This window comes from Saccostrea cucullata, unplaced genomic scaffold (assembly GCF_032062105.1).
Source record: "Saccostrea cucullata isolate Sc308-1 unplaced genomic scaffold, CSIRO_AGI_Scuc_v1 ctg20, whole genome shotgun sequence".
Taxonomy (NCBI): domain Eukaryota; kingdom Metazoa; phylum Mollusca; class Bivalvia; order Ostreida; family Ostreidae; genus Saccostrea; species Saccostrea cuccullata.
The window spans coordinates 484,922-535,487 of record NW_026936980.1 but is presented as its reverse complement, the minus strand read 5'-3'; the positions used below and the strand labels follow the sequence as shown (position 1 = coordinate 535,487).

General features: G+C 34.4%; 1 protein-coding gene across 1 annotated transcript; it reads left to right on the top strand.

Moving 5' to 3' along the window:
• The first annotated feature begins 3,607 nt into the window (after positions 1 to 3,607).
• LOC134246985 (protogenin-like) lies at positions 3,608 to 45,846 on the top strand. Its single transcript, XM_062729336.1, has 21 exons — positions 3,608 to 3,947; positions 11,553 to 11,870; positions 18,196 to 18,349; positions 19,349 to 19,521; positions 22,166 to 22,294; positions 22,863 to 23,039; positions 24,788 to 24,939; positions 26,580 to 26,709; positions 27,183 to 27,323; positions 27,409 to 27,561; positions 27,969 to 28,160; positions 34,855 to 34,983; positions 37,771 to 37,959; positions 38,324 to 38,582; positions 38,687 to 38,814; positions 39,140 to 39,307; positions 40,577 to 40,741; positions 41,136 to 41,256; positions 41,575 to 41,704; positions 42,034 to 42,138; positions 42,545 to 45,846. The coding sequence occupies exons 1-21, from the start codon at positions 3,836 to 3,838 to the stop codon at positions 43,193 to 43,195; spliced, it is 3,876 nt and encodes a 1,291-aa protein (XP_062585320.1). The 5' UTR covers positions 3,608 to 3,835; the 3' UTR covers positions 43,196 to 45,846.
• Positions 45,847 to 50,566: the final 4,720 nt, after the last annotated feature.

Here is a 50,566-nt window from a genome sequence, read left to right as displayed (position 1 = left end):
CAGCTTATACAACTTCATAAAGTCGTTACAATTTGTTTACACCCGTTATTACATAGCTATAACACCCATAGTTGGCTGTTATACACAATATTTTACATCTACGCCTAAGCTCTTGTCACCAAGCTGTTGAGTACATACACTCATCCGCTAGCGCTGTAAATGTACACCCATACTCAAATGATGCACCCACACCCAACAGACAACACCCATACTCCGCTGTTACGTTTAACTCCAAATTCCAAGTGTTTTATTTTAATCGTCTGTTTGTCTCTAGAAGGCAATTCTTTTAAAAATTGTCAGTCTTTAGACCTACTTAACCAACTTTCTCCTTTTGTAATGAAGATTCTTGTTTGGATTACGTAAGCTGTGTTAATTCTTGACTTGTATAAACATTTTAAAAACATTATCTTCAATTACATCTACGATTTCGGTCATATATGCATACAGCATCCGAAGCTTGATTTGCCGTACAGCATCCAGAAACTTATGTTGGTCATTGTTGAATTCTAATGATATTTACGTGGGAATTTAAAGAAAGGGTAAAGATGGCGACCAGTGATCGATCGCAGAAAAACTACAACCCATAAAGAAATCTGTATACAGCATAAAACAATGACCCAAGACATTCCTGGGATCAGGTGGCCAGGAGGAGTGAGTTTCCCCTTTGGCCAGTCACGCCCGCCATAATCCCTTATAATAATAAGGTAGAGGTAAAAGTCTTTAGTCAAATTTAGTATAAAAAAACAAAGGCCTAACATTTGGTTAAAATACGACCCGATAATAGGTTACATTAGTATTTGATCTCCTTCATATATTCTAATCAATCACGTGTGACCAGAGGTCAGATGCAGCATTAAAACACAGAATAAATAGATATGCACAGAATTAACACCATACACCTGGTAAAACGTGTGTCATTTGAGTATCGCACATGATAATGAATGGGAAAGGATAAACCAAGTATAAAATGAAATACCATTGCTTATTACAGCTTTGTACTTTTGTTTGCCTCTTAGATAACAAGGAGCGCAGAAGATGCTCAAGTAATAATAAAAATAATACATTTTCACTATAGATTTAACAAATCCCTGCCTTAACACAAGAATTTCTTACCCTAGGGGCCAATAATTGCACAAGCTTGATAGAAGCCCACTCACTCGTCAAAACTATATGCATGCATCTCAACTGTGTGCTTGATTATTAAGAAGCAGAGAAAATTTGTTTTAAAAAAATAAATGTATTTCACGATATAATTGAGTTCCAACCTCGCACAAGAAGCCCTATACCCAGGGGTAAAAAAAATCACAATTTTAGGAAAATAACTCTTTCTCGTGTGTTTTTGTAAAATACTCAAGACAAAGAATGAGATTTTCAAAGAAGTTCTACATTTTACAATATATTTAAGTGGTCCAACCTGACGTGTTAACCTTGCCGGCTATAAAATTAATTTTTTTTGGAAGTGGCATCCTTGCTTATCATAACCATGCAATTGGTTTGCTTGCTAAATATCCAGGGGCAGAAAAAGATTTTAAGGAACTTACTGATGTTCAATATCGGATCTTTTGAGTCTATCCTGGCATCAGAACTCTGGACCCAAGTGCCATGAAGTTCAAAATTAAAAAAAAAGTCATTTTACTCATCATAACCTTACACATAATTCATCTGCTAAATAAACCTGAGATTTTTTCACGATAATTCACTGAGTCCTGTCTAAAATCAGAGAGCTTGACCCAGGGGCCATATGTATGAAATTCACATTACCACACATTTGTGTGCTTGATATCTAGGAGAAGAAAAAAAGAATTTCATATTACTAGTATAATATTTTCAATACACCCTCCCCCTTCCACATACACATCAGAATCCCTAACCTCGGGGCAACGAAATTCTCAGTTTGGAAGAGGAACCTTTGCTTATCATACATAGCCATGAGCCTAGTTTATCTGCGAATTATTCTGGGGAGAGAAAAAAAAAGATATTTTAAAGAAAATGTGTATTTTATCTGTATGATCTTAAGAGCCCTGTCCTAACTCAAGAACCCTAGGACCATGATTTTTAAAATTTAGCTTACTAGTATTACATGTACAATCATACCAGGAGTTTAGTGGCTATCTGATGTCCAAGACTTTTTACCTTGGCACTCATTTTGATGGGTGCAGTCTCTCCCCTTACAATTAGGTCCCAGGCCAGGGGTAAGGAATTACTATTTCATCTCATACCAGCTCATCCATACATTGCATCATGTTGGTTGAAATTGGTTCAGTGTTCAAAAGAAGAAGCAGAAAATTTTCAAACGTTTACGATCAACGCACAACGACGGACAAACACAGATAGCAATAGGTACCTTAAAATGGCTGGGATTACCTAAATATTATACAGAGGGCATACGTTAATATGATGCATGATACATAGATCTGACGACAGTGGCTAAGTACACAAAAGAACATGCAGTTTCAAAATTATATCTATGATTGTCATTATTTCGGTCTGGATGTTTGTCCATCGGAACAGCTACTTTTCCGGATATATTGCATACATGTATGACGAGTTTCTATCTGTCAAGCCTTTGTATTGATTCATTTTTCTCAGAAAAAAAAAATGTTTAAAATCGAAACTGTTGGAGGTGCCAGGTTTGGAAGATTTGACATTTTTTTTAAAATAATAGAGCGAAAGTAAGGACAGAGTCAGTAGATCAGAAAAATTAAAGGTAAATGGGGAGAGAATCCAGGTGATCAAAGTAATCCGTTTAGGATTTTATATGAAGTACGTTTTATTTTTAATATTGCAGCTTTGATGGAAAGTATTATAAGGAAGTCATCCAAGCAGCGTTGGTCAGTGTAGGACATAGCAACCCCCCCCCCGGTTCCGACGCCTATGTGATCTTCCATACTTCATTGTTTTCAAAACGTAAATTATAATCAGGCGCATGAAATCGGGGGAGAGGGGGTACTCCCAGCCTTTTTCTGAACGTAAATTTCTACTATTAATTCAGTATTTGAAAAAAATGTCTATTAAAAGGGTGAACATCCCAAATAAAATTTCGAGTTAAGGAAGTCCTTGGGATGGGGGGTTGGGGGTGTCAAAGATATTTCATTAAATCATATTATATAACTATGTTGTCAACATGACTTAGCGGCAATCCAATATAGTCGCCTCGCCCTTCGTACTCGATGAATACTAACTGGGTGGCCAAATCTTGTTGGAACGAAGGGGTTTACATTTTCAGAATCCAAACTTTTTTAAAGAGCTGTGATCATTTTGTTAGTCCATTCATTATCAAGCACACTGTTTGTGGTAATTCAGATCACCTTAATTATCTACCTTGGTCAGTACATGAACGTTATGGCAGTTACATGTATCGAACAAGAAACACACACGTGAGAAATAAAAACTGTAAAATTAACCCAAAAATTTCATATATGCAAACAAGAACCACATATTCTATAACTGGTCCAACTTAAGTTTATTTTTGTATCGACAGGGCAGAAACATGCAATAATTTCATCAGAAGAAATTAAAACTGCTACAAATAATACGAGAGAGGAGAGAGAGAGAGAGAGAGAGAGACCATGAAGTATTAGCATAATGCTGTTTATAGGAACAAAGAGAGCGATCGATGCGCAAAAACTGCAGACCGTGCAACAAGCCAGTCAAAAGGACATTCTGTTCACCGACACGTTAAAAGTCTTGAGCGCTCATCAACCGAGAATCAAGAAACATCTGTGTCGCCGTAACCTAGATCCCAAATGTCGGAGTCCACTTTAGAGAAACCTGTACCCCCACCCGGCGACTAGCGGCCCGCGCGAGGCTTCTGTCGTATTGTGCAGACGATCAAATGCAGGCCGCACATACAACCCGCATGTCTAACACTGTGAAATATTTAAACATGGATTCCCTTCTCCAGATGTGTGTGTGTATTCTGTTGTTTGGGACCTTTTCGTGTCGGGGTAAGTCCATGTCTATTGTGGGTCATAATCATGTTTATTTCGGAACAATATGGTTGATTTATCCACAGTCTTTATCGTCTCTTTTTTAACTATTTTGACCTCGTTGATAAAAATAAACTGCAGGCGAACATGGCGATGGCATAAAGAAAACGCAGCATTCTTGGTTCGGGGGCGCCCTTACGTGACCTATTTCTGCTGTAACCTGTCTCGCCGTCTGCTGACCCGATCGAAAGGTCACGCGCACTGACCATTGACGTAGGGCTAACTCTCTATACACGTATCTTATTTATGTTTTAATCTCAACATAATAATTGTGTATTTTTTATGTCAGATTTATTAGATTATTTTCTATAAATTATAAATATATTGAATTAATGTTTTGTACGATTTAGCGGGTTTTACCAATGACACGGGGACTTAACATTAGCGCAGTTTCGTACGTGTGTTTTACGTGTGTTTTTGGTTGTTATCTTTCTGACTGACAGTAAGGCAGCACTGTTTATAAATCACAGGTCGACTTGCATGTCGGGGGTTCACAGGGGGTTGTAAACTCGCAGCTAAAAAAGTTATCTACGGTAAACAACTGAAAATTTAACGTGACGGCGAAGTTCTAATTCTCTTGGTAACCCAGAAAACCCGCCAACAAGCACGCAGCTTTTCCTTGTTCCAGTTCTGTAGAAGTTTGACTTCGTTTTATCAAAAACTTTTTTTCCATCTTGTAAAGGTTTTTTCCCTGTTATTGTGTTATTGTGTTTATTAAAAAATATGTTTTTTTTTCAACCTTTTTGAAATACAAATTTCAAGTATTAGTAAATACTATTCCATTTTTATAAAGCTGAAAGTTATATATATTTTTTTTAATTTTAAAGTTTAGAATTGTAAAAGTGAATGAACACTTTTATCGTAGCAATTAATACAGAAACAATAGCATTTAATACAGAAACAATAGCAATTAATACAGAAACTTAAAGGAAATTATAAACAAAAAAATAGTGATACATGTTTGAGAGAGAGAGTGCATATAATCATACATGGATATTGCTTTTACATGTACATGTGTATCATGATAGTTTTGAAGTTAGATTGAACATAATCGGGTAAATGCATTTAAAACATGTACATGTAATGGCTTGTTACAAAGTTGGTTTAAATTTTCAAGTGAACATTGGTATTAAGGGGGGGGGGGTGTTGCTAATATTTTATTTTATAATATTTTATGACATGAATATTCAAAATTATGTCTTCAAAATTTTAAATAAAGCATTTTCCTATCAATCCACAATATCGTCTGCATCATCATGTCATCTGAAAATATTACATGTACTAAAATGTCAACAAATTTATTTCTTTCAAAATATCACAGTAAAGTCAATTTATTGTATGTGCTGTCCTATGAGAAACAAAGCATCATTTTATTATTTGAAATGTTTTGGAGGTCAAATACAAAGAAATGGGATGTGATTAGAAGTGTTTTTAAAATGTCCTCAGTTTTCTGACACCATTAATGTAGTTTGGGGGGTAGCAGTTTCTCATTTTCATGTTTTGCTGCAGCTCTTACAAGTGTATGGGAACAATAGTCATTTCAGAGTCCCAGGAATCAAGCTAAAATGAGCTGCATGATAAAGTGGGGCTGTTTAAACTAAAATATTTTATTTCAGCAATCAAGTACCTTACCTTTTGTCACTATTATTGGCTACCTCTATGAAAATCATCATCTTTAAAATATGTTTGATTGGTTCCAACCAACTGGCCAAACTAAAAACTCTTTTGAACCTCCAAGAAACGTTCATAATTTTTTTTATGTGTTCTGGAAAATATATTTTGAAAATTTAGCATTGATTGATGACAACATTTTGCAGAAAGAAATATCTCACATACCTTCACCAACCCAAATTTTTCATACTGTGCTGGGAGGGAGCAAACAAACATTTTATTTTTATTTTTTTAAAATTTTTTTTATAATCAATCATTGGGGCATATCCTTACTGTTTTATATTACACTTATATTATATACACATACCATTAGTCATTTTAATCACTGATAAAATTTCATGATTTCTGAAAAAAGTACCAATCGAGATGGTTTTGAATTTTTAAAACCTATAATGATAGCATTCACAATGTATTTAATTTTGAGGAAAAATTATGAACCCTCATGAACATTGTGAAATTAATTTGCCTACCTACAGTATATTGTATTTTATATGTGTATTGAATGGGGGACAGAGTAGAGAAGCAACCCCAGGCAGTGATTTACTAATAGTAGAATTATAAGAATACTAAATGATGTAGGCCTTTCAACTGCAGCTATAAGTGATTCAATGTAAAGAATAAACTCATTAAGCAAGTACGTTTTTAGCGTTTCCAATACCTACTGAACCACCTACCCTATATGTCATTCCTATAAATGATAACTCATTGCTTGACCCATATGGGTGTATTATGCAATAAAGAATAATTAACTATTGCATAAATCAGAACTAAATAGTTGGTCATTTTTTACACTTGAGTTACCTATCCTTAAAACACATTATCGTACAAATCAGTTGTTAATAATTATAATTTTTGATGATTTAATTAAAGGTATATATAGTTTATAATCTTTTTTTCAAGAATTTTATGTACCTATAAATCTATTCATTCTTTTTTTTATTTTTTTTACTAAATAAGCAACTTGAAAAATTAGTTGAAAGGCCTACATATTTTAAATGGTGTTGAACAAAACATGCAGGGAATGATAAATCTGTATAGAGTCTTGTTACGGATACTGGGCTTATAAAAAAAGTAATTATTAAAATTTCACCTGCCAACTGTGTGGGAATTATTATACTGTGCAGGAGACCCACTTGTTTCCCTGGGTGATGACAAATGATAATGACTGGGGTCTTTGTCATTTCTGCACCAGGGTGAATATTATTATCCTCTTTTTATACTTTGTTTTAAATGAAACAAACCTTATAGGCTAGCAACCCACTACAACAATCGTGGGATAGGCACATTTATCTGAAGCTATTTAAACAATTTTAATGTAAAATGTAAAAAAAAAAAAAATTGATATTAGATGCAGTACTAGTACGTATCAGTGTAATTTATGTTCTTACAACCTTGGTCCTTGTTTTAAAAAAAATGAGAAAAGTAAATTATTGATTGTTTACAGAGGAATTTAATGTTAAGGAAATAAGATTTCCTGTATGTTTTCAATTTTCCCTTAAGTGTAATGTTATTTAATTATATTAAATGCACAGAATTTAATGCGTTACTTGAAAATTCAGGGGCATGTGACTTCCTATATAATTGCCTTTTAAACTTGAACTAAAAATATTTTGATGTACTAATTGAAGTTTGTTGGTTTCATTTTCCTTTTTTACTCACCAGTTTTTCAATCATGGTGTACCATTAATGTATATTAAAATTTGAGATAAAGATAAATTAGTGGTGTAATTTAGAAATAAATAAATACATATGTAAACACGAATTAATATATATGGAAGGATTCCATGGAAAAATATTCATAATAGTTATCTGAATGAAACCTGTTGTAAAACATATTGTGTACATATTGTAAAGCAAGGAGCATACACTGTACTTGTCCATATTTTAAGCTAGGTTTGTATTTGTTATGAAATGAAAGTTCACTATTAAAACGCTCCAGATGAATTGCATATACTTGTATTACAGAATACGCAACAAATGTTTTTAAATGACTTTGTAAGAGTTTCCCCTTTATTTAAAAAAAAGAAAACTTGTAGATTAAGAAACAAATATATTCTGTAGATATATAATGATTAAGAAAACATTTCTAGTTCTAAAATCAATTTACTATATTACATACATCCCCTGTGTAAATCCTTTACCTATCACCAAGGAAAGGGCATATCACCAGGGAAAGGGCAAAGGATTGTCAACAGGCAAAGGGCATGTCAAAAAGGAAAGGGTATATTACATAGGAAAAAGGCAAAGGATTGTCAACAGGGATTGGGAAAAGGGCATATCAACAGGGAAAGGGTATATCACCAGGGAAAGGGAAAAGGGCATATCAACAGGGAAAGGACAAAGGACATATCACCAGGGAAAGGGCAAAAGGCATATCAACAAGGAAAGGCTTCAAATTTAGGGCTATGAAACAGTGAGCTGAGGGTTAACCAATGTCTAAGGTGGCATCCATGGGGTCTGTAATTTTATGGTCGTATTTTAAAAATATTTTCCTGTGTCTTTCACTTCTAATGCCAGGCACTTGGCAAAGAAACACTTTTTACAGTCTCTACTTTACCTTTGGTGTGGTCGTCTTTGGTTTGATGCAGTTCCAGGAATTAAGATCCAGTTTAAACCTCCCTGATCTGTCCTATCGGGGGCTGTTGTTGTGGTTATAGTCTTGAATGGAAGTTGCTTTTCAACGCTGAAAATTAACAGGAAAAGAAAATCAAATGTATAGGAGCTTCATACGCTCATCATTTGAAGGTCAGGACTCAGCTGGGGAAAAAAAAAAGATACTTGTACATTTTACTCTTTTATAGTGTAAATAATTTTTCTAAAAAAATTATTGATGAGCCAGCTTTTGCTGGATTTAGAACTTGAATGGTTATAACAAAGAGAGAGAAAAAAAACCTAGCCATGATTTTTCTTATTATACCCCACGCAACTAGTTGCGGGAGGTATAATGTTTTTGACCCGTCCGTCAGTCAGTCATATATATACGTCAGTCAGTCCTCTTTTTTGTCAGCGCAACTCCTCATAAACCGCTGCACAGAATTTCGTCAAACTTTGCAGGTATTTAGGACACAATGTGTAGATGTGCATATTACCAGGAAATTCCGATTCCATTATTTTTTCCGGGAATTTCCTCACTTTTTAACTTAGGCATTTGGCCATACCTTGAATATAGGGATGAACAGTTTGTCAGCGCAACTCCTCATAAACCGCTGCACAGAATTTCGTCAAACTTTGCAGGTATTTAGGACACAATGTGTAGATGTGCATATTACCAGGAAATTCCGATTCCATTATTTTTTCCGGGAATTTCCTCACTTTTTAACTTAGGCATTTGGCCATACCTTGAATATAGGGATGAACAGTTTGTCAGCGCAACTCCTCATAAACCGCTGCACAGAATTTCGTCAAACTTTGCAGGTATTTAGGACACAATGTGTAGATGTGCATATTACCAGGAAATTCCGATTCCATTATTTTTCCGGGAATTTTCGCACTTTTTAACTTAGGCATTTGGCCATACTTTGAATATAGAGGTGAACAGTTTGTCAGCGCAACTCCTCATAAACCGCTGCACAGAATTTTGTCAAACTTTGCAGATATTTAGGACACAATGTGTAGATGTGCATATTACCAGGAAATTCCGATTCCATCATTTTTTCCGGGAATTTTCGCACTTTTTAACTTAGGCATTTGGCCATACTTTGAATATAGAGGTGAACAGTTTGTCAGCGCAACTCCTCATAAACCAGTGCACAGAATTTCTTCAAACTTTGCAGATATTTAGGACACAATGTGTAGATGTGCATATTACCAGGAAATTCCGATTTTTATTTTTCCTCGGAATTTCCACACTTTCCAACTTAGACTTTTTGGCCATATTTTGAATATAGAAATGAACAGTTTGTCAGAACCACTCCTCTTAAACTGTTGTATATAGTTTCTTTTATCCCAAAGAGTTTTGCCTATTATTCAAGAAAATTTCTCCCTCCCCCCCCCCCAACCACTTCAAATTAATGTTTGGATTTGTATAATGCCAAGAAATTTTGATTCCATTGTTTATCTAGAAACTTCATTCCACATTTAAATGTCCTCATATGTAAGACATTTTAATGTGAAGATTTTTTTGCAATTATTGCCCTTTTTGATCTATACTATGTATTTAAAAAGCACTGTGCCTTTAATTATGTGTTTCACCGTCAAGTTTTGGGGGAGCGTGGGGTATGTGAGCTAGCTCACTTTTTCTTTCATTTTGGAACTGTGTCAAGGACTCGAAGAACATTGCAATGTGCATTTTATATATATACATTTTAATTCCATATTTTATTACAAGAAATGTGATTTAGAGGACAAATTAATGATTGAACTTGAACTTTAAGGCTCCTACTCCTTTAAGGAGTGGAACAAGGCTGAAAGCAGGTGCTTGTTCGACATACAGGAGGACGTTGCACCTTAATTGAAAATTTTTCTGGGAAGGTTTTGTAAATGAGATTTATTTCCACAAATCAAACCTTTTTAAGCTTTTGAAATTGGTTTGAGGGAAATTATATGCCTGTGGGAAGTAAACTGGAGTTATGACCACATACACATAAATAATGTCTTAAATGACCCATTATTATTAAAAAAAAAAACTTCAGAAATGCCACTTACATAAGATGTGACGTCAGAGTCTAGATGTTCCAAATGTCACTGGCAGTACAGATCGAGAAACAGATCTAAATTAAAAGTGAATGTATTACTTGTCTGTGCTCTCTCTAACAGTCGCACCATCAGCATATTATAATTCTTAACTTTCCTTAATAATCTGGATTTGTTTTTGTTTATTCAAAATAATGCTCTAATTATTAAATATATATAGGTCTTCATGAAATCAACAGCTGGGCACATTCATTATACTTTAATTGATTCATTACACTTGTGTCAGTACTGCACAGTATCTTGAGAAGTTGGTAAAAGCGAAATTGCAACTTAAAACAATGAACAGTGATGACTACTAAAGATTGCAGTGAGTCCTGCTGGAAAACATAATGAGCCATGATAATTTTTTGCAAATAAGTCCAGAAGGTTGATTCTAACTTAATATATTTGATTGACAACTAACAAAACATTTAAATGCCTCGGTAATTTGAATAATTGAGATATTTCTAATATCTGCATACTTGCATAGCTGCAAAATGAGCATGGGCATTTGGCTCATCTATCCCCCCAGATTCTTTTAGTTAGGATCGGGACCTGCATCTTTAAGCTTTTATTTTGATGGAAATACTGGAAAACTTCACTGGAATCATGTCCAAGCTGACATCAGTGGGGGTCTGAAACATTCATTTTGTAGCCTTGACCTATATATAGGAAAGAAGAAAAGAAAAAAAATATTAGACTTGTTTAATGTAACAGTAATGTTAGAAAAGTAAGATATTCTTTAAAAAGTTTTGTTTAAAATAGTACAGGACAGATGGGTGGCCATGTGAACTGGCTGACATTGACACTGACTTATTATTGCTAAGACATGAACCAGGAGAAGCACTTAAACTTTATTGCAGTCACTGGCAAAGATTCTGTCTTTTTCAAAATTTTATTTTTGGCTGGAAATAAATATGGTATTTTTCTCAAAGTTACAACATTGATTTTGACTTGCAGATGCAAGATATTTGAAACATCATGGGATTAACTTGGTATGACATTTTCTGCAGCTGCAATTTAAAAATGTCTGCTATTGACTTGTTCAGTTGGGCTGATTTCAGTATGAATATTCTAATTTGCAACAATATATGGCATTCTTGAGAAAGTTCTTGTTCCAGAAATTCAGCTTTCTGGAGGACAGTCTATGAAAATTATAAATAAATGGGTTTTTGTCATTACATTTTCCTTGAACCTGACAGCGTTTTTTCTCTCTTCCAGCCTCCAGTATACCAAGTTATGATGTGATAAGGAACACCCCTAAAGTAATCAAGGTCGTTCAGAATTCTCCCCTGTTACTGAATTGTACAGACTCCACAACATGGTGGACGGAATCCGGGGTCAGGTTCACATGGTTCAAGAACGGAGAGGTCGTGACCTCGGACAAGAGAGTCACGGTGAGCCAGAACGGATCTTTATACATCCCCAGTACGAAAAAGAAGAAAAGGCGGGGCTGGAACGATGAAGGACTGTACGAGTGTCACATGACCGTCTCCATGGGAACGGTGATTGGGAGGAGTGTCAAGATAAAGATAATACGTTAGTATTTATGTGTTTGTGTGTCTGCCTTTATGTCATAATGTGTGTATTGCAAACCAACAGGGCTGGCCAATTTCTATATCAAAATATGGATCATTTATTAAAGAAATAAGCAACAATGTTAAAAAGTTCTCTGGGAAATGAAGTTTTAGTTGGTCATGTGATCAATCCTGTGAAGCCCAAAGGGCTTCTCAGCAGATTTGATCACGTACCAACGAAAAGTTCATTTCCCAGTTAACTTTTTAACATTGTTGCTTAGTACTTCTATTTACATTTGAGACAAATAAATTTCGAGTAAAACTGCATTTATTTCATGAACTGGCCGCCGCATTGCTATGTTGTGACGTGCAATGACCTAGAAGTTGTTTGGTCTCGAAACGAAGTTCATCTCGCTCCAACATTTGAATGTTTACATTCATGTTTAGCAGTCCAGATCAGGAAATATCTGTATATAGTGAAAGAACAATGATCACTGCTGAGAATAATCTATTTCATTAGTTCTTAAAACATTTGAAGTCAAAAGCGGTGGTATCACCTGTTTTTATTTACATGACTCCAAACAAAGGAATTTCGTGTTAAAAAGGTAAGAGCGGTTTTAGGCTAATATTATTGTATTCAAAACCTTATTCATTGGTTGAAAAATATCCATATTGTTTATCATTTTATCTTTTTTATCATCATTAACTTAGAAATATTCCAAAACAAGTTGCACCATGACAGAAATATGTAGAAAAAATATCACCTCGCTCTGTGATTTGGTCGGGCTATGACCTCTGACCCCCAAATAAAATTCATACAGAATTGAACATATTTTCTTCTTCAGTAGGTTCAACTAAGAAATATATTTGCAAATGTAAATATTTAGAAATAGTATAGTAGTGATGGATAGATGCCCTTTTACTTATTAGCTTGAGCTTTTTGGTTAACCCTTTAGTTCGATCGCTTGGTAGGACACTCGCCTGATATGCCAGAGGTCCTGGGTTCAAATCAATTTGGAATCACATACATACTGCTTATATTGAAAATTTGGTTTAATTTTCTTAATCATTTCAAATGATGTACAGAATTGAAAATATGGCATATAAGTCTTTTCTCAGTTGTGACTGCATGCAACAAAATACCATATAATGGGTATTTTTTTTTACAGATACGACACTTTACAAAAAAATTCAAATTTAAAATTTCTTTACTAGATGTTAAAGTAGTATCGATAAAATGTAAATGTACAAACTAATTGGTAAGTTGGTCTGTCATCAAGCTAGTTTTTAGGCGACTTAAACCTTTAATTTTATAGTAAATAACTGTGTTATTAAAATAAATTGCTTACTGGGGGGTATGAATTAAATGTTATTTGAACACTAACTTAAAGGTAGTATGGAAACAGAGAACTTATTTTCTGATTCCACCTGACAATATTTGAAACTTTAAATAATTATTCGTTATATCAATCTTATATAATAAAAATACTTTAAATCTAGCAATGCTAGATACTAAATTTTTAATATCATGGTATTTAGTTAAAGAATTTTTGCTTTTTAATACAGCAGAAATTAAAAATGCAGAAGTTAACTTACTATACCATTAAGGGATCAAATTGCAAAAATTTCCATCTATAGAAAACACTGATTATCCAGTATTAATTAATAAATCAAATGAAACCATTCTGTCATGTGACATATCAGGCAGCACGATTTGGATCATATTGATTGCCCCCCCCCCTCCCTAAATAAAACAACAAAAGATTTACAAAGATGTTTTTTTATTGTTTAATGTCCCTCTCAAGAATTTTTTTACTCGTGGAGATGCCACCACTTGTCGGTGGAGAGCTACAAATTTTGTCCTATAATCGGCACATAAGGCCATTGAACAGGGAGGGATCTTTTTCATGCTAGCATCTACAGCGACACGGGACCTTTGTTTATTCAGTCTCATCCAAAGGACCAGTCTCCACGTCCCACAGTGGATTTCAACCCAGTACATAAGGATCAGATCCTTACTCTACAACTGTAGAAAAGACGCTCTAACCACTGCGCCATGAGGACAACATTTACAAAGATGAATTGCAATTTTATTTAGTACTTTCATAAAGTAAAGCTTATAAATTTTTGCAACAGCTTGTCTGAATGAAAGTAAATAGTTTTATCTTGTTGGGTCTCAATCCAAATTCAGCTTTCATCTCCAACTTCATGTAGATATTGTGTTTGAACAAGTGAAATTGACAGGCATTGATTTGTGATTTATGATCATGTGTACCTGCTCATGCCTTTTAAGAGATGATTATAAATTATTTTTATAAATAAATCTTTATAAATTCTCAGGTGCCTTACAGAAAAGAGAAAGATTTGTTGTATACACCTGAGTCTAATTTTAGACCCATGCTTACGTCAGCTGCACTTTTCATATCCCTGAGTATACATATTAATCAAAGCAAATCTTCAATCAAGGGCAAAAAAAGTGTAAATTCTTGATATTTGTAACTATATTTGCAGCGTTGACCATTTTATTTCTGAATCATTATTTTGAAATAAGAAGCAAAGTAAAATTAAGGCAAAAAGAAATGGCTGCAATGCAACACTCGGAGAATCAGAAATAAAATACAGGTTTTATCAGTTATTCCACTCCTGTTATTAAGTTGTCATTGAGATAATGTAAATAGAATTCATAATATCTACTTAGCTACAGAGACTCAATTAATGCTTTCAAACATTTATTTCTTTTTATAGGCTTTAATTGCCATGTTTCCATAAAATAATACCTCTGAAAGAAAAAAACCCAAATGCTAACTGACCCAGATTGAAGAAAAGAAATTTAACTGGCATTAAATTATAAATCTGATCAAAATATAAAGTAAGAGTTATATTTCTGACCCATACCCCTACAGTGGGTCATCAATGCTTTACAAAGAAATTCAGGATCAGAAATAAAAAAAAAAATTCTCAAATTTTGTTTTCATACTATTTGTTAGATCATTGTTGTTTTGTTTTGAACATATTTTATTGACATGTAAAAGGGATTGGACACAAGTTCCAAAAACTTAGATAGCCTTCTCCCATCATTGTTTTCATACAAGTTTGGACTTTATCTACTTGATCAGTAGGGCTCACAGTGTGTATGAGTGTTTTAAAGGGGATGCTCACTCCTCCAGGGCACCTGATCCCACCTCTGGTGTTAACAGGAGTCTGTGTTTTTGCTTGTATAAGACTTGTTTTGTTTACAGATTTATGTGAATTATCACTGTTCATTATTTGAACCTTTTATATAATCATTGAAAACAAATATATTCCGTTTTTGATTGGAAAAAAAAAATCAGGCAGCTATATGGAAGTACACAAATTATGAATTTTGACAAAGAAGTTTTTGGGAATAAATGAGTTTCCACTGTATTTCAAATCAGTTTTATTGCTGAACAGATTGATGAATCATGCATGGGGGAAAAGCAGATATTACGTTTGTCTATTATTATGTATTAAAGGTACCATCACACATTTATACAGTGAAGCTGCATTGTATAGTGGGATGATAAATTCAGCTTGTTAGAGTAATAAACCTTGGTAAAAAATAGTACAAAAGATAATAAAAGTTTAATATATACTTTTAAGAGTGCTGATGCCAGAAATATAACAGAAATTGTAGCCTAGCAAAGTACGTGGCCTGTCATTTCTAATCTTCCAGCAACAAAATGAATTAAATGAGAATAGTTTAATTTTGATAGTGACTCAGAGATTTTTTTTTTATGAATAGAATATGTACTATCAGTCAGTCATCATTGCCCTACAATACATTACATGATACATTCACAATACAACAATGGAAGTATCTTATATATATAAATATATATTGCATTTGGGGAATTAAAGAGTTATTCCCCTTGATTCAGAGCTTTGCAAAATACATGTATAACTCATGTTTAACTATATACATGTATATGTTAACATATTATAATGAAGCAAAATTATTTTTAAATTTCATATTAATTTTACAATTTTTGAAATGAAATTAGTAAGCAATAGATTGAAGGGAAGAATGCATAAATTATTTGTACCTATTTGTTAATTACAAAGAGTTGCATGTATTCCTTCCTTAGGTGCAAGACACAGTCTTCATAAATAAATAACTGTTGATTTTGCAATATTAATTTCATCTCTCATTTCAAAAATCATTCATTCAGATTATGAATTCCAGAAGTTCGGTTTATTGAATACAAAACAAAACAATTGAATATTAAATTGATTAAGTATTAAAAGAAAAGAAAGCTATAATACTTACATTTCTTGGAAACTGTGAGTCAAATTTCTCTGTTATATTATAACATGGTTATGCATTCTACAAACAGTCCAGCTGAAAGTGTCTTAATTTGTCTCAGGTCAGGAGATCAATGGAACAAAAGTCAGATGAATTCTACTCAGGTACCCAGGTATTACAGGTGTACAAGTAGGAACAGGGGTGGATCCAATGTTTTATTTGATTGTTTTATTTCAGTCAGTTTAGAGATCTAATTTTAATTTTATAAATTTCATAATATTGATTTACATATCAAATGGCAATAAACTATCACTATTACAGGACTTGAATAGATTGGGGCAATTTTTTTTTAGGAATGGAATCTATAATTATTATAATTGTAGACATTTTTTAGTAGCTCACTTGAGCCAAAGGCTAAAATGAGCTTTTTTGATCAAAATTTGTCTGTTGTCTGTTGTCATTGTTGTCATGGTCTTTATCATTGTAAACTTTACACATTTTCATCTTCTCCAGAACTAATGGGCCAATTTTAACCAAACTTCAGGGGACTACAAATCCCATTTCTGGGGGCTTGTGAATTTTAGGGGTGGGCAAGTGAAATTTTATCATTCACTTGCCTGTGGGCACGTGAATTATCAAAAATAAAATCAATATTTAAAGCTGGACATAGGGGCCTGCATGATCTACTCAGTATTTGTCTTCCTCTTTTTTTAAATGTTTATAAAAACAGTATGACTTTATGGTAAGGCAAGTAAAAATTCAAGTATGAAAAGTAAATTTTGACCATGTTAACTTGCCCTTGGACAAGTACATGCTTTTAAAATCTATTTTTTAGCCCTTGGCACAGAGTATTTTCAGGTAAAGGGGATTCAAGTTTGTTTAAATGAAGGGCCACACCTTCTTCCAAGAGGAGATAATTACAAATTGGTGAAAAATTAATGGCATCTTTTAAAAATCTCCTCAAGAACCACTGGACCAGGAAAGAAGAAACTTATGGGGAAATTGAATGGATTATTAGCTGATTTTTGTGCAGATTTTTTTATGCCCCCCTTCGAAGAAGGGAGGGCATATTGCTTTGCTGCTGTCTGTCGGTCCGTTGGACTGTCAGTCCATTTAGTTTCCGTTCATTTTCTTCACAACCGTTGCACATACTGAAATGAAATTTATTATACAGGTTTATCAGGTGAATATCTAGGTCAAGACATGTTTTGGGTACGATCGCACCATTTTTGACAGAGTTGTGCCCCTTGGACTTAGAAAAATTCCACTTATGTGCAGTTTCTGTTCATTTTCTTTGCAGAGGTTGCACATATTGAAATAAAATTTAGTTTACAGGTATATCAGATAAATATCTAGGTCAAGTTCTGTTTTGGATACGATCGCACCATTTCTGTTAGAGTTATGCCCCTTCAACTTAGAAAAATTCCAATTACCATATTTGCATTTTCCATTCATTTTCTTTGCAGAGGTTGCACATATTGAAATGGAATTTAATATGCATATTTTTCAGCTAAATATCTAGGTCAAGTTCTGTTTTGGGAACTCTATTCAGCTCTATTTGATAGAGTTATGCCTCTTGGACTTAGAAAAATTCCACTTACTGTAGACGTACTTTTTTCCACGGGGTCATAATTCCGCGGAATCTCAATTCTGTTTAATCCGCGGGAAGAAAATTAAGCTGATTTCTTAGATTGTCACTATATGCCATACATTTACATTAAGTATGCTTGGACGAATTTCCGCGGAAAATTTGTAACCACGTATATAGCCTAAATTAATACCACGCGGGAAAAAGTACTTCTACAGTATTTGCAGTTTCCGTTCATTTTCTTTGCAGAGGTTGCACATATTGAGATGAAATTTAGTATACAGATATTTCAGCTGAATATCTAGGTCAAGTTCTGTTTTGGGTGGAATCGCACCATTTTAGACAGTCTCAGTAATGCCCTTTTGGACTTCTAAAAAATCCTGTTTGGAGGGAGGGGGGCATAAACATTTTACAAACATCTCTTGTTTAAGACAAACTTATTTGGGCATATTTTCATTTTGAAGAGCTAAAATTAATTTCATTGTTTGTTGATAGGAATATCAAAGGCATTTATCAAAGTTCCCAAGAGTCAGGTGGTGGATCCGGGAGGGGTGGCCAGATTTGAGTGTCGGCTTAAAGCCAAACTGCCCACCCAGGTCAGAAAGTACATCTGGAATAAGAACAGGAAACAAATTACCTCCAATGACAGGTATGAAATAATACACATTAATTATACTTATATAATTGGATGTGCTCAGCATTTTAATTTTTGGAATTATTCTTGATTATTATATTTGATTATTCTCTTTTGGAATACTGTAGACGTACTTTTTTCCAAGGGGTCATAATTCCACGGAATCTCAATTTCTGTTTCATCCGCATGTAGAAAATTACACAGATTACCTTAGGCTCTCACTATATGCCTTACATTTATATGAAGAATGCTTGAACAAATTTCCACGCGAAATTTGTGACCACGTACATAGCGTAAATTAATACCACTACTTCTATAATAATTATATAATTAAACAAAAAAGCCTGGACACCACTATATATAAATTCCATGAGAAAAGAAATTTTACATTCCAAAGTTGGTGAATTTAATTCTTTGTGTATATGGATTGATTGATTGATTGTTTACTGTTTAACGTCCCTCTTGAGAATTTTTCACTCATATGGAGATGCCACCATTTGCCGGTGGAGAGCTGCAAATTTTGTCATATACTTGGCACTCAGGGCCACTGAGCAGGGAGGGATCTTTTTTGTGCCAGCACCTACTGCGACACGGGACCTCTGTTTATACGGTCTCATCCGAAGGACCGGTCTCCACATCCAACAGTGGGATTTGAACCCGCGACGTAAAGTTCAGTCCTTACTTCATGACTCTAGAGCAGACACTCTAACCACTGTGCCATGCTGGTGACTTGTGTATATGGATCTGAAGTAAATTACAGAGAAAGCTCTTTTTCTGCAGGGACTCTTATAATAAGCTTGGAAAAATTCAAACTTTCAACTGGACCAATTGAATTTCTTTTCACATATTGCTTTGTCGGTCAAATCTTGGAGAGATTTGAATGTTTACCTTTTTTGTGTGAATTTAATTAATATATTGTATAACTTGTAACTGGATCGGATTTGACAATAATGTAATTGCCTTAGCATTGTTCTGTAAAAGTAATCAAAGTCTGTACTAAAATATTTATTATAGGTACACAGAGCTACCTACAGGAGTCTTACAGATATACGACGTACAGACCTCGGATCAGGGGTCCTATTCCTGCTCAGTGTTAATTACACTGGGGGAAAAAGATCTACACCTGGCAGTGTTCAAACATAGCAGAGAGGCAACACTCACAGTACTCAATGAAACATCACTGGAAGGTAACGTATATAAAAAAAACTCAATAACAACAAAAGTTAAACAGCCCCTTGTGTCACATTATTCTAATATGCCTTTGGTGACTTTGTATTGGAATGGTGCTGTTTGAGAAATGGTACATAGTAAACTCAAAACAACAAATTTTATTAAATTAGATAACTCCTCATCCACATATTAGGATTGTCTCTCATAAAGTTCTAAGTTTCACTTGGCACTAGCACTTAACAATCTTTCAGGATTGCCTCTCCTGACCTGTTTCTCCCTCTAAACTTCCTTCCCTCTAAGTATTGATTGTCTCCCCTCACAAGTTTTTAGCTCACCTGAGCCGAAGGCTCAAGTGAGCTTTTCTGATCACATTTTGTCCGTCGTTCGTCTGTCTGTCCGTCTGTAAACTTTTCACATTTTCAACTTCTTCTCAAGAACCACTGGGCAAATTTTGACCAAACTTGGTACCAAGCATCCTTGGGTAAGGGGAAATTTAAATTGTTAAAATAAAGGGCCAAGTCCCCTCACAAAGGGAGATAATCAAGAAAAGACAAAAATAGGGTGGGGTCATTAAAAAACCTTCTTCTCAAGAACCACTGGGCCAGAAAAGGGCGGGGCCACAATGGGGAATCAAAGTTTTACATAGAAATATATAGGAAAAATCTTTGAAAATCTTCTTTTTAAGAACTACTAGGCCAGTAAAGTTGAAACTTGTGTGCAAGCTTTTTGGGGTAGTGTAGATTCTTAATTGTTCAAATCATGAACCCGGGGGGTAGGGTGGGGCCACAATAGGGAATCAAAGTTTTACATAGAAATATATAGGAAAAATCTTTGAAAATCTTCTTCTCAAGAACCACTGTGCCAGAAAAGCTGAAACTTATGTGGAAGCATCCTGGGGTAGTGTAGATTCTAAATTATTCAAATCATGACCCCCCGAGGTTGGCGGGGCCACAATAGGGAATTAAAGTTTTACATAGAAATATATAGGAAAAATCTTTGAAAATCTTCTTCTCAAGAACTACTGGGTAAGAAAAGCTGAAACTAATGTGGAAGCATTCTGGGGTAGTGTAGATTCTTAATTGTTCAAGTCATGACCCCTGGGGGTTTGGCGGGGCCACAACGGGAATCAAAGTTTTGCATAGAAATGTATAGGAAAAATCTTTGAAAATCTTCTGATGAAGAACCACTGGACCAGAAAAGCTGAAACTTATGTGGAAGCATCCTGGGGTAGTGTAGATTTCAAATTGTCCAAATTATGATCAGTGGGGTAGGATGAGGTCACAAAATGTATTACAAGGGGGAAATCTGGTAAAGAACAGCATTGTCAAAGCTTCTCAGGTGAGCGATGTGGTCCATGAACCTCTTGTTTAAAGTGACAGAATTTCCTCCCCCTCATCGCCCATTCCTCTTAGTTTCTAAATTGCCTCCCCTAATCAGTTTCTCCTTCTAAATGTAGGGATTGCCTCCCCTAACCAGTTTCTCTTTTAAGGGTCAGGATTGCCTCCCCTAACCAGTTTCTCTTCTAAGGGTCGGGATTGCCTCCCCTAACCAGTTTCTCTTCTAAGGGTCGGGATTGCCTCCCCTAACCAGTTTCTTTCCTCTTATTATCAGGATTTTTTCCCCTCAACAGCCCCTTCTACTTAACATAGCAATTGTGTTTTGTAACTGACAAAATCTAGAGATTGATTGCCACTGTGATATTTACGTGCTCTTTGATTGGTCAGTAGCCAGCAGCTGGATGTTGAGTCCATTATTGATAATGTTTAATAATTATATGCCTACTGTACATAATGCTCAACACATCAAAGAGCTGGTGACATGTTGTCGATACAAAGCATTTAGAATCAACAAAATGGAGAGCTCCCAGATATTATTAAGCAAATATTACAGGGCATTTAATTCATATTCCCTTGCATATTCAAAGTATTCTCACAAAGCAATTATTGGCAAAAAATCATTTAGAATGCATTTCTAAATTAATAATTGATCAAGCCAACATTTGCTAATTTGATTGTTTCTGTGAATTTTATTGGTAGAGACATGATAGAGGTCAAATTTCTTTTTTCTGAGATTACTTGATTTAAAATCAAAGATCAAATTTACAAACATTTTACAAACATCTCTTTTAAACTGTGGGTGAATCAGTGAGAAAGCTAATGAAATGGTTGACACTTGTATCTTAAGGTGTCAGATAAATGATATTCCAAAAACTTAATCTCCTCATCAACTTGCTAGATCAATACTTAATACTTGGTGTTTTTCAAAAGGCTTGATTTTAGTGTATGATTTACTCAGAGAGCTTAAAAACCTGTAAAACAGATTATTTAAAACATATTTATTGAACAATTACATGTAATTAAGCATCACATGGAAATCTAAATAAACCAAACTATTTCAGAGTCTGTAAAATTAAGTAATTTTTTACTTTCTATGGTTCAAAAAGACCCTTCTAGTAATTTATGTCTGATGGGTTTTACAATTTGAAATGAGTCATTTTAAAATAAGTATGTCTTCTTATTTTTTGTCTTTGATTTCACCTATGGTAGACAACATTATTCCTTGAATTTCTATTGAACATTATATACATTCTACATAGCTTTGAACATTCTATAAACCCCAAGATCATTATAATCTTGAATTTTTTCTAATTTTTTTTTTCAGCAAAAAAATCTAAAGCCCCAAAGATAGTGAATATTAGTGCCAAAGTCAATTCTACAGTGGGGAGCTCAGTCATATTGGAGTGTCAGGCGGACGGACATCCTACACCCACCATATCATGGCAGAAAGTCAGTGAGTATCCAACTTTAAACTTAAGGTGGCTTATGACAATCCTACACCTACCATATCATGGCAGAAAGTCAGTGAGTATCCAACTTAAAACTTAAGGTGGTTTGTAACAATCCCAAACCTATCATATCTTGGCAGAAAGTCAGTGAGTAAAGAGCTTTAAACTTGAAGTGGCTTGTAACAATCTCAAACCTACCATATCTAGGCAGAAAGTCAGTGAGTATTAACCTTAAAACTCATGGGTGTTTGTTAAGCAATCCTACATCTACCATGTTATGGCACGAAGTGAGTATCCAACTTAAAACTTAAGGTGGTTTGTAACAATTCTACACCTACTATATCATGGCAGAATATCATGTAAGACTGTCGGTGAGTATCTACCTTTAATCTTAAGGTGATTTGCAACAGGAAGATAAACTCTTCTAGGAATTTATGCATTAACCATTGTAAATGATATTAAAAAAATTAATACAGTTTAGTCTTCCAAAATTTAGCAAAAAGTAGAAAAAAAAGTTAGTTGATGGTCACAAATCGAAATATGTTGCTAATGAATTAATTTTTAACATTTTAGACATAGATGACCAGACAAAAGAGGAACCAGTTGAGGATGGACTCAGAGTGAGGCGAGTAGGGGTGGGAAACCTTAAGTTTACAACAGTTGTAGAGACAGACGGTGGATTATACAGATGTGTGGCATCAGCTCCCGGATTCAACAACAGCACAGCTCTAGTCAAACTCAATGTCAATTGTAAGTAGAATATGTAACAAAATGTGTTTACTTTAGAGTATGAATTTAATAGCAGTTGTAATTGTTGGTCCTGGGGTATATGCCTCTGAAACCTGTCATAATAACTAATCAATTTACATTAAAGATGTGTGCAATATGCTGCAAAAATAATTCTTTATAAAACTAATAGCAGTATATACATACAGTTCAAGACCATGGCAATTACATGGTACATTCAAATTAAACCATCCAATCACCAGAGAGACGGTCACCAATATGTGTCAGTTTGTGGGATGAGATTATATAATACTAGCTGGGAAGGGGGCCAGTTAAGTGGAGCCGAAGTGTCAGGTTCTTTTTTCTTATTACTTTATAGTCTCTGATGAAAATTAAGTCACCAACTTCTTTTTTTTTATGTAATATCTGAAGTGTTATAATGTTATATAATCTGAGTTACATAATAAAAGACCAAGATTTATCCTTTGGGGACACATGTCTTCTAGAAATCTTTCAAACAAAATGGATATCCAAGACCAGCATGCATTGAAACAGTGTGGGAGTGCCTCACAGTGTTGAAGTGAATTCAGTGTTACTATATTAAAACTATTAGATATTATGACAGAGAGGTCTTGGTTAGGATCAGTGATATTACGTCTAGATTTGGTGGAGGAGGACAGCTTATAGTCATGAAGTCTGATGTAAACCTGACTTTCATTTTAACATTGTGGTTCTGGTCACTCAGCGACCATTTTGGTTTCGTTATTTGACACATTTACATGGAATTTTTATTGTAAACATTTAGATTTCTGAGCCAGAGGGTTTATATAATTTTCATTTTCTACTAGATTGCAAATGTTTTAAAGATCTATCCTAAGTATGATCTTCAATTTTTTTTTACTAAATTTCTATACATGGGTTGATAAAACTTTGTGCATATAAACAATTATAATCGATTCACAGAACATTATGATTAAAATGAATGCCATTGGATAATGTTTTTGATTGCTGGTATAAAGATTTGTATTTTCAACTGAAAGTCTTTAACAGGTCCAGTCCAAAGACTATTTCTACCTACGTAGCTATTAATAGCTACCTAGGTATTTAAAGCTACCCAAAGTAGCTATTTTTACCTTCTTTCTGCTTTACTTGCATTTTGTGGCCAAATGTAGGAACAGCGCAACATGGTGAGCACAAAATTTCTTGATACAGTCACACTGATGATGGATATGACAAAAATTTGGCAAAAAATGATTACTTCTTATATTATCAATTTTGCATAGAAACTAATGTTACAGTAAAATTGCCGATTCAGGAAGTAATCATTTTTTGGCCAAAATTTTGTCGTATTCATCATTAGTGTGACTGTGTATCAAAGGATATGGTGTTTACCGTGTTGCGCCGTTTGGTCTTTGGGCCACAAAATGCAGAAATTATAAAAAGTAGGTAAAAATAGCTACTTTGGGTAGCTTTAAATACCTAGGTAGCTACTAATAGCTACGTAGGTAGAAAAAGTCTTTGGACTGGACCTGTTTAAAACACTATACAGTAAAACTCGTTTATAACAAAGTCACATGGACCAGTAAAATTACTTCGCGATATCCGTAATTCATAATATTCGTAAAAGGAATTGCTTTGATTTATATAGCTGGGAATCTAAAATAACTTCGCTATATCTGTGATCAATTCGCTATATCTGTGTTCGTAATAAACGAGTTTTGCTGTACTGGTAACAGCTGTCTCTTCATTCTTCCTTCATTGTAATCCTGTAGATCCCCCGACCCTGGTGAAGACCCCCAGCAGTGGGGACTTTCATGTGGTCAACAGAATCAGGTTATACTGTAGTGCCCAAGGCACACCCACCCCCTCCCTCACCTGGTACCACAATGGACAGAAACTACAGGAGGACGCGGGGCACATTGTGGTGAGGTTCTTCTGTTGAACATCTTTCCAAGTATATATTTCATTAAATAAGATCAAAAGACAAAAAAAACCAATAGCTTTATATGTACTGTATACAGATTTATTTTCACCCCGTGTTATTAAAATAGGCCCTTTCACACTTCCAAGCAATTTTGCACCATTTTAAATTCAGGTCACCGTTCTTTTTAGATTTTATACAGTGATATTTGAATTCACCCCGTTTTAATTCGCCCTCAAGGGATTAAGGTGAAAGGGGCGAAAATAAAATGGGGGCAAAAGAACAAGGTTCACTTTTGCTTTATTTGGCCCTGTGAATTTCTGAAAAAACTGAAACTGCATAGTTTTAATTAACAGTGCATTGAATAATCACTTAGATCTTTGGTGACTGTGTATCTATAAAAAATGATGTTATTTTCTGTCTAGTCAATGCATTATAATGTAACAAAATGCATCAGTTTCCTTATATTCTGAAAAAGTCTACAAAATGGCCAATTTTTAAAGGTATTTTTTGATATTTAATATAGAGCGCAACCTCTGATCTAAAATGTGCAACTACTAAATGATAGAACTCTGTCTGGGATTAAAAGGCATGTTTTATTTTTTAGATCAGAGAGTGTGCTGATACTATTTTTCTTCACTGAAAGTACTCAATTATACCTGTTTACCTTAAAATTCAAGAACATTGCAATTTCATAAAGCCTTTTAGGAGAAAATTTTTAATAGGAAATGAAACCACTAAGTCTCTATTTAAGGAATAACTGTGTTATTTGTCTATTTCATGATGTAATCAATCGATTGGCTTGCGTAATAATTTGCATAAATGCCGAAGGCGTTTATGCATATAATTATCACATCATCTTCATGAAATCGAAAAATAAGACAGCTAGTTATTCCTCATATACCTGTTTACCTTAAAATTCAAGAATATTGCAATTTCATAAAGCCTTTGAGGAGAAAATTTTTAATAGGAAATGAAAGCACTAAGTCTCTATTTAAGGAATAACTGTCTTATTTGTCTATTTCATGATGTAATCAATCAATTGGCTTGCATGATAATGTGCATAAATCCCAAAGGCGTTTATGCATATATAATTATCACATCATCTTCATGAAATCGAAAAATAAGACAGCTAGTTATTCCTCATATTTACATGCTCTTGATTCCGCCAATCCACATGCTACAAGCCCTGCTTCTGTCTAGCTATTTGTCCGGCCCTGCACATGATTTTTTTTTAACCGCGCCTATTGATGAACCAGTACATTCATGTAGAAATAAAGTACATTAACTATTTGTAATTTTATCTCAGACAAAGACATTGGAAATGTAAATATTTTATTTCAGTGCGTCAAATGGATAATTAATCAAATGTTAATCAATCAATTGGTATATCTAAAGGGCCATTTTATGCATAAAGTGAACTGAGCTCTTTTCCCTGTATACAGTATTTTCTTATAATTATTGATTTATTATACAGCTAATAAATAATGTATGATAAAAAAAAAAACCCACTAAAAGTCTAAGAGATTTAAGCATTCAGTATCATGGTGTTTTTTTAGATGCTTAGTTTAGATTATGTATATAAGTAAATTTTTAAAATACTAGAGGTTGCTGCTAATTGTTGTAATACAATATGTTGACAGTTTCAGGACAGCAATAGTCAGCTGGTGATAATAGAGAGTCGGGTGTCGGATTCCGGATTTTATCAGTGTATTGCTGAAAATCCCTACGGATCTGAAACAGCCACAGCCAGGATCCAGGTCACACTTGGTGGTAAGTTCTCATTGAATCATTGTTTAGAGGTCAAATTCCAGCTGTAATGTCTGATATATTAAACAAATAGTAAGTCCCATTCTCAGACATTTACTAAATGTTCTATAAAATAAGCATGATACAATTAATACATGAATGGATTTCTATGCATGATTTCAAATAATCAAGTAGATAACTGAAATAAAAAAGAAAACAAGAACCCATTCATCTACTTTATTTTATTTTACAAGTACAGCCTGATAGTTTGAATATTTTAGAAATATTTTGCATACATTCATTCCACATATTTTCTTTCATTTGAAATATAAATACTATCAATTTTTACTTCAGATCAAGAACTCAGGATGGGTTAGAAATTTTTCCCTATATTTTGAATTGATTTTAGTTCCTGTAAATCTATGTCACAGAGAATGCCCCTATATTGCGTATAATTTGTAGTTCCTTTGTTAATCACTGTTGATGATTTGTTCCAGAGAACGCTCCCTCTCCTCCGAGGCTGGTAGAGGCGAGGCCAGTGTCTGAGTCCCAAATCCTCGTGACCTGGGAGCCCCCGGTCTGCTGTGATGTGTTTGTGTACACAGTTCACTATAATTGGATCGTCCCTGACACAAATGGTCAGTACCATTTTATAAGAATAAGAAGAGAATGTAATATTTTCATGACATAAATTACAAAATCCTGTAACCTTACTATCCACAGAGGAGAGATCGGAGCAGATGGTAGACCAGAGTAACCAGTACCTGGTCCAGCAGCTGTTACCATACACCACTTACCACTTCTTCATCCGCGCCTACAATGGCGGCTTCTCCAGCAAGAACTCCGACGTGGTGTCCGCCACCACCTTACAGTCAGGTCAGGTCCCTAGCAGTTTTACATCCCCTCCACCCTCTCTAATGATGACCTTGATATTCCAAACATGTTGCATATCAACTAATTTTGTGTTAGATGCTTTATGCATTTTTATAGTACACAAGTAGAACACATGATATTAGATTGCCTGGAAGTAATGCAACAGCACACTTGTAACTAGCAACGAACTTTGGAAGATTCTTGAAAGTTAAATGATTCAACTAAGAAATGTGTAACAAATATCAAAGTGCTAAAATTTGATTGAACAAATCAGTTGGATAGGTATAATTATGTAGAAAAAAATGTGCTGCATTTTGAGTGCACTGGTTTATGTACTCTATTTAGTATTTACAGTAATTTTGATGCATATGAATAAACTCAATATTCTTTATTCTTTGTTTAATTAACAGTTCCTAGTGCTGCCCCCAGAATTCAGACCTCAAGTCTAAAAGTGGGAACCATCACGATAGAATGGTCCCCATTATTAAAGTCAGAACGGAGAGGGGTGATCTCAAGATACAAAATCTACAGTCAGTTACATGGAGAAAACTCACAGAAGGTGGAGGAGATTAACAACAACACACACACTTATACCATTAAAGGTATGACAACACACACATACCATTCATATTGAAACAACAAACTCACACCATAAAAATAGAGACAACACACACACCATTAGAACTGAGACAGCACACTCACATCATTAAAATTGGGACAACACACACTATTAAAATTGGGACAACACACTCACACCATTAAAATTTAGAAATCACACGCACTCACACCATTAAGATTGAGACAACACTTTCACACCATTAAAATTGAGACAACACATGCACTCACACCATTAAAATTGAGACAACACATGTACTCACACCATTAAGATTGAGACAACACATGCACTCACACCATTTATGACCATTAAAATTGAGACAACACATCACACCATTTAAATTGAGACAACACTTGCACTCACAACATTAAAATTGAGATAACATACACTATTAAAAATGAGACAACACATGCACTCACAACATTGAAATTGAGGCAACACACTCACACCATTAAAATTGAGACAACACACTCCCTCCATTAAAATTGAGACAACACACTCGCTCCATTAAAATTGAGACAACACACTCGCTCCATTAAAATTGAGGCAACACACAACATTAAAATTGAGACAACACACTCACAACATTAAAATTGAGACAACACACTCACAACATTAAAATTGAGACAACACACTCACACCATTAAAATTGAGACATCACACTGGCTCCATTAAAATAGAGACAACATACTCACTCCATTAAAATTGAGACAACACACTCACAACATTAAAATTGAGACAACACACTCACAAATATTAAAATTGAGACAACACACTCCCTCCATTAAAATTGAGACAACACACCCACTCCATTAAAATTGAGACAACACACTCACTTGATTAAAATTGAGACAACACACTCGCTCGATTAAAATTGAGACAACACACCCACAACATTGAAATTGAGACAACACCCTCACACCATTAAAGGTAAAAAAAAAAAACCCAGCTGATATCAGGTACAGAAAACAGCAAACATACTATTGTTATGTTTATGATGACAACAAAACAATTATTAAAAGTTTAAAGAATGCTTGTCTCATAAGAGAAAAAAGATTTTTGGATGGCACCTTGTAAATTGCATTTCCTTGGGTATCAGTAATTTATTATGATTAGTGTCGTAATTATACCCCCCGCAAACGAAGTTTGGGGGGGGGGTATTATAGGAATCACCTTGTCCGTCTGTCTGTCCGTCCGTCCGTCTAGCTGTCCGTCTGTCTGTGCAATCGTGTCCGGTCCATATCTTTCTTACAGAGGGACATTAGAATCTACTACTCCACACAAAGATTGCCCATGACCTAAGGGTGTGTCATGACCTTGACCCAAGGTCATTTGGGGAACTTCAAGGTCACTGGAAGAAAAATGTCATAATTCGTGTCCGGTCCATATCTTTTTTATGGATAAACTTGACAGGTTCTCATTTCACACAAAGATTGCTAATGGCCCAAGGGTGTGTCATGACCTTGACCCAAGGTCATTTGGGGAAGTTCAAGGTCACTGGAAGAAAAATTTCATAATTCGTGTCCGGTCCATATCTTTTTTATGGATAAACTTGACAGGTTCTCATTTCACACAAAGATTGCTAATGGCCCAAGGGTGTGTCATGACCTTGACCCAAGGTCATTTGGGGAAGTTCAAGGTCACTGGAAAAAAAAATTTCATAATTCGTGTCCGGTCCATATCTTTCTTATGGATAAACTTGGTAGGTTCTCCTTTCACACAAAGATTGCCCATGACCCAAGGGTGTGTCATGACCTTGACCCAAGGTCATTTGGGGAAGTTCAAGGTCACTGGAAGAAAAATTTCATAATTCGTGTCCGGTCCATATCTTTTTTATGGATAAACTTGACAGGTTCTCATTTCACACAAAGATTGCAAATGGCCCAAGGGTGTGTCATGACCTTGACCCAAGGTCATTTGGGGAAGTTCAAGGTCACTGGAAGAAAAATTTCATAATTCGTGTCCGGTCCATATCTTTTTTATGGATAAACTTGACAGGTTCTCATTTCACACAAAGATTGCTAATGGCCCAAGGGTGTGTCATGACCTTGACCCAAGGTCATTTGGGGAAGTTCAAGGTCACTGGAAAAAAAAATTTCATAATTCGTGTCCGGTCCATATCTTTCTTATGGATAAACTTGGTAGGTTCTCCTTTCACACAAAGATTGCCCATGACCCAAGGGTGTGTCATGACCTTGACCCAAGGTCATTTGGGGAAGTTCAAGGTCACTGGAAGAAAAATTTCATAATTCATGTTTGATACATATCTTTATTAAGGAAAAACTTACTTCTGAAAAACCCAGTGGGGGGTATTTTGTCCCGTTTGGACAGTTCTAGTTGTGATTTAAATTTTGGGATTCATGTGTTTTTCTGTAATTCAAATATTCTCCTCAGAAATAAGATAATTGGTATGTTAATATACAGTGTACATGTTGCAAAATAAATTCACAGGCCCTAAGGTTTTTGAGTTGTTATTATGTATTGAGGTATTATAATGTATTGAGTATTTATGTATTAACCTAGTGCAAGTTTTCAAGCATATTTACCTCTGAGCTAATCCCTCCTTAGTTTATTTATAAATTTTCAAAGCATTAATTTTTCAACAAGCCTATATGGGTTAATCTTACAAAAAATCACATAAGTGTTGTAAAAATAGTAACTTAAGATGATAAATAAAGAAGATTATGTCATAGTTGTAAAAATGTGTTACGCTGAAGATTTTTTTGGAAGGTTCTATTCTAAAAGAGCATCTACACAGCAGTAAGACTACACTTGAGATTATATCCTATCCAGGCTCTTGAATGAAAGTAAACACATAGTACTAGAAGAGTAATGCAGATTTTATCATGTATAGCTACTCACACCAAGGAGGAACTTTATATAATTATAATTAGGGCCCCGCAAGGATTTGCAGGTGCCCTATAGTAATCACTCTGTCTGTCCGTCCGTCTGTCTGTCTGTCTGTCCATCTGTCACTCTTCCGTCCACAAATTTTCTGTTTTTTTCTAATAACTTTTTTTATGGTTGCCCAATCAAGTTCAAATTTGGTATGGTAGTTCAGTAGGCAGAAATACATATTTTGATGCTAAGTTTGGTTCTCTATGTCTTCTGGTTTGGAGCTGGGGTGGTGGGGTAGATTCCTTAACTATGCATAAGAATGAATAGGCAACTTTTTTATGTTCCCATTGTAAACTGAATGCTGCTAGCTGCAGTGGTGGGGTAGATTCCTTAACTTTATATAAGAATGCATTGGCAAAGAGAGATAACTGCTGAAGATGTTCCCATTGTAAACTGAATGCTGCTATGAGTCCCTTGGGATTAATTAGCTTTCCTCCTGAAGAAAATCCAGAGCATTATCTTTATCTGTCACATTGAGATGAATTACCGCAAATAAAGTTGGTTTTGAAGTTAAGTCAATTTGGAATGCTTTGGAATGAACACTCTGAAATGTGGATTTAAAATAAAATGTAAATTTTTATAATTTATTTTCGTTAAATAGTTATGATTTCATTGAATTCTAAAAACAAGAAATAGATTAAAGAAGATTTTTTGATTTACTTTTTTTTTTACTTTATGTTAATTCAAGAATATTATTAATTTTTAAGGTAGTTGTATAAAAACCCCACTCTATCATTAATACTGAAAAAGTTCTTATTGTAACTTTAGAAAATGAGTAGAGAGGTCCAATTAATCCCTTGGGATTAATTATCTAGCCTGCTGCAGAAAATTTAGTAGGCTTTTCTTTATCTGTCACTTTAAGATTAATGAAAATATTTGTCTGCAACTGCTGTTTGTTTGAAGTTATATTTGCATTCATTGAAATGCTGGCATTTTATATAAGATAAGCTTCATAATTGTTTAAATATACATTCAATGTTAAGTTTTTCTTAACTGCCTAATGTAAATACAAGGATATTATTTTTCAGGTTTTTGAATATTCAGGAATTATTTTAAAATTTTAAGAATACAGTTGCTGTTGCTTATTCTTCGTACATTTTTTAATCATTCTGTAAGCTGCACCCTTTTAATTCTACCCCATGGCGGGGCCCTTGCTGACTGGTCAGTTTTCTAGTTCATGGAGTTTTCAAAACAATTAAAATATTAATTTGAATTGATCATTAATTAATCAGTCTATGTTAAATATTTTTTTTAATATCTATAAACCTAAAATTGCACACCATTTTTCGTGATTCAGGTCAACATCTGTTAAAGAGAATGTTGTTAAGAATTTCCTAGCTGGTATTAAAGATCTTTAAAACCTCAGATGTTTAAAGAATAAGAGCCTCAGTGTATAAAGCTAAGAAAAACAAACAGAAGTCAGTGATAATGTTGAGCTACTGGCTCTAGTCAGATGTTAAGATGACTTGCGTTTGACATAGGAGTCAGCAGTTTAATGCCTGACTTAATCCTTCTGTGTGCTCTGAGCTCTTAAGGTCGAACAACCTTGAACAAGACTCTTAAGGTAGTATAACCCTGACAAAACTTTTAAGGCTACAACCCTGACAAGACTTTTAAGGTCATGCAACCTTGACAATTAAGAACTGATTGCCTCCTGTTGACTTAAACACTGCCGGTTGAGGTCAAACAGCTAGATTTCTCTGGTTTAACATTAAGAGACCTGATATCCCCTTTTAAACTTAATGACAAGTTCTGGTGTGTATTTGAGGGCTGCTGACAAACAAGGTCTAATATACCCAGCACAATTAAGACTCACTTTTTACTTAATTATAGTGATTGTATTATGTCATAGCTCTTTTTCTCCTCTTTCACTGGCACACCCAGAAGTATAAATCTTGTCATGACCCACGGAGGCCTTGCTGAGTATAAGTTTTGATGGGTAGCTGACTAGAATGAAATATTTTGGTTTTCAAAATTTAAGTTTCATATTTGCTTAATTACAGATGCAGCATGATAAATGGAAATTTAAATGGCTCTAATATAGCCAGGTTTCTGTAATACTTGTAGCTTACAATAGTTACTTACAATGGGTGTTTGTTAGATGGGTCAAAGGTCGTGTCTGGGGTACCCTTTAATTGTTGTTCCCCTGCGTGTTTGATTTCACTATTCTTTGTAAGGTGTATATTGATGCCTCCCTACTGATGTTCAATACAAAAGCTGCCACACTAGTAGATGAAAGATGCCAAATAGAAATCTTTAAATGGCCCATACAGGGGAGTGTACAAATCTGTCACTCAGTTTTGGAAGACCTATATATATATATATAAATAGGTCAATTAACCTGTAAAAAATTTACACAAGGGAAGTCTGGTGATTTAAATGGAGATAACCTAATTTAAAAAAAAAATATGTCTAAGTTTCCTGTCCTGGTAGAAGGCAGTAGATGGTATACGATAAACAAAATTAATACATTTGTTCAAGTCCTAGCTAGCTATATTAGGATAAGAAATTTTATTTGAAAGAAACAAAAGCCTATTAATAATTAAGTTTTCTGTTTTGTCTTCAAGCAATGCATTGGAGATCTGAGTAAAGAAATTAAAACAATTCATGAAAAATTGAAAGAAGTAGAAAGACCTTTTCTCATTTCAAGTGATTTTTTTGTTCAAATTAGCTAATACTTCAGAAAAACCAATTTAAGTCTAAACCTCATATCAATTTATCTTAAAAGATCGATGTCAATTCTGCATAATCAGGGGATCAGGACAAAACTTGTGATTTATATATGACTGTGCACAGTACTTATTAAAGAATGCATTAGACTTGTAAGGTTATTGATGAAATTTCTTTTTGATCCAAATGGTTGATTTTACCTTTGACAAATGTTATCTGGAATTTATTAAACCCAATTTCATCAAATATGCAAGTCACAGGGAATTTAGAGCAAGTAGGTTAAAAGTAAATTGATAAAGCATCTAGGTTATAAAAGCTTTTAAAAATTTCACTGAATCTTGATATTTGTACCCAAAGTTACAAGTGCCTAACCTAGGGAATACTGGAGTCAAAGGCAGTCATTTTGAAGTTAAAAATATATAGCTTTACAAAAAGATGTACATTATATGTTTAAAACTTCCATATTGCATGGAATAAATTGCAGTGCTAATTAAAGGCTAGCTCTCTTCTCCTTTAAACTGTATTTTTTCAAACAAAAATCTTTTTTTTTCTATTTTCAATTTATTTTGCATAAAAAACAAACATGTTTCTCATTAACAGACCTGTTTACTCTCACGATTTCGCCGTATTTTGTACGGATTTTTTGTCCAAAATACGTCTCACGTTTTGCTATTATGAAAATACGGAAATAAAAGATACACTTGTTCAGAATTGAGAAGTTAGTTTTCCTTATGATCTGTCTCAGTTTCATGCTTTTTTATTTGCTAAAAAAATTCAAATTCAATTATGTCGGTTTCCCAAAACGCCGTGGTATAAAATGATCAAGATCATGTTATTTATTTAACCATGTTTTAGTAATCAGAAAAGCATTTGTTCTCCATTTATTATATATGTAAAATTGATGGAAAGTGAAATCTTACTGGCAAATGCCAAATCTCACGGACAAATCTAATCAAAAATACTGAGAGACAAGGATATGGGTAAACAGGTCTGCATTAATAACAAACTGCAAGTTATATAAAATAAAACACTAGCTTTGTTGTTGATGTACTTGTAACATGTTCTGTTTTGTTGAATTGGACAGTAACCTTTATTTGTTGTTTGACCTTCAGGTCTCCTCCCAGACCGAGTATACAGTGTGAGGGTGCTGGCGGGGACAGAGGTGGGGTACCCCGTACTGAAGGACGACAGGTGGCCCTGGGTGTCACAGAGGACTCTCTCCAAGGACAGCACCTACCCTGGTAAGGAGGGCACCACTTCAGCTACAGTGACACATTTGTCAGATTAGTTGTGGCACTATATTATAGTAACTCTAAAATCACTTTTTTTAGGGGAGTGGGGCAAATTTTCGTGGTTTGAGGGAAAAAATATTAATTTAAATGTAGGGATTGTGCCAAGCCAGTAAGGAGGACACCACCTCAGCAACAATGACATAAGATGTGGCACTACACTACTATATAGTCACTTATTTTAGTGGGGGTAAATTTTCATGGTTTGGGGGATCTAATTTCAAGGTTTAAAAAGTAGAATTTTTCTACATTTATAATTTTGCATTTCCTGGAAAATAGAAATCTGTCTCTTCATACCCATGAAAACTATGAAAATTTTCAGCCCAACAAAAATGGGGGACTTCACACTTTATGGGTCATATGAGCAGTATATGCATTGAAATGTTTTTTCTGTGATGGTGTACAGTTAAGTGCAAGTATTGCATTAATAGTTTGCAGGCTTGTAAATAAAAATGGATGGGGCAAACAGGATGTTCCTAATTTAAGTTACTGTGCCCACTTTGGTTTCCCTGTAGTTGTTTGAAAAATCAATTGTGTTGGGATGATCATGTTTGCACAATGCTATTGCCTTACAAATATTTCAGCTCTCCTGGAGTCAAGGATCAAGTCAATTAAACTCTGTTGATAACATTTGAGATGGGAATAGGGTAATACAGCATCTTTGCACCATGTCACTGTGTGGGATAGAATTACTTTTTGGTAATTGTCAAAGGTCATTGACTTGGTTTCTGTGCTATACATGTATAATACTTGATATCACAATTACTTAACTTAGCTGAACTCTTTCTTTCGCGATGGAGGTAGAAAACGTCTGTTGGCTGGGGGCAAATGTGATATTGAATACAATGCTAGGTTGATCATTGTAGAATTTATAAGGATCAACAGATAAGTAAAAAATCATCGTAGAATACAGGTACTAAACAATAACTGAACCACCCTACAATCAATTTTTGAGAGGAGCCAATCCTAAAATGTTACAATTTTTACGATATTTTTAACTAAGTGGATTCTTCTCATTAAATTTTCATTGAAAATCGTCATATTTTAAAGCTGATAAAATGTTCTAAACTTTTCTTATTTGACAATCTTCAAACAATGACATGTGCCCCAGAGATTTTAGAGCTTTCTTAGGGTCAACATTTTCTGCTGCAAATAAAATTTTCATAGAATATTATAAGGGTTTGAGTAGGGGTATTTATTTTGCACCATTGTTTGTGTTACAGGAAAAGGAATGTTTCATTTTCAAAGCTATATAATTCTCTTATTTATATTTTTGGCTACAATTGTTAGTCAACAGGTCAGGTCCTGCTTTCTGAAAGCTATAAAGGCCCAGTAAAAATTTTGAAGACAACACCTATTAAAGTCCGGAGCAAAAATAAATAAGTGATGTCCAATTATTTTCTTTAGACATTCTAAAATTATACTTATGAGTAAAAAAAAAAAATAAACAAATATGATAATGTGTAAAAATTCTTGAAACAAAAACCAAAAAAGTGTAATGAATCTTGTGTCTATGAACAATTCATAAGCTTTTTAAAAAAATATGTCGTAATTAAGGTGCATAAAATTGTCACTAGTGTCATATTTACAAAACTTTAAGTATTGAGAGATATTACTGTCATTACATTATAGAGCAATTATCGCTGATGATCAGAATATCCTATTCCTGGTATAGCTGTTTAGTTCTACACCTTATATGGCGATTTAAACTTCAAATTTTAGTCTTAAAGATGATACTGATTTTCTGTGACCCTGGCAGTTCTAGGCCAGTATGCTAATTTTCCCATCAATTTCTTCATCAAGTTCATTAAAATTCCCACTGATGTGTAACACAGTGGCCCATTGAGATAATGAAAGGTTAAGAACAATTTCCTCTCTAATTGCAGGCCAACTCTTTAAGATGCTAGATAATGATAACAGTGACATTTTTTGAAGAACTAAAATTTTGATGGCATTTTTATAACCCTTCATCAAGGAAAAAGACAGTCGTTTATAGTAGACAGTATCATATCACACCTCTCCGCTGGAGTTTCATGTAATTGACATTTTGAGTTAAGGTTGATACAGAGGACACTCCCGGAAATAGTTTTACGATCGCGAGGAATTATCGTCCAGTAAAATTGTGTTGTTATTATCGCAGGATGTGAATGAAAAGGGACTTTTATGTGACATTTTAACCACAGAGAATCAATCACTTGCATCACTAGGCTTAAAAAGCAAAAAAAATTGGAGGATCTTTTTTTAGAGTGAAAGTGTAATGACAATAATTATTAAACTAATACATTACTGCATGAAATAAACATTTGTCAATGCTTTGTCAATAAAAACCATAGCAGTAAAGACTTTATTGAATTCATAACTGAATGGTATGAATAAGTTATTAAATCATCCATTGCTCCATGTCCATTTGTCTGTCTGTCTAGCTGTTTGTCAATATGTCGATCTGTAATCATTTTACCTTTTCACAATTTCAATTGTTTTCTTGACCACTCAGACAAATATCATCAAAGTTGGCACAAAGCATATTTAGATGATGAGCCCAATTCAAATTCTTTAAATGAAGGTACATGCTAAGTAATTCCAAGGGAAGATAAGCAGGAAAGGTTAAAATAGATGCTTCTCAGGAACCAGTGGGTCAGAAACAATCAAATAGCTAGAACCTGACCCAGAAGCTCAATTAATGTACTGAAATATTGTCCCTATCAAGTTTACTAGCAGACATGATATACTTTATTTCAGTAATACCAGCTCCTGATTTAGAGGTGGTGCCCCTCAACAACTCGGCAGTGTGGATCTCCTGGGAGGTCAGTAACTCCTCTATGGAGGTCCTGGGTTACCAGCTCTACATCAAGAGAAAGATAGGACCCCCACTGACCAGAAGTTTACAGCTCCCCAGGGAAACCAACTTCACTGTCGTTAACCATCTCGGTATGTTTTTCTAAAGCAAGTCTATATGAATGAAAGATTATGCATTATATTTCTGCAGATGACATTTTTGGAAGTGAAAATAATTTAAGTTTTGTAAACATTTTGCATAAACTTTTCAGCTCACTTCTTTAACTCGTATGATTTTCCAGAAGAAATAGGCTCTTTTAAGTAAAATACAAATTGAAATTAAGCTTCCAGCGCAAAAATTGACAAAGAAAAACTTCAACTTGACAAATTTACTAAAGAATGATATACTTTTATGTCATTAAGAGCTATCTATCTCATCAGAGTATTGATCAACCTTTATAAAACAGGATTAGGAATCTTAAAATAATATTTTTTATTTTTTTGGTCTACTATACAGAGAATCGTATTTACTATGAGGCGGTGCTGGAGGTACAAGGAGAGAATGAGACTCTGGGTAAGGCCAGTCGACTATTCCAGGTCCTCAGTCCCCTGCGGTCCCCAGAACCTCCCCCGCCAATGGATGTCAGGGTGTTCGCCAAGTCGCCTCAATCAGTGTCCCTTAACTGGACCCGCCCTCACTGGGAGGCGGGGATCAGCTACTACACGGTCCGCTACCACATCAGTAACGACGACCGCAAAATCATGTACGAGAGGAGGTGGGTGTTACTGAGTAAATATAATATCTAATCCAGTTATCACAATATAATGTCTGCAAAATCATACTTATACTGGTTTATAATATGATGTTTATGTTTGACAGTGATTCCCAGAACTATACACTACAGGACCTGACCCCCTACACCACATACACTGTCTCTGTGAGGTCCCACTCTCCACAGACCACCGGGCCATTCAGTACCCCCCAGGACATCACCACTCTAGAAGATGGTAAGTCTACCCCTCTCAAGTTACTGTAGTCTCTCCCATTTAGGGTGTACTACCCTGTCTTTCACAGTGTCAAAACAGTTGTCACTACCTTTTTGATTGTAGTTCCCAGCCCCCCAGAAGACGTGACCCTGTACCCCCTTTGGACATATAGTTTATATTACCTGTTTTGATTGTAGTCCCCAGCCCCCCAGAAGATGTGACTGTGTACCCCTTCAGTGACAAATAAGTTGACGTTACCTGTTGATTGTACTCCCCAGCCCCCAGAAGATGTGACTGTGTACCCCTTCAGTGACAAATAAGTTGACGTTACCTATTTTGATTGTAGTTCCCAGCCCCCCAGAGGACGTGACTCTGTACCCCCTGAGTAAGGACGAGGTCCAGCTGATGTGGAATCCCCCCATTAAGAAGAATGGGGTCATTGTGTTCTACATCATACAGTATCACCAACGCCAGACTGACCCAGACTTCCTGTGGAGCTCCATACACAGTAACGGTCAGTAGCTCAAAGGCTCAAGTGAGCTTTTCTGATCAAAAATTTGTCCATTGTCTGTTGTCGTTGTTGTGGTTGTCGTCGTCCTTGTCGTCGTTGTTATAAACTTTTCACATTTTCATTTTCTTCTCAAGAACCACTGGGCCAATTTCAACCAAACTTGCTACAAAGTATCCTTGGGTAAAGGGGATTCAAATTTGTTCAAATGAAGGGCCACGCCCTTTTCCAAGGGGAGATAATTATGAATAAGAGAAAAATTAATGGCATTTTAAAAAAATCTTCTTCTCAAGAACCACTGGGCCAGGAAAGATGAAACTCATGTGGAATCATCCTCAGGTAGTGTAGATTCAAGTTTGTTCAAATCATGACCCCCTGGGGTAGGGCGGGGCCAAAATGGCCGATCAAAGTTTTAACATAAGAATATATAGGAAAAATCTTTAAAAAATCTTCTTCTCAAGAACCACTGGGCCAGGAAAGATGAAACTCATGTGGAATCATCCTCAGGTAGTGTAGATTCGATTTTGTTCAAAAGATGACCCCCGGGGGTAGGGTGAGGCCAAAATGGCCGATCAAAGTTTTACAAAGGAATATATAGGAAAAATCTTTAAAAATCTTCTTCTCAAGAACAACTGGGCCAGGAAAGATGAAACTCATGTGGAATCATCCTCGGGTAGTGTAGATTCAAGTTTGTTCAAATGATGACCCCCGGGGCTAGGATGGGGCCAAAATGGCCGACCAAAGTTTTACATAGGAATATATAGGGAAACCTTTTAAAATCTTCTTTTCAAGTACTTCAAAGCCATGATTAGTAATATATGTAAAGAATCATCCTCAGGTAGTGTAGATTCTAGTTCGTTCAAATCATGATCCCCTGGGGGGTTAAAATTCCAAGCCCCCCCCCACCCACCCAACCTCAGTAAACTTTCAGTTCTGATCTGATATATGCTTTTTCCTAGCCGATGTGCTCAGGTGAGCGCTGTGGCCCCTGGGCCTCTTGTTTAAGACTGATTTCAAATTTTCTTCGAGATTGAAGATAAATTTTTCTCCCATAAATTTTGACTAATAAAGTTAATACGATGACAAATTTTGTAGCAATTAAATTTTTAAAGTACTGTTTTAAGAAATGGAGGAAAAGATTTCATAGTAAGTCAGTTTTTGGCTCCTCATTTCAACAATATTAACCTCATAAGGGGGAAATGAATTGTATCCTAATGGAATAATAATATTAGACAGTGTCGTGTAATATGTATACATTTAACTTTTGTTATACAGGTACAATGACCCAGGCGGTAGTGAAAGACCTGACCAGCACTGTTTACTTCTTCAAGTTGAGGGCGTGCACCACCGCGGGTCAGGGGCCACCCTCCAATGTGGTGAAGGTGGTGCTCAGTCCGTGTAGTGTACCATGTGACGGACATAACTCCTCCCCTCCTGTCTGTAAGATGTCAAGGATTTATGGATCATTCTAAAAATTTGATAAAACAGTTCCATGTTAAATTGCATTTTTGCTAAAACATTTTAGATTGGTTGCAAATTCATTATAAATCTGTCACTTACTTAAGATCCAAATGAGAAAAGTATATATCTTTTATCAATAAGAATTAACACAAAAATAAAGTTATTAAAAATGTTTTAAAGAAAAAGGTCTCAATATAATTAATTGGCAGAATTATGTTGGTATAAAGTTATAAAAAAATGTTTTAAGAAAAAGGTCTCAATATTATTTAGTGGCAGAATTATGTTGGAAATGATTTATTAAATGTACAAAGAGAGATAACTCCTGTCAATATTAGATTAAATATCACTGATTTAATTTAATATGTTGTTGCAGCCCCCAAATCTAAGCCCTCAGACAGTTTTCTGAGGGACCAGAGGTTGGGGATCGTGGTGGGGTGTGCCATCGGACTGACCAGCATCATTGTGTGTATCCTGGTCATTGTTCTCAGACAAAGGTCGGTCGCATTGAGATATTTTTCTTAATGTTTTAATATAAATAATTGTGAACAAACAATTTATGTTATATATTGCAATAGGTAATCTGTCTAATTAATATGTTTACAGTAGAATACATTTCAGTATTTTTTCTGCACATGCATCAATTGTTCCATTTGTATAAACTTTGGTAATACAACTACAATAATGGATTTTGGATTTAAATGTCAATAAATATTATGACGGGTTATTTTGTCAAATGTACTAGGAATACTAGACTTAATTGTAAACTCAAATTAGCCAACAATGATCATTATAATGCTGACCGTCCATTGCAGACATTACGCTAACCTGTACCGCCACTCCACCCAGACCCTCACCGTACCTGACATCAGGTCACGGTACCAGCAGCAGAGTTACCAGATCCACGAGGCCCACAGACTGATAATGATAGAGGCACAAAATAAAGTAATGATAAATTTCTCTCTTCTTATGAAAACCCAAACATATGTTGTCTTTTTGATGCTAACAAACCTTGTGTTTCAACACAATATAATTTCATTGATGCTTATAATGATATTCTTAAGGACACTCTTTCCTACAGTGAACAAAAGGTCAAAGTTTTTTATCATTTGGGTGTCTGAGAATGCGGTTTCAAGTTCATTTACATATTGTTTTGAAAATCAAAGACATCATGTTTCTGTTTCATCCACATAAGGAAAAAATGTGTCTCAGGCAAGCCTTGAGGCCTTCAGGCCTATTTAGCTCAAGTTTAATGAATTATGCTTGTTTTACAGGATGGTGGTAGAGGTGGGGCTGTTTTGACCAGTACTGGGAAACTCCTAGCTTTGACTTCCACAGCCAGACAAACAGACAAAGTCAACTCAGACACAGAACAGGAGGTACTGTACTGGAAATTTTGCTAATAAAATTTTCATATTGTGTACGAATTCTGCTACCTTTAACTAGCTGGGCCTTCAGACTGGTCTTCCAATGACTATTTGTTATTTATATATATATATACCAAAAAAAAAAAATTAATTGGCACTGCTTAATCGAAAATGGCTGATATGACTACTTTGTTCGCCTAAGTTAAAGGTTTAAGTGAGCTTTTCTGATCAAATGGCCTGTCTTTCAGTCTATAAAATTTTCTTCTTTAAGGTAAAATCTTTTCTTTAAAAATTTAAATCAATTTAATATATTAATATATCTCCTCCCTCCCTAAAATAAAATTACACACCTGAAAGCTAATTAATGAAGAAAATCACAGCATTTAGTTAATATACTACATGATTGTTTGATTTGTAGCCTGGGGAGCAAGCCTGTCTTCTTTGGAACCAACAGGGACTACATCATGCCCACAGTGATGGAAACCAGTCTCTGTCCAATGACAGTGGAGCTAGCCTGTCATGTGACATAAGGGGTGTGTCTCCAGAATCCTCCAGTGAAAGACATGCTGACAGCACCTGGGGCTCATCACGGGGTAACCATTATTTGGGGGAGGCCTCAGGAGGGGCATCTAAGAGGTCAGTGGGTCGTGACATCAGTCCTGATACAGACGTGGGAGATAAACTCTACAGTGACACCATGATGAGTCAGAGTGATGAACTGCTGAAGAAGATGATGCAGGCTACGTCAGCAGACCCTCTATCACTGAACACAGACAGACTGAGACAGGATTCATCAGTGGAACCACTAACACAGAACACAGACAGACTGAGACAGGATTCATCAGTGGAACCGCTTACACAGAACACAGACACATCCTGCACAGCTTCTACTTCAAATCTGAACACCTCACCAACAGAAGCTGAATCAACAGAGGATTACTCAGACTCTATAAACCAAGGAACTCTTGAAGAGGACAACGTAACACAGTCCTTCAAATGTGGGTCAAAGTCTGCTGACCATAGGTCACAGTCCACTGAACATGTGTCACACTCTGATGAACATGTGTAACAGTGGACTGTGCCTGGAACAACTGCTGGTAGATTTAGATATGTTGTCACCAAAATGTTGGTTGCTGGTAATGGTTGAAATAATTGAATGATTCTTTTTATCCAATCAAAACAGGCTGTACTAAGCCTTTCTACCTCCACAAAATACAAGCAGGATTTTTTAAAATTTGATATATACAACTATTTCAGTAGCTTCACATTTTGCTCTTTTTCTCTTAAATAGAAGCATTAGGTTGAACATGTTGAACAACCTTCAACTCGAGATTATTTAGCAAGTTTGTTTTTTATTTAATATGTAAATGATTTTTTATCAATTCAAGTAATAAAAGGCTTAAAATTGATTAAGAATTTTTAAAATATCTTTTAAAAAAAAACACTTCACAATGACCTTGAAATTTTACTTCATTGGAACTTGAATTGTTAATCTTCTGTTCAACTTTTGTAAATTTTTTAATAATTAATAATACGTTTTAGAAAGTGGTGACTTTTGATTTAGGTAAAAATCCATGGTTAGAAAAAAAAATTGTGTATCATTAGTAAGGGAAAAAGAAACACATGTTCAAATATTTAAAGAATAAATACAACAAGTCTACCTAAGTAAAGTTAATATACCTCAAATTGTCAGGTACGTTTTACCTCAATATATTGTTATCATTAAGGCCTTACGTCAGAGCCACAGATTTCAGTCTTGTCAGCTGAAGCAGCACCTGTCATTAGCTTTATCTTTTGTGTATTAGTACACGCCAAGACTTGTGGTTCTTCTTGACCAACCGCTCGCATCATTGCTGTGTATTTGTATATACCTCATGTTAAAGACTTCTACCCCAGCATGTAGTTCTATTCAGGGCCGTATTTATTTATTTTCATTTCCTTTTTGAAAAATACCTCTTGAATCAGTTTTGGAGAGAGAAAAATGAGAATAAAAAATAAGCAGCCAAAATTTTGTGAAGATAATTGCTCCACATTTTATGGTTTATACCTCTCTTGTCTAGTGTAAAACATATCAGGGAACTAGATCTTGTTGAAGCAACAGACTTTGATCTTGGTGTACATTTTTACTTTGTGTTGACTTTGCACGGACACTGCAACTTTACTGTACACTGATACATAGAGAAGTGTACACACACTCTTGTACAGCCATATATAGTAATGTACAGTGTAACCTTGTTGTGTAGTGATCTGGCTCAATGTTCTGCCTGCCTAACCCAGCTTCTTAGTGTATTACTGAATAGTTCTGAACTTAGAAGCAATTCTTCTGAATTTTATTAGGGCACTTAAATAACTCATGTAACCTACTGCAATGTGTTTTTTCTGTTGTTGTTAAATAGCGCGCTTGAGCTAAAGCTTTTCTGATCACCTGTTGTCTGGAGGGGCTAGCTATATCTCAGTAAATTTTTCACATTTTTGACTTTAAACAAATGGGTAAGGAGGATTCCTTATTTTTCAGAAGTAGGCCCAAATCCATTATAAGGTGAGACCATCAAGAAAAGCAATAAATAGGATTGGGCCATTAAACATTTATGGAAGTTTCATTGGACTGTGTAGATTCTAAATTGTTCAATTCATGCCCCTTGGGGCAGTATTGGACCACAATACTGAATAGGGAAGTTTTTGATGAAATGCATAGGAAAACTCTTTATACACTATAATGATACCACAAAAAAATGAGATGGGAAAGCCTCCAGACTTAAAGTAGATTTTGAATCAGTCAAATTTTGCTCTCCAAAAGTTGGGTTTGTGGTCTTATTAAGGGATCAAAAATTATATTGAAACAATCTTTGAATAACCTCTGAAGGATCACTGGTCTAGAAAAGATAAGACTTCAGTGGAAGCTTCCTGAAGTAGTGTAAATTCAGCTAGAATGAAACAATCTTTTAAAAATGTGAAGAGGAACATTAGGCTGAGGTAACTCAGGTGAGCATTGTAGCCAAGGACCCTAAGATGCTTGTAAATACTGGAACATTTTTCTGTTTCTTAGACAAAGGAATGTGCAGACCAAGATTGACAAATATTACATCTAGAGATGTAACTGTATAAATAGGTACACCCTCTTTGTTTATCTGTCTTTCTGTAATTCCTTGCTGTATCTGTAATCATGTTATTTTTCTATGTGTAGTTTGTGAAGACATTGTGTTCATAATCATACTGGATAAATTCTCTAATCTGTTAAATTTTTTTTAAAGAAGCTAATTTTCATTCATTTATATTTACTATCCTAATTATGTGAGCTATGAGATAATGTTATTATTGTGTAGATCTGTCACAGTAGATATTAAGCCCACTGCCTTTGTTTTCTTCAGTATGCTTAATGTAATGTGTTGTCATGTTTGTTTTATTCATAATATGCCCACATTGAAATGTAATAATAAACATGTATGTATTAAAAGCTAGCTACATGTATATATACATATAAAATGTTGTTTAAGGTGCTAATACTGGCATTGTAACACATAGTTATTACACTAGACCATGTAGTTATAGTTCTATCAGATTAAGGTTGATGGCCTTTTAGTAAGAGAGATAACTCTCTCTTGAATTAATCACTTTTAAATTCCTGTATAAAATTATCAAGTTTCAAGGCAATTTCTGTGAAATTTTTGCACTACAAAATATGCAGAAATCTTTTCCAGTTTAATAACAAGTTAGATTACTTTTGAGGTCAATATCTAGTGTGCCTAAAGAAATATCAAATTTAAGAAATAAATTCCTTTAATGATAACAATTAACTTTTAGCAGAGTAAACAAGGAGACAATAAGCCTTAACTGTGATTTCTATATAATTTAATTTTAGTTGTAACATGTCATTTGATTGTGTAAAAGATTTTATCCATTTTGTATAACATAACTTGCCTATGTCACAATGAGTTACGTCAAAAACATATTACTCCACTTGACGTTACTTTTAAAATATGCGATATTTGAAGCTTTTTCCCGTTCGAAAAATTGTCTCATTGTCTACACTGAAATTAAATTATAAGGAATGAAGCTTATTTCAACTTATGTTCTATGATATAACATAACTTGGGGCAGTTTACGCTTTTTTATAAACCGCTTCGCGATTTATAAAGCGTAAACTCCCCCAAGTTATGTTATTTCGTTTAACAGAAGTTGAAATAAGCTTCATTCCTTAAGGGACTCCGACCCTCAGCCAGGAAGGACAACTCTTTAATTTATAATGTAATTCAAAAAGTCTTTAAAAGAAGCTTGAAAATTAAATATTTTTATGCAACAATTTTTATTATATGCCTCTTAATGTGCTTAAAGGTTCTCTGCAAAGCTGCATAAATCACTTCTAATTTCTTATCATGTTAATAAACATTGGTATCGAAAAATGCTTTTTCGGGATAAAAATTTCTACTTTTAATTAGACCTTTCTGAGAAGTTCAAAAAACCTTGAAGCACATTGAGAGGATCACTAAATTTTTGCGACACCTTATTTTCGTGAGATAGTCATTGACTCATGATTAGCGAGACAAAAATTTCACGAATTATAGTTATTGCTCTTTATAATCTTAAGGAATAATATTATATGCAAGAATTGAATTTTCGCGTGCATATTGTCTCGTGTAATTACGCGAAAATAAAGTTCTCGCAAATAAAAAGTGATTTACAGTAATGAAAATTGTTGCATGAAAAGATTTAATTTTCAAGCTTCATTTAAAGACTTTTTTAATTAAATTATAAATTAAAGAGTTGTCCTTCCTGGCTGAGGGTCGGAGTCCCTTAAATAAAGCTATATACAGTAGATAAAGACTAATGGTGGTGTTCCAGTGTCCTATAATGCTCACCTAACATTTAATCTAAACAATCTCTGCCTATTCTTAAGGCACTAGGAGTTTAGTGTAGTTTCATTGACCTCCTTGTGTATGAAAAAAAGGTATAGACATTGGTGATGAGTTTATTATCAGTTTATTATTATATTTTATAATTTAAAAGTCATGACATGTTTAAGGTAATTTTTGTAACATTATAATTGATTTTGGAGGCTAAACTAAAGATAAAGCATTACATTTGTATTAAATACTGTAATGCTTCTAATTACATTTTTTTGTAATATTGTAATGCTCTTAATTACATTTGTATTCAATACTGTAATGCCCCTCCAACTACTGGTTTGTTTGTTTTACGGAAATAATATGCATATGAAATATGTCATAGCTTCAATAAATGTGTGTTAAACTTGCACAATAAAATTTATAATGATGTATGTAATACATTTAGTCATAGATAATAAGTAATTATATGTATAATGAATATAAATAATAAAATATAATACTGCATCCTGATCCTATGCATGTTTATTGTGTACATAAGTGAGTTTAAGCTAAGCTCTTACATAATGAGCTTTTTGAAACTCTTACGGTGGATGTTATGTTACTTTCTAGCACCAATGAAGAGTTAAAACAAACACCCAAACTTGATGACATTGTTGAACATAAGTGATTTTAAGCCTTTGTAAAATAAGCATCCCTCTTATTTGTTCCAATTAGTTCACCTATACCTAGCTTGAACTCACTTGTATTATATGGTTCATGTAAACTCTACTGTAAATGTTTCACACTGTAAACTTACATTGGTTAAATTTTCTTTTATATATTAAACTTTACTTGTTTACATATATTGAATTAATTTTTAAAACAAATAACATTACATAGATGTTATAAAGGGATGTTCCTTCAATGCAAAGGTTGTAAATTTGATACTGGAATCTATTTTGCAGGTCTTCTAAAAACGAAATGTTTGTGGCCACCTTTCTATAGAACATTTTATAAAGAAGCTTTTTCTGTGTTTTGTGTATTCCAAACCATTGTTCCTAGTTGTGCCATATCTATATGCTGTGCCATGGATTTGCTTTGTTGTTTTGTTTTTCTTATACAGAAGTTACGCTATTATTGTAGATGTTGCATTGTATTGTAAAAATTTAAGTGTAATTAAAGTAGAACTTGCACTTTAAGTGTCAAAATGATGCTTAGAATTTATACTATACAGTAACTGTACATGTCAACCATAAAAAACAAAGTTTTTAACCTGAAATGTGAATTATATCCGTTGTTAAGAAAATGATTAAATTAAATCAATGGAAACTCTGAATCTTTCAAATTTTATCTGAAATATTAGAATCCTCTTTATTTATGAGTTTTAATTTAATTATATGTTTAATTTTTTTTCAGAAAATTACATTAAAGGGCATATATTTTTTATATTAATTTGTAATTTTAGAACATTTTTGTTTTGTTTAGACTTTAATTTGGATTGGGCTTTACCTAAATGATGTAGGCTTAACCTATTGCTCATAGAAAACGCTACCTTGACTTATTTTATAATAATATTAATTTATTTCTTGAAACCTCACAAAATAAAACAAATGTGGCATTGTTTTACTGTACATTCATTTGGTATATATACTACATATATATAACTGCTAATTGAAATGAAATATGGGACAAATTGCATGAAGATAAAACTTTTATGTCATTGATTAATGTTTTGCTTTCATAGGTATATAAAACTAAAATGGCTAGCCCTATACTTTTTCACCAACTGGAAAATATACTACATGTAGGTTCATAGAATTTGCAAAAAACTATGATAGGTGTTTTTTATTTGTACAACGAAATAAGCTGCTCTTCCATTTAAGTTGTGCATTTATTGTGGAGGGTTTTGTTGTTTGATACCATTAAAAACACAGACAAGTCTCAAGTATAGAGAATTAGACAGAAAAAATATACATACAAAATCCACAAGAAGATTAATGAATTTATTTCCTGACATAGTTATAAATCTTTAAACATGTACACTGATTAGCAGTTAAATCTTTAAACATTAGCATTATTTATCCCTCATTATATCACTATTGGCACATATTCTCTCAGAGCTAAATGTTGTTAGACATTCTTTGTTGCTTAGAAATGTTTGTTTAAAATATTTTTTTCTGAATTTTTATGTGAGGAATATATTGTAGAAACACCTCATATATTTAGATCTGTGACAATACTGTAATCTCCATTGTATGTTGACACATAGAAGGCATCAGATGCCCTTTAGTGTGTGTGTTCCTCTGTGAGATTTGCTGGACCTGTGACCAAAGACAATATTACTGAGACTTTATTGAATTGAAGGTTGTCTCTAAGTGACTGTGGTCCTGTAATCTCAGATGAGACACAGGAGTAAAACTTAACTTTCCTGACATTCTTTGTGTATTTCCTTTGGGTGTAATATAACTTAATTCATTCACAATGTATGTTTTAATACATGCAATTAAAGTTTTCAATTTTTTCTTCAGCCTGAGCTCATAACCGTTTGATTAAACTTTTTTCATGATCATAAATTATATCAATAAATTTATATGTATAATGGATAACTGCAGCTAATTTGTTATGTTTAGTTTTTGTTTTTCATTTATATGCATCAAGTGCCATATAAGTACATTTTCTCGATGTTAAATAATCAATATGTTCAGCTGGTATCTATAGTAAACCAGATGTACACGTGTCAGAAATCTCACCCACTAGCCGCTTCCTTGTATTGTTGGTCGCCTGTGTTGTAACCAGCTGGTTTTGTCAATCTGTTACAATAAAAAAGATTTAATCTCTGTCCATTCTTGTTATTTGGGTGGGCTGGGGATTGAGGGGGTCGGGCTAGTACAGCTGTATGTATATTAACATTATATATCAGTTACTGCCTTGTATTCAGATGCTGTTCGGGATTAAATCTCTTGTGTAAAGGACCAAGCACTACCTTTCTGTAAAATGTACCTAGTTTATTTTGTAAAATACACAATGGATTCCTCTTTTTAATTAAAAATAATTATGCTATTTAACAAATAAACTGTATGACACACGAAATGACCAGCTTTTCCATTTTCTACTCTCAATCACGACAAGCTACTGACAAATGTGCTGAGGCTACAGGAATTTAAACGTTAAAAGTCAAAATTTCATGAATTCTATGGGCGCACTATAATTACCTAGTTAACAATTTATAAAACTAGAGGTACTGTGAGCAATGAGCTCACTAAATGACACCCCCCGCCTCCCATATGAATATAATGGCAGTGTCCATGTTTTGCTCTGGAAAATCAAAAATACATGTCAGATCAAAAAGTAAAATAGGAGGTGCACAATGGCAATATGTAATTAAGAATCTGTGAAAGTTTCATTAAATTTCCTTCAGTGGTATGAGAGGAGTTGCGGATAAGAGATGGGTACCCCAAAGAGTAACAGACGGACGGACGGACGGAAATACCGATTACTATATACCCTCCCACTTTTCAAGCGGGGGGTATAATCACCTATCATTGGATCGTGTGTCAAACCAATTGTTAGGCTTTGTTATACTAAATTTGACTACAAGATGTTCATTTACCTTGATC

Excerpts from the sequence above, each read along its gene's own strand:
- LOC134246985 (XM_062729336.1), top strand. The coding sequence starts at position 3,836 with ATGCAGGCCGCACATACAACCCGCATGTCTAACACTGTGAAATATTTA. Across the intron at positions 24,940-26,579 it reads AGGACGCGGGGCACATTGTG|TTTCAGGACAGCAATAGTCA; the intron begins GTGAGGTTCTTC and ends ATATGTTGACAG. Across the intron at positions 39,308-40,576 it reads GAGCTCCATACACAGTAACG|GTACAATGACCCAGGCGGTA; the intron begins GTCAGTAGCTCA and ends TTTGTTATACAG.